Source organism: Athene noctua, chromosome 1, assembly GCF_965140245.1.
Source record: "Athene noctua chromosome 1, bAthNoc1.hap1.1, whole genome shotgun sequence".
NCBI classification, from domain to species: domain Eukaryota; kingdom Metazoa; phylum Chordata; class Aves; order Strigiformes; family Strigidae; genus Athene; species Athene noctua.
Genome location: NC_134037.1, coordinates 185,084,178 through 185,156,266, shown reverse-complemented (window position 1 = coordinate 185,156,266; position 72,089 = coordinate 185,084,178).

The window sequence follows — 72,089 nt, the reverse complement described above, 5'->3', positions numbered from 1 at the left end:
GTACTCATTAGCCTGCATAACAAATGCACATAAACATAAAATCAGGCAAGGATTTTGAGTTGATCACTGGTTTCATGGTTGATACTAAAATGCTCACGTGACTTCAGACTAAAATAAGAATATCTTCAGAGATTACCTTTCTGTTAAAGTTTTGCCTATGTAGAAAAGAGATTGTTTTTCAGGGCTCGGGGGCTGAGGCTCCTGTCACCTAATTTTAGATGTCTATATTTAACTTATTCTTGTAGATTTTATATATAATCAATGAGGAAAAATAGTCATTTTAGGAGCACTACTCATTTCTAGGTAGGACCTTGTAGAGACACACTACATATTGCTACAAAGGATGGAGTCACAAATTTGTTTATAATGAATCTCTTACAGTCTTCTCTTTCCTGAATTCTATGAAGCGAAAGTCTTTTGTAGTACAACATCATTAAAAGATTATAGTTTAAATGAGTGTTAAAGTAAAATTAAAAAATGCTTTCAGTCCTATCATAATCTGTAGTATTTCCCCAGAGATATTTCTGATAATGTTGCTGATGTGTACAGAATATTTAAATGCAAAGTACACACTAATCTTTTGCAAGAAGTGCTACACACACTAAGATAAAAAAACCCCAAACCTCTGAAAAAAATCCACCTGGATTAAAGATGAATGCTCTTTTTTTTCCAATAAAATATAAGTCATTACAAAAGCAGAGTTTTATATCATGCTTGCAGCTAGTTTAAAGGATTGTGTACGTTTTTTAACACTTTCATGTAAGCAACTTAAATTCTTGCTCTTAGTGAATTGTATTAGTGTTGTGGAGATATATCAGGACTTTCATAATAGAAGAAAAGATATGTGAACATTATTTTGGGGATATTTACATATGTAAGTGCATCCACACCTATCAAATACCAAAGCTCTTTGAACAAATCATCAACAGGTTATGACAGCCTCAGATGCCTCAAAGATACACATCACGGAAAAGGTCTCTGGAAGAGGAAAGTGAGACCTTACTGGTGCCACCTCTGGAGGGGAGTGTCTAATGTGACACCTGAGGGAGGGGTTGGGAATACCTTGATCGACACTTGAAACATACAAAACACCAGACAATCCAGATGAGAGGTACAAACCCACATGACATCTGACTTCTTTAATTCTGATGAGGTTTATAAAGGCCAGGCACTTACAGCAAGGAGGTAATAAAAGAAGGACCAAATTCTTGACCTGTTTAATAGTAAATAAGAACTGAACTGCTGTGTCAGCTCTGTGCCTGAGTGCTGAAATACATGTTTGACCTCTGTAAGATGAGGAAGATGAGGAGTTCACAGTTGTGAGGTACATCACCAGCATTTCTTTAGTACCAGTGATAAATTACCTGTCTTTATTCTGTCTCATTTGCAACCAAAATGGGAATATAACATGACTGATCCCCTATTTGTGCTGCTTATGCACCCCTTTTCCATCAAAACTGTAGAATTATAGAATCACATAATGGTTTGGATTGGAAGGGAGCTTAAAAATCATCTAGTTCCAACCCCCCTGCCATGGGCAGGGACACCTTCCACCAGACCAGGTTGCTCAAAGCCCCGTCCAACCTGGCCTGGAACACTGCCAGGGAGGGGGCAGCCACAATTTCTTTGGGCAACCTGTGCCAGTGTCTCACCAACCTCACAGTAAAGAGTTTCTTCCTTATATCTAATCTGAATCTACCCTCTTTCAGTTTTAAGCCATTCCCCCTCATCCTATCACTACACTCCCTGATAAAGATCCCCGGCCCATCTTTCTTGCAGGCCCCCTTTAAGTACTGGAAGGCCGCTATAAGGTCTTCTCAGAGCCTTCTCTTCTCCAGGCTGAACAACCCCAACTCTCTAAGCCGGTACTCATAGGGGAGGTTCTCCAGCCCCCTGATCACCTTCCTGGACCTCCTCTGGACCTGCTCAAGCAGGTTCATGTCCTTGTTATGCTGGGGAACCCAGAGCTTGATGCAGTACTCCAGGTGAGGTCCCATGAGAGTGGAGTAGATGGGGAGAATCACCTCCCTCGACCTGCTGGCCACACTTCTTTTGATGCAGCCCAGGATATGGTTCTTAAAATATACTGAGTTATTCAGGATTTACTCTTTAAACTGCCTAAATTATACTTGTTCATTTTCCCTAGCCCTGGAGATCCCTAACATATTTCACTCAAAATAAGATTAGACACTTAACAGCTCATCCAAGCAATCTAACTTGTTTCACCTGAACTGCGCAAAGGAGCTTTATCAACAAAATGGTAAAAGAGTGTGTCGAACAGCTGGGAAACAGCTGGCAAGTGGTGACCGTCTCAGTGGAAACAGCTGTTTGTAGAACACACCTGTTTGCACCTCTCTTTCACTTACCCTTATATCCTAGGACAGTGGTATGGGGATGTGTACGCTGAAATGTTAGCTACCTCAGAACCAGGCAACTAGTCATCTCCTTTGGACACCTTGAGAGGTGAAAATTGATGATTACCATGATAATGGTAATAAAAGCAGATGGTGTGAATTAATTAACTAATTAAGGTGTGAATGAATAAACTAAGTGAATGTGTCTCTTTTGGGTGCCACGCACTAACCAGTCAATTTAGAGGGAAATTTTAGAATACTAAATTAGGGCAGATAAATCTTGCTTTTCAGGTATATGAGTTCTGTTATTTGTATCTGTATACGTGAACATATCCATAGATATATAATTATGGAAGATGTTTTCTCTGAAGAACTTTTACTTTCAAAAAGACCCAAAGATATCAAAAAGAAAGGCTGCATTTATATCATTTTTCAGCCAATCCATTAAGAAGGTACTGGAGTTAAAGGTAATCTCTCACTATTCTCTGACCTGGACAGACAATGGACTGATAATTTCTTGGAGTCTTTAAAATTGGAATCTTTGCTCCAGAGAGAGCCTTTAAAATGATCAGATCACATTTTCTGTTTTTTAATCTCTATATGATGCAATGACATTTTAAAGTATAAATGAAGAATTGTACAGCATGTCACTCCTATATTAATGTCTCTATTTCAAAGCCTGTACATCCATTCCCTGTGGTTGAATCATATATTGTAATTTTTATTATAAAATAACAAAATAGTTGACTGTTGTAAAAAGACTATCAATGGTTGCACAGTCACCATTGTGCCTAGTAGGGAAATAACTATAACAAAAAGAAAATTTCAAACAACAACAAAAAAATGCTAGTCAGTGAGTGACTCTGTATTAATATCTGATTTTTCAAAAATACTTGTGTAACAAGCATGTGATTTATCTCTATTTTAGAAATGAGAGTAAAATGAAAGATTCTGAGAAAATATTTTTGTAACTCTGCAACAAAAAGATTTATTAAAACTTTGGATTAAAATAAGTGTAATTTTGGGCCTGAGAAGAGAAATGATCTTCCCTTTCTATGCGACATTATGTCCAAGTCTAATGCTTAGTCGTAAAGAACATTAAAATACAATAATTCAAAGAATGGTCACAACATTATTTGAAATCAGATTAGCTTAGTTTTTCCATTCATAGAAAAGGAGGCTGAAAGGTGACATATCTGCTGGTGAAGGATTTTTCAAGCCTGATGATAAAGACATGACAAAATATAGTTGCTAGAAGTTGAAGGTACAAAAAATTAAACTCGAAATAAGGTGATGTCTCCTAGCAGCATAAGGAGTAGCAATGCAACTAAACACCAAATCGAGAGAGAAGGTGCCTTTACCATTAGGGACTTTAGAATCAGATCTGATATAATTTTAAGATAATTTATTTGAAGGTATGTTCTGTGTAGTTGTGTTTGAATGAGTATATCAAGGGCAGAAAGAGGAGGGAAGAAAGGGACAGTTGTTGGAATAGTCCTTTTGTTTTTAAAATGTGAGCTTTATTCCCTACCTTCATGGGGTATTAATGAAGACCTGGGCACCTGTACAGCACCCAACATGACAAATAGCACTTCGCTTAAAGTTAGCAATTACAATTAAACATAATTTTCTAAAGGTTAACAATGATCCCTTTCTCCATCTTTAGATGCAGAGAAGCCTATATAAATCTGTTGAAAAGTCGTTTTTTCTTCCCTCCAGAGAATGAAATATTAGCTATTGTCAAAGATTATACAATTAACAGCATAGCCCCATGCGCTGACATTATTACAGAGAATTCTAATTGTCAGATGATTGACTAGTGTTAAATGTTTACTGATCACCTGACTTAGGGTTGTGAAAGCTAAGAAATTTTTTTATCAGCTTTCTTTGTGTCATAGATCTTGGCAAGGTTGTCTGGGTACACTTCACCTGTACCTTACATGTCCGTTGCCTGCCTCTTAATACTTACGGCAAATAGTCATCTCGTGTGTCACTGATGTGAAGCTGAGTCCATCGAATAATCAAATGTCGTTGTGAACTCGCTTGGACATAATATGTTTTTTTTGGATGAAATTGAATGATTTATGGTGTTCAGTAGGTCTGGCTACAATAATTCTTAAACTACAGGCAGGTTGAAAACAAGGCATAAGAAAGTATACAGTAACAACTGGCTACCCCCAAATAGTTGTTCAAGAATTTTCAAAAATTTTAAAATTCCAAACCTTCTCTTGTCATGATTAAGTAATGTTTCACCTACTGTATCTTGTTATTTCAGTATTAGGTTTTTGCAGAGCTGCTGGGAAAGAGTGATGGTAATGTTTCTGCCACGCCTCTTTTGAAAGAATGTGTTTCTGGGAAGAAATGAATTTATAAGGGAAAAAAGATCTTATAGGCATTCTATTTTAAAATTGCCAGCATTAGAGGTGTTTTGCCTCTGAATATCTGGGAACTATGAGAGAGGCAATACAGGACTAGATGGTTCATTAGTTGGATCTGGGAAGGCAATATGTGCAGTCCTCTACCACATAGAAAGATTTAACATCATGCCTTGTTTCTCTAAAGAAAGTGATAGTAACTCAAACTCTTCAGCTGTGATTTCTGAAGTGGTTAATCTTTTCCCTCATGAGATTTGACAAGAAATTAATGGACTGACTGAATGGATACTTATAGATCTGTAGCATTTATCATTCCTTTTCCTCAGTGTGTTTTTTTCTTCTCTTAAAAGGCTCTGTCTGTGTTGACGCCCTGCCTGACACAGGGGGATAGTCCGGTCTATTTCCAGACAGGTGTCAGATCATATGATGAAAGATGTTGGAAAGGACAGTGAAGGCCTGTATGAAGGAGGCAAGCCACCCTCTTGAAAATTTATATTTCTCCTTTCCTAGTACCAGAGATCAGTATTAGAGGGAGGAAGGGAGCTGCGCATTGTCAGTACAATCTGCTGTATACGATTACATGCAAGGGAAAAAAGATCTCTGGAGATGAGGAAAACAGCATCAGTTCCTCTAGCAAACCCAGTATCTGAGTTTATTATTGAAAACATTCCTTCTGCACTCACTGAGGTTAAGATTTCACCATAACACTCAAGGCCATGCTGGCTGACCTGGTGCTGTTCTAGGAAGTATTATATTCTTATTGCATTTCTCTCCTGAGACGGGTAATAAGTTCACATCCTGAAGGAGCACCTAAACCTTTGTGCTTCTAACCTTTTGACAGAGCTACCTATGGCATGGGTGAGAATGTGAGGGGTTTAGTCTAATGAAGCACCCTCTGCAGGCTCCCAGCTCCATGTCATCTGTTTAATCCATCGCAGTGAAACAAATGCATTAGCCATCTAGCACAAGACAGCCTCTGCAAGGCTGGAATAACAGGAGACTTAATCACACCATGACTGTTCCTGTGTGGCCTCAGATGGCTACTTAAGCACAAAGGAGGAGGTTTCTGTGCATTTTAGAGAAATGAATGCTGCAGCACTTTTAAATTTATATGCTAGGTGACCTCTCAGATCAATATATTTATGTATAAATGAGACAGGGTTTACCAATGAACTAGTCCCTCTTGCCTGTTAAATCTATATGAATGTCAATTACAAAATATGTTGGCCATAACATACAAACACATATGCGTAAGCAGAAAAAAAAAAAAAAAAAAAAGAGGTGGAAAGGGTGATTTTTTTTCCACCCCTTTTGTGTGAGGCATATAGCAGAACCTTGTGTCTGGTGAAAACAGTGCATTGAAAGTGCTATTAAAAGGTTACAGTTTAACCATTTGTTTGAATGCCAGACCACTGAGAAGTGGAATAGATTTCCACACTCACTGATGAAGAAACATGAAGAAATATGACTTCAGTAATTGGCCCATTTTTTAACACAGAAGCCTCCTTCGGTATAGAGAGTAGTTAATAATAAATTATTGCTTAGTGCAGCTGAATTTTAACAAAGATTTGGCAACATAACAGGGAATTTATTTATGTATGTATTTATTTCATTGCTACTTACATGAAGAGGTATTCATTAATCTTAAGCACACTGAAGTCAAAATAAGTTATGCCATTATTTTAAAGGTCTGAAGTTTCATTGTGTGTTATTAATTAGCAATGTGTTTTACTAACAGTACTTTAATATTATTAGCTAGCAGTAAGTACTGTAGCCTCTAGAAAAAAAATGTATTTGCCAACTTTGATTTGGCTAGTAACTTTCAGTTAACTACATGATACCTCCAATCTTTGTTATTGATTATCCATGAACATTCATATGAACATATTTTTTTCATTCAACTGTAAATGAAAACTGTAAAAGTCACACTAAAGTTCATTTTAGCAATATATCTCATATGTTCTCATGTTATCTATGATACATATTACTGTTACAGCTCCCACTGAGATGAATTTGTCCTTAACTAGAATTACATTGGCTTACTCTGCTAGCTCTGGAAGTCCCCAGATTAAGGCCAAAGGACGATCAGAGTGATGTCTTCTTACATGCAAACCTCATACCTACAAATGAAGCAACCAAAAAGAGTAACAGCTCTGTGTGTATGTGACAGACTTCACCTATGATTTGTCTCTAGTTTGCTCTATGCCTTTGTTTCCCCCTCCTTTTGAATACAGATAAATGATACTGCAATTTCTTTGGGGGAAAAATAAATAAATAAATAAATAAATTGTTTCTGATTATTTCCCAGGCATGTGGCCTATAGCCATGTTTAATAATATACAAAGCTTAACATTTAATGTTTTCATTGTTCCATGTTCATTTCAGAACCAATTCTGTGTGTTCTAAAAAGTAATAGTGTCACCACTAATTCATCTCAGAATAGCTCTGGCTGCCAGTGCTTGAATAGGCTCAAATTTTTTGAGCATAGATGGATTTCAATCTATCCCATATTGAAAATTGAGAATTAATAGCAGGCTTCCGCTCAAAAATTGTATCTTCACAGGGACAGAATATAGATAAGTATCAATGTCTTTCATGCAGACTGACATTATTTCTTTATCATCCTAATTGAACATTGCAAAGTAAATGAAACAAGACAAACACGGTCATTTTAATTTAACCTAAAGCTTGTCATAAGAAGACAGTAAGTCTTCTGATGTAGTCATATCCAATTAATTGAACTGTGTATAGGCAAGAAAGGGTCAGTCATAAAAATTAGGTAAGTGATGTGAGTTATGTTCTCATAATAAGAGGTCAGAAGGCAACATTTACTTTGTCCTGGTAATTGATTGTCACTACTCTCCCCCACTTCCTGAATAACTTGGAAATACCTTGTAATGAGAATCTTACTAGATCTTAGCACTCAAGGACAGAAAGAGCATTCTGGAAGAGATATTACATTGTATGATCCAAAAGATTTCTCATACCAGAAATCAGAAAGACAATCTACTGGGGAAAAAAACCTGAACAACCAAATGCCAAAAGAAACAATTCAGTACAGTTGTTTAAAGACATCACCAGTACATAGAGATAAACACATATATATGTAAACATGCACATTATAAACAGTGAAACCACTTAAACTGTCAAGTTAAATGAGAAAAATGAGAGTTAATTGGATGCTTTTCAAGACTTCAGAGCTTCCACCACTGGATTTATGAACCTCATGCTGGGAAAGGAGCAAACAAAGAAACACCAAGTAGTTCTCAACCGTTTAAATAGGAGCTGGTGTGAAAGTTCATTGCACAGAATTATACATTTCACCCATCTTTTTCTGCTTTTATGCCCTTGTTTCCTTACCTTCCTTATGAAGTGGAGCTGTGACCCATGTGTGGAAGAGCTCTATTCTGCACTGCCAAGAACAGTGGAGCCTTGGTCCATAACTGCTCCTGTAGTAGAAATAATAGATCTTGATAATGGCCCTTGGCTATCTACACTGCAGACCAACTGATTTATACCTGCTGCATTTATGCTTTGTCTGTGAGCAGTGCCTGAGTTAAAAGGGATGAGGTGCAGGGCTTGGAGACAGTAAGGATGGATTCCTTCTCACTACAGTAAGAAGGTCCTAATGGCTCTGACTGGCTTCACCAGGGACCTCCCCCACTCCCTTGCCTATGGCCCAGGAGCCCTGTTTCAGCTCAGGCTTGGCCCCCATTCCCCGTCTGGGCTGTGCTGCTGCTACCTCCAGACTGATGTCTGCCTTCTGCTGCCTCTGACTTGTTGGATGGACTTCTTGGATGGACGTTGGATCTGATCTGACACTCTGTCAGAAGGTCACTGGACTGCTGGCACAACGTGTTGCTGTCATCAGCCCCACCCTGCTTGCTGTGTTCAGGTGCCACAGGGCTGAAACTGTCTTGGTGAGCGCTCTGCGCTGCTGCTAGTTGGGTCACTGTGGCTTCCAGCTCATCCGCCTCATGGAGCAGCCCCTCCCTGGAAGCTCTCAGGGATCCAGAGCACATGGGATATGGCTCCCCCACAGCTGACAGTGTTCTTGTTATTGACCCAGTACATCATTGTCACTGAATGTCAGCAAAAGGTCCTTTGCATGCCAGTCTACCGAATGCAGAAAAAATGGATGATAATAATAGTGGTGTAGCTGTGAAACAGTGCTTGAGTTATTTCTAGTTCAGTCATGGTAAAAGAACACAAACTAGATAGTCCCTAAAACTGTCATCTTTTTATAAAAGCAACAGAATAGATAGGAAGAGGTCTTCCCTAATTCATGTCAGATAATAGAGTTGGACCTGCTTAGACAAAAACACATGGGCCACCCAACCTCGGGGTCTAAGGTGTGACTGGTATCATTCTCTCTTACAAGAGACACCTGTCTAGAACAGGACACTAGCTGGTCTAATTGGAGCTGCCCTAATTAAAATTATCCTCTGTGACTGAAGGGGAGAGAACATCATGTCTGGAAAGATGTTCAGCATCCACAAGTTTTCTTGCCATCTAAAACTGCCTGTGACTGGATATGGGGCTTGACTTCCTCCGGGTGACTTCTGATCACTTCACTCAGTGCTGAAAATCAGCCAGTGATCATAGCCAGATGGATTCACTAACACTTCAGTAGATCATGTCTGCTTTTAAACTGAGAAAGACTAATGCTATAATGAACGAGAATAAGTCTTATCACTTCTGTAGCAACACGTGTCTTTTCCTCACCCCTTATCTTTAGACTGTAACCTCAATGAAATCTGACTCACCATATACTCACTCATGTACAAATGACTTTGAAATTCTCTGCCAATGGACTGCTGAATTAAGTCCTTGTTTCAGTTAATTAACTGAAATTAGTTAATTAACTAATTGCCTTTTACTCAATTGTATTGCCATTGGTAAGTAATTTTTTTTTTGTTATTATTTTCAGAGCAATTAGTAAAACACTTTTCCCAATCTATTCTTTAAAGAACATATGCTGTTCAGTAGCTGGCTTGGAAATAGAAATATGCCTGTTATTAATGTACGATATGTGCTACCACTACAAACTACTGGCTAATGTTAACAAATTCCTAAGTATTCATTAAAATTCATCAGAACCATGTGTCCATGGACTTAAGTGTAAACAGCATGACACCCCAACCATTTGATAAATGATCACCTAGAGAAAGACCAGAAAGACAAAGGTTTTCCTTCATTATTAAATGGCTATGGACATTCTACCTACTTCTTGATGTTTCCACAGAATATCTCTGGGACACTTCTGAATGAAAACACTACATAAGATTGAAATATAGATACTGTAGATGAAAGACCCTAAATCTACTTTTGTTCTTGGCTATAACATTAATATAAACTCTTAAAATGGTTCTATCTCAATTTCTATGCTGTTTTCCACCTTAATGTGACCTTGGCTTTCCATACAAAGATTACAAAAATATATTCAATTTCAGCTATGTATTTATTATTTCATGCATTTTTTTAAGGAGAACCTGTATAGGAACAAGATTATTGTAGATTTTATCTGTGTCTTCCTTTTGTCTCATATAAAAACGTAATTTCAAATAATATAATTTAAATGTGTTTAGAAGAAATAAATGGAAAACTACCATCCATTCTCAGTCATTTGAAACTGAATGAGGGTTTTTTTCGGCCACTAGGCATCACACACGGTATTAAGCAATATACTTTGTTCCCCAAGCCAGGAGCAAAACTTCTGAGGAGAGTATTCTCAAGAGTCTCATAGTCAAGAAAGTTGTTTCTTCATGTAGTTAGAACGAAGAGAACTTGGATATTCCCAAATAATCTGAAGATCCCATTGTCAATACTCTTAAATTTTAGTCTATGTCAAACAAAATTCCTGATTTTAACCTACTCCTAGAGGTTTTTTAATTTTGTTTGTTTCACGCAAGGCTGAAATCACATTAAAAAAACCCCATCAATCAGAGAGGGAGATGGCAAAATTCCAAACCTAAATTCTTGCTATGAGAAGAATTTGTTGTGGCCCCATTATTTAACTGTAGCTCTGATTCCTTTCCACTCTAAACTTTGAACAGCCCTCACTTAAGTATTAGTTAAAATAGATTTAGAATGCTGATTCTTTTGATCAAATGTAATTTGAAATTACTGCATTTGCTGAATAACTTTATCCCAAACTTATTCAGAAATTTTAGTCTTTCAAATCTCTACAAAATAAAATATTTTTACACTTATTTATCCCTAAAACAAAATTCTATACTTCTATGCTATATGATTATATAGTTTGTACAGTTTGTATAAATCTTTAAATCTACCAAATACTGTATGCACTGTTCTTACAAAGTACTGCACTAAATGGCTTCTAAAATTCATGTCTAGGAAAGAATTTAATATGAAAACTGTCAAAGGCAGTTACACAACTTGTATAGAAGTCAAAAGTTTTGGGATTTGTTGCAATTTTTTCTCCCCAGGGACCGAATATCAGAATCACTTGGCTTCTCTATCCAATCTGAGGTGACAACATAGTAAACTCAGTCTCACAGGCTTGTTTCCAAGATGGTGGGAATTTGATATTCCTACCATAGGTATGTAAGCCACGTTACATACCGCAGATCTCTTACCTGAGTTCCACCTGCAGAATAGTAAGGGTATCTCCTAGACCTATGACATCTGTTGGTCCTATGTGAAAGTCTGACACCGTGAAGATCTGAAATATCACTGAAAATTTATGTGCTTAGACAATTTAACTTCTCCTGGAGTGGGATGAGGGGAACGGGGCAGCCCATTGCTTTCACTGAAGTCTGGGTCAGTGTCTTGGCTAATTAAAAAGCCAATTCATTTTTTAAATAAAGTTTTTAAAAGTATTTACAATTACAGTTTTTCATGTCTTTTATTTGATTTAGTATATCATTCTATTATACATTTGTGGCACCATTTCCTAGCAGCTTCATTTGAAGCCTATGACCAGGACTAGCTCATACTCATGAGTCATACTAGTCTAAAAGAGGAGCACAGATTGTGCTGTGATGATATGGAAGTTCAAAACTATGTTCTATTGTGGATGCAGATGGTGTCTCTTTTCTTCAAACTATCTTAATGGAGTCTGCCTTCACTCATCTCCAACATGCAGTAACCTTGGATTTGTGAGAAGTGAAGGGAATTTGACAAGACTTTGTTGTTTTGTGATCTATAGCAGACTTTACTTGGTGAGTCAGAGCTATACTGTTTTCTGCAGAGCAGCCCCTGCCCCAAGCAGTAAGCCAGGCTGCTCTGAGCAACTCCACGGGTGTCTTCCAAAGGGGCAGGTAGGTCATTTCCAGTGGAACTGGCACTAGTCTCCTCTGCTACTTCTCTCCACACCTATCAAGTGTGCCATTAACTAAAGTCTTCCCTGAGGTTTGTAAATGTGTGAATGTGTTCCTTTTCTGAAGAGGAAAGTGCACCATTGGTGAGGGCTCACCATTTCTGATGACATGAGTTTGACAGAGGTCATCTGCTCCCTCCCTCCCTTTGTAGCCAAATTTTACTCAGGACTATTGCTGTTCCCTAAACTTCTGCTCAATGGGCTTCTCACCTCATTGACAAAAGGTTTAGTGGCAGGAACTGAGTTGAGGTCTTAGAGAAACAGAGATGGGAAGGTTAGGCAGACTAGCCATTGAAGTATCTTACTGCTGTAATAGATCCAGCAGTATATATTTTAGTGCCACATGCATGGCCTTTGCTGTTCTGCTGTGAAATCCACTAAATGGCTTTCTTTGATGGCACAATAGCACAGATGTGTACTGATATTTTTGAGGGAAAATGCAAACAAGCTATCAGTTTCCTATGAAAACCAGCTTTACATTCTTGTAACAAGCATGTCAGGATGTGTAAAATTTGTATAGTAGTCCTCATCTGTATAGCATTAATTAAGTATGAAAAATATGATTAGTATGCAAAATATTAAGTATGGAAACCATACTTTTATTGTGGTAGGCACCCATAAGGAGATACAAGCAAGTAATGAACTACAACAAAAACCATAAAATTAAGTATTATTAATGTGTGATTTCTAACATATGGTTAGTGAGTTATATTTCTTCTTTTTACCCCCCTGCAGTTCATTTAATATGGGGAGATAAATGGGGAGATATGTAGGTAACACCAAATCCATGGGGAGAAAAAAACAAACAACAAAACAGTAAAATAAATCACAGCATCTAAGTTCTTCAAGATTTGTGAGTCATCAAGCAACATGTATTTTCAGGGCTTGTTTTTTTACTAGCAAGAGTGATGCACATATGAAGAAGTGGTAAATTGTGTAATTAGATAAAAATATAAAATACCATCTCTTACGATCACTTTGGCACAAATCTAAGGTTCTTTTTAGTCAAGAAAAAAATATGTTCATCTCAGAATGATGGAAAAACCCCTCAGAATTTTAATAAAGTATAACTGTCAAACTGTTGCATCAACCTAAAAGACAACATTCTTTTGTCTTTGAAAAATGGTTCCTAGCCCTCTTTAAATATGTCCTGGGAAAACTATAGGTCTGATTTTTTCTTTGTCTTCTTTTCCTACTGAACAACTGACCTGCCAACCACACTGTTAAGACTTTTTGTTTATTTGATTTATCATGAAGGTTTAGCCTTAATTTCTGGAAGAAATGCATAATTAGAGGGGTAAAAAGTGAGCAAAGACGTAGCAGCTGCTTTCTGCCAAACGTTATGCAAGAGTTTTTTGAGATGTTCTTATTAGCAATGCAAGGCAGAATTTTTCTCTGTTCTTTGGAATATAAAAGTGTGAAACTTAATATCATAAGGAATTTCCTACTAATACAATACTTTCCTACAATACTGTAAATTATATCCTCTCCTCTTTCACCAGAATTAATGACATGTGATTTTTTGTGTTTATATGGATATTAGTGTGAAAATGAATTAGTAACTGCATGAATTACCATTGTTTTTAGGACATAGTTTTAGTTTAACTCACAATGGAACCTCAGTACAGAACCTGTACAGTTATAGAGCAACACTAAAAAAGTAATGTAGTCTCAGAAGTTTTCATGGAGGGGTTAGACTAGATTTACTGTAGCTGGCAGCCCAGTTTGCCACATAGTGTGCAGAATTAATTTTCTTTGTCAGCTATAAAGAATTTTGCTGATCAAGACCGTTTGTGTGGTTTATAACTAACAATTTATAACAAATGTTTCCATGTTTCAGTATATGATATGTAATAAAGACCCAAGATCACTCAACCAGCATACATAATCTTAGATCTCTTAATCCCATTACATCTTTTACTAGTGTTTCTCTTGAGCAAGAAAGATATTTTGGCACTCAAGTCTTCTGACTTTTACTTTACTGAAAATATAACAGATATCTTTCCAAACTGAAATAAGGAACAATAAGGGTTTTATACTATTGTTTAAAACCTCTCTGGGTTCATAAAATATGATGTCATAGGATTAGTGTCCCTTTAAAATCAATATTTACATTAGATTTTCCTCCTCAGTAGATAATCACACTAATCCAAAATGCTCGTAAGGCAATGCAGGAAACCCCTTCTTTATTGAGATGAGATGGGTTAGTGTGTGCCTTGCTGGAATGTTGGAAGGTCTATATCTGCAAAAATAAGTAGTTACACCTTGAACCCAAGGTAGCATCTGAGCACCTCTGGTAATTTATATTGGATGTGACCTCCTTTCTAATTTCTATATAATATACATAAAATTCTAACCTTACAGGAGATGCAACACTATGCATCATTAATCACTCTTTTTCAAATAGTCCTATTTTCCTCCAGTAGTAATAATCTTTAAACATAAAAATGGAAGCAGAACTAGCCTTATTGCTCAGCTTTCCTGCCACCAAGTATTTTTTTCTTTCCCTATGCCAGACCTCCTCATCAGGCATTACTTGGTATACTACTAAAAGAGCAGATTAATGTTCCCACTGACTCATGCAGCTTAAGGGGTTGGTTCAGGCAGCTGCAAGAACTCCTCGGGCTGAAGTCTGATTTCCTTCAGCACGTTGCAATATCAGTGGGAATTCCTGGGCTCCTCTTGACTACCTGTATCATGCTTTTGTTTACCATCCATGACCAACCACAAATGTTCATTCCACTTATGCAAGCCTCTCACCCATTTGAAAAAACACACATATTCATATCTGTCATCATTTGGCATTTTCATCTGAGGCAATGCAAGTGTTTCTCCTTATAAAGAATTTCTGGAGGGAGTCCCACAGCCCTGAAATACTCTCGCAGAGAGCACTTCATGCTCTCTTAATCTTCCTGTTAATAATTTTAATTATACTTTAGTTTCTCTCAGAATCACTGGCCTTTCCATCCTGGAGAATAATTGGTCTTGCCTGAGTGTGGGAAGGTAAGCTTGGTAGGGTTTCCCAAATTTCCCTTAACCTGTGCCTATCAGTGAGCAAGTGTCTAGAGATCATTTAAGTGTGAAGGATTGCAATGACCCTGCTTTGGATTTAGTCCTAGAACTAAAGTATATGCTATGGGAGACTAGCAGAAAACTCTCTTGTTCTGAATCTTCTAAAAAAAGATTTGAGTTTGGAATTTATTTTTTTGGTGTCATATCTATTGGAGCACTGTAGTTACCAAAAATACACAGTTTATGCTTATAGCTTATGGGTGCAGATGCCTTGTTTCAACATTAGTTTATGTTCTTGTTGCATATGTTATAACTATAAAACCATCTTTCTTATCATGTAAGTCTTTTATAGATGGCAAAAAGAGTATAAAATCCTGTGGTTTTCATCTTGCTAAGAATCCTGTTAATAAAATAGCAAATACAGAAAACTATAATAAGGAAAATATTTCTGAAAACGTATAATGCAAACAGTTTTGTGTGTCAGATTCTTGGAATAACATTTTACCTAAAAAGATATTTTTCCCACACTTGTCAGATTTCACCCCTAATGAATGTTGAGCCATAGTCAGAATGAAATGCCTATTTTTTAATAGTTAAAATAAAGCTTTATAAAATATAACAAAATTATTAAGGAAAATTTCCTTGGGATCTTAGATACAGGACAGTAGTAAGGTGTTTTTCCTTTTCAGTCTACTAATTTATCCAAGATATTCTAAGGGAAATGCTTAACATTTGTCAAATAAAGCCTGAACTTAGTTTTGATGAGGAAACTCATTGATTTCAGAAGGCAGAGAATTTCATCCCTTAGCAAGGAAAATGAATGTTCTTTCTAAGCGAAAAAGAATGGCAGCTCTGAAAGATACTGCTTACCATAATGTTGCCTTTTTATTACACTACACTGTTTAGCAAGTGTCCAAACTGGGACCCATCACTTTTAATAAGGATGCATTTGAGAAGAAGAATTAAATCTCAGACAGAAGAGGTAGGTGAACTTGTCGTAACTGTGGGTGGTGCAGTAATTAAAAGTCAGGGAAACTGCACTCTCTGACAGTTCATTAGACAAAACAGTATGTGGAAAATGTCTTGTCATGTCTAATTGCTACAGCTGCTTGGATTTCTCTGTTATACTGGGACATCAGCTATTCATAAACCAGCAGGAGGAATTAATCTGCAGAAAGATGCACTTCCTACATTACATGTGTCCTGCTATGTGATCAGTGCCTCCAGTCTTTGACTAAAAGCTTAACTGAACTAGGAGACATGGCAAATATAACAGTAGAAAATCTATATCTAGCAATGGTGTTAGATTATTGAGTTGAGCCAGCAACATTACTTAGGAGCACAATGCTGTCTGAGTGGGATTATATTGTGTTGTCTATCGAGATAATTTTTACATATACATTACTAAGCAGTTCCAGATGTGGAATCTGAGCTGGAGCTACTGGTGCTGGAGACTTCTTGTTTCATCTCACAGTATGCCGAGAAACTAGCTTCAGTATGTAGGTGAATGATCTTACAGTATAGCAACAGAAATATATCACAAATATTTTCTATACTTTCATCTATATTTTCCATTATACAGAATGTTAGAATGAAATTTATTGTTACCATAGTAAAATGAGAGGCAGAGCAGCTTTTGGGCTTAATTGTAGTTCAGGCATTTTTGGCACAGCACATTGTGCCCTAGATGAACACTTCATGAGTCATTTCAGACAGAACTGAGATTTCAACTGAAGCGACTGGATTGCCACAAGAACAACTGGAATCACAGTCTAATTCATGTCTGCAAAACTGATTTGTGCTTTCCAATAGAGGCTGCATAGTTTGATATAGCCCTGACCCTGAAAATGTCTGTGCGTGTATTAATCATTATCATCATTAGTAGGTTCATTACTTTTGATGGAACTTCACATTAATCAGGTAATTATTGAATTCTCATTGCACTAACATTCATTAGTAGTTAAGGGCTACTGGGAAATCCATACAGGATCTATCTACCTGTCTTTAGATTTCCTAATATCCTAAGCTTTTGCTTCAAGTGCTGCTTCAGTGTCCAGAAGTCTTTCCAGCTGCTGTGTGCACATACTGCCACATACCCTGAGGCATCTACTTCATCAGGCTTGAGTTTGCTTGATATAGACACTAACCATGGGAAAGTACTTTTTGTAATGGACTTCTAAACATGCTTCTGGACATTTATGGAATATGATGAAAGACTCTTACATGTTGCATTGTACTGACGGTATTTTGCAAAGCTGAAAATAATGATGACAATAAGAATAATAAATAATAATAAACCAGATCCACAGAACTTTACTAAGGCTCTGAAATTAACTCTTTTGTATAAAATTTAAATGTAGTAAGCAAGATCGTTGAGTTGATTGATGGCTACAGTGTTTGCAGGTATTTTTGCATGAGTAAAACTCATGTAAATTGTCCATCTTTTAGACTTGGAGTCAACAGAGCATTATGTAAATCAGATCTGACTGATTTGTAGGAGTTATTTGAACTCTGATGTGGTGGATTAGTTGTGTTCTGGTGCCACTCCCTGCAACTACTGCACGTGCATGAAAAGCTTGCAGTATAGATGCAAAAGTAGATGCATTAAGGAAAATAAACAGGAGATGATGTAATTTCAAGAGATTCTGTGAATGAATGGAAAAGAAGCAACTTAGATACAAAAAGTGCAGTTTTCAAAAGTATTCAGGGTTGGTGTAATACTTTATTGATTTTGATAGCAGCAATACTAAGGTGGTGCATTTGGAGACTGATTTTAAGGAGAAGAAATTAAATCTATGGCCAGTGGTGAAAAATAGACTCCACTAAAGGAATGGTTCAGGGCAGAGGCCCAAGCTTAGGTACTCTTATCTAATCTCTTGAGGATTTTTCTCTCTCCTTCGACTTTAGAAAACAAGGAGAAAAGTTTTCTGAGGATAACATTAAAAAAAAAGTTAGTGATGTCAATCACCTGAGTGCTTTTTGAAAACAATGGTTAAAAGGCTTTGTTCATCATGTATTGATCAATATTTATGTCAAAAAAGCTCCACCAACTTCATTTGAACTCTACCAACATATGACAGGAATATATCGACAAATCAAATCATAAATTAAACTTATTAAGAATTTGTAAAGTGTTATTTGTTTCTACACAAGTATAGAAAACAAGGGTGGATCGAAAGAACATTGATATATCTGACTGCTTGTTTTCTTAGCTGTGTGGTAGAGAAAAAAAAAAGTGAAATTGAACAGGTGTGAATTCTTCAATTAATTAAGAGTATGCTGATTTTAGCATTTATCTTTTGGGGCAATGAGTTTAAACGCTCTGTAAATTCTGTCTCACAGTGAAAATACTCCCATAGAGGTCATCTCTGTTTTATTAAGCCCAGCCTAGCTATGCATGATCAGTCTTGAGGCAGAAGAGAGGACTCAGGTAACTACAGCATCCCTGGTATACTATAGTGACCCACAAGCAAATCACAAATCACATTATAGATATTTTAAGAACTAATAATCTACACCTGGCACCCAGCAGTCATGATTAGAAACTTAGGATGTGGCCTATAATTTTTCACCCCCGTATTGCTTACTTGATTTTTAAGGCAGTTCTATGCCACTATTCTACCTTAATTTTGTCTCTAGTACCTTTATTTTGACTACTGCACCCTAACAAACAGAAATCCTCTATTTCTTTGGATGTCAGAGTACAGAGGGGTGCATCTTATTAATTTCAGTAATTCTTCATTCTTCAGAGTTTTAGTTTTGTCTGTATCCTATCAGCATCTAGAAGTAAAATAATATTTTTTAGGATTATTGATTCTTCATAAAAGTCAATATATTGTGTTAGTCCCTGCCACAAGGCTTAGATATAAGGTTGCAACTTGCAAATTGCAAGCATGGGTTTAAAATTCTCAACAATATGGCAATTTAAAATTTTGTTTGCTCTGAATCTTATTGCAGGCCCCCCGAGGCTATATTTACCTTCAAGGCGAGTGAAGGTTTTGAACATATCAGCAGGAGGAATTAAACAGCCCTGTACCTAAGATGCAGAAAGAGGAATTTTGAAAGGGTTTCAGGTTTAGGGTGAGACTCAGACTACTGTGTCCAACCTGTCACTCAAGTTCCCATTACAGTCCCAAGGTCAGTCACTCTGACTGGGATAATTTGGTGTACAACTGCACTTTACTTTTAACGCTGCTGGAGATGAACATCCTTATTCTTTGCAAGTTCTCCTTAAAAGTACCAGTTCTTTCAATGTACCTCTTAGTGATGAAATTTAGTGGGACTTACACTGTCATTCATTTTTTCTGTTCTTTTTTTCAGGGCTGGGAACAATGCATGATTGATGGACTGAAAGATTTAAATCCTCTTTTCATCTAAGTACCGGGCACCAGCAGTCAATGCCTACTGTAGGTTTCAAGGATACTGATACTTTCAGATTCTAAAAAAAAAAAAAAAAAAAGAAAAAATTCTAGTAGCAAAAGCAATTGCTATTACAAAATCTGTATCTTGATAAAAAGCAAAGAAATATAAGTGTTCCCAGAATCTTCAACTGGATCTGCACAAACTGATTCTAGCACCAGGTTTCAAAAACATGGGTCTGACTATAGAAGCATGACTGAAGTAGAAATATCCAGACCACAAGTGCAAACAGATGTGTACCATTTACATCAGCTGGAGCTACATTCAGCTGTAGGTGTTCTAGGTAAAATACAGTTTATAGCTGTAAAATATTCAGCTTTGCACAGACACCCTCAACTGTGACATTTAGGTACTACTGTAGTAATAAGTAAATAAGAATTATAGAATATAAAGTCGAAAAAACATATATATTATAATTTCTTAAAAACTGCCTTGTCTTCTTATGTTTTCTATATCTAAGATGAGAAAACAGATTAAATTTGGCAAAATCTGCCATGACTGCCAATTTCTTTACGAGAGAGACTAAGAATGGAATAAACCTTAAAATGCCTGGAATATTTAGCCTGGGCAGGGGGAACCAGCAAAACACTGTGTGACACAACCCTTTTCAAATCTGATCTAGTGGGTGTCCTTATGCAAGTAATAAATTAACTCATATCTGCTTAAGTGGAAAGCAACTTCTATCAGAAATGTACATTTCACATTAGGCTGTGGAGAAATTATATATTTTGTGTTAAATGTAAGTAGCAGCTAAAAACTTAAAGGAAGCAAAAGACAAAGACTCAGCAGAAATCCTGAACTACAGTTTCCTCCTTATATTTACTGAGGAGTGTGTTCTCATGTCCTTGCCTGTCAAAAAGAATGGAAAACTTTTAATTTTTTTTTTTTTTATCCTGCTCATGTATTTCTGAAATCTGTAAAATAATAACAGTCCATAAAAGTAAAACAAAACCTACTGTATCTAACTATTACTACATGAAACAAATAATATTAATGGTAGACCATTCAGAAAATAACTTATCTGTATTTTTTCTAATTGCTTGATTTAATCTTTTCTATAATATATTTTCCTCAGTGTTCACTGCAGAAGAGATATTGCATTGCACCACAGGAAACTTCTAAAATAAGCATTATTTTAAGCTTCCTTTTTCATTGGTATCGGAAAATTTCTTTAGCTGATCTTGATTTTCATCCCTCTTCTTTTTTTTTTTTTTTTTATGTTTGAGCTGTGTTTTTCTAGACGCTAGTGATTTGGGCATTTTTAGGCATGCCTATCTTAAAAATACTCAGTTTCCTTAGTGGAGCAATCAGTGACTTTTTGAGAAGAAAATAACTGGAAGAGTACCTGGAATTACAAGTCATTCATGAGAATTAAATTTTATGATGCTAGTAAATTGATAAGTCATTTTATGAACACTCCATGTGACCACTGTGACCAACATCACTTCTGTGTGGTACCTGGGAATTTAAAGAAAGCCATGTCTTGTAACAGGATTAAAAATCAAAGCAAGTACAGCTCCTATGCCAGATGGGTTGAACCAAAACTTGTCCTTCAGAGGGGCTTATGTTCAGGTATGAATGTCATTGCTTGGAGGTCTCTCTCTTCCTTTTCTGAATGTCAAGTTTGCTTAACAAAACAGATCTAAAAACAATAGGTTTGTGGGCAGTTTTTTGCCATGCCTTGCTTCACGTCTAATTTATGAAACTGATGATTCTTAGAAAGTCATGCCCAGTACAGTATGTTGACTGCTCAGATGAAGGTCCAACACATTACTGTACACATACAGATTGACTTAATATTGCACACATTATAAAATAAGCATATTCATAGGGATACATAATTAGGTTTTCTGTGCATATCTAGTGGCAATTGTTCCAGCTTTTCTACCTGATAAGCAGTCCTACCTACCACCCACCCAATAGATTCCTACCCATTGTGATAGGTTTATAGGTCTAGAAGTCTAACGGCCAAATCAGCAGGTCTCCCATCTTTTCCATTCATACTGGAAAAAAAAATGCTTATTTGTGCTTCAAGCACAAGTAAAAACAAATAAAGAATAAAATAAGCATTTATTTTGAAAATAAATGCATTAGTTTTTTGTTTGGTTTTTTTTTTTTTTTTTTTAAATATATCCTGTTTTAATATATACTTGCTTTTTGTCCTGATCAGGTGTGACAGTTCCAAAATCACTGCTTTGGTACACTGTTCCATATAATTTTCCAACCAGTCAAGTACTTAGCTTTCAAGTGGACTATATTCTGATTAGACAGGATGTCAAACACATGTCAACCCAAAATTTCAAACTGAGGAAGCAGATCAGTGTTAATGAACAGCACATCACAAACATGAAGTTACTTCAGTCCAAGACTTTTAAAAGCAGGTGCCTAAAATTTGTGTCTGAATTCCATATGCAGGTGCCTAAGTAAAGAACTACAAAGCCTAAAGTTATATTGACTGTCTAGTCTAAAAATTTTGGCCTTAAACTGTAACCGTTTCTTCATTTTTCTGTTCATGATTCATGTTCCAATCTCATCGAATGCCAGGGAGGCTTTGGATCCTACCAGTTGAAATCCATTGAAATGAAACATTTTTTGTTGGGTTTTTTTTTAATGGTTTTGCAGAACTTGCCATTCTGCTGTTGCATCCCAAGTGACATCTCATATAACGAAAATTACATACAAGTAGAGACCACTGTTAATTGAAGGAAGGATGGAGGGCAGTGGTGAAGAGTGGGGAAGAGCTACTGGACAGGGGGTAGTTACAGTGAACACTGAAAGAGTTATTTAAACAGCTCAGTACTTTCAGATTGTCTTTGCCCACTCTTCTCATTCTTGTGGGCTGTGTTGACTGACAATGTTGGGGAAAGGCAACCTCATCTTCAAGCCATTTTGTTGATGAAAAGGAGGAGAATGGAGGGAGTTGGAGATGTCATATGCACAGTTATGCAAGTGGAATTAGACTGTCTCCTGGAAGAGGCTTCTTTTCACCCTTGACTTCATGTAGAGCAGAATTAGAAGGGGAAATGGCTTAAAAAATTACCAAGCTAGAGACAGAGGTTTGCATGTTATTTGACTCTAATGAGTCAATAGAGAAAATTCAGTAAGGTCATCAGCAAGACACTGCCAAAGAAATACTTTATAAGGCCTCATACAGCTGGCAGTGGACGATTTTATGCAATTGCCCAAAGCTTTAATCAAAACTGGGACTTGTACTGAGTACACAAAAAGATAAAGAATCGCCTAAGCTGGAAAGCAAAGACAGGGTATGGAGCAGAAAAAGCATGCAAGTCATTAAACATGGTGAAAAACTGGCAGAGTTCCATTATCTGTGTTATATATAAGCATAAGCAAAACCAGCATTAAAATTTAATTGATTATAGAAAAAATAATCAAATTCATCAGCCAGCAGCAATTTCTTTGATCTATCTTTAACAAATTTTTCTTTTTCTAAAAATATTATTTTGATCTCTAATAGCAGATAGCATTTGCCTTTTAGATAAATGTCAGTATACTGTTTGTAATAATAATAATAATAATAATAATAGAACTCAAGAAATAATGGCCTGATTAATTTTATTCTTATCATTATATAGCATACTGCTTGTACTGGTCTCAGTATATAATAATAATAGTAACATAATAGCAATGTAACAATGTCCTTCAACTTAAGTAACTCCCTAGTTACTCTTTGTTATGCATGAGAAAGCAATGTCCTTGTAAGCTGTGTTGATTTGGATTTGGAAAAATGATGAGAGATACTTTTGCAGATGCCCATGTAATGCATATTATTCCTTTTCCCAAAGCATTAGAATTTATTATCTCTCAATTATCTTGTATTAGTGCCAGTAATTCTTTTGCAAATTCCTTGTCTCCTGCTGAGCATGAAGACATTATAGAATCTGTGCAGCATTATAATTCACCACATTTCTGACTGCTTTTTTCTAAACTATTCTTAAATGTAAATCAAAATGTGGAAATAAGATTTATATACAAATTATAAATTTAAATGGAATATGGTGGTTCTGGCTTTAAGCTTCCAAATAGTCCACCCAAACTTAATCAGTGTTCAGTTATTTCCTTAACTATGTCTAGTATTTAATCTCTAGATACTCTTAAAGGGTGTAATATTGTCAGGAAAATATTTTATTTTCCTTTCATAACTTGGCTGGATAATCAAATTCTTAGCCAAGAATGATACAAAGAACCTCCAACTGGTCCTGTTCAATTTGTCATTCTTTAATTTATTGCATTTTAAGAACACTGATTATCAGCCGTTTGTTTTTCATTAGCCTCCAACCTAGATGGTTCAAACACAAAAATACTGATGCAGAACAGTGACACATCTTTGCAGCAGGAGAGTGGAAAATCAAATTTCCTACCCCAGCCCAGCAGGGGTACTTCAGCAGTCAGCACTGTGTATGTTGTAATGACGTGCTTCCATAAACAACTCCAGTGTTCAGAGCTCACCCACATACTTGGCTGTTCAGCTGCCTGGTTGATTCAAGGGAAATTTTTCTTCTCTTCGCCTTTGCTCAAAATGATCAGGGTTTTCACTCATATAATGGAGCAGAGTGTAAACACGTGAGTTGTTTATCTTTCCATTGAGAATGATCTGGACCCCCTCTCCTCATTCACCTGTCATTCTGGTTATCAAAGAGGTGACACTTAAAAACAACTGTACTACATCAGACTAAAGGTCCATCTAGCTTAGTTCCTGATGATACCTGACATCAGATGCCTGAGGAAAAGTAAAAAGCTTCAACAAGTATATAGGAATACTTTCTCAGGATTTTTCAGTCTACAGCAATTTGAAAATCAGAATTTCTTTCTGAGACAGAAAGTGCATCTTTCTGTTTAACGGCCTTGTTAGAGATTTTTTTTCTGTTTTTCTTCCAATCATTTTTTGAAGTGATACAGACTTAATATGCACAACACTGTAGGGCAGGAAACTTTATGGCATAATGACATGTGTGAAAAACTACTTCAATTTATTTATTTTGGACTAGTTTGACTTAATACCCTCTCGTATGTAACCAAATGAGGAAAAAATTACTTATCCAACAAGCCCAGTTCCCTTAACCTTTCTTCACACATTATGTGCTCCAGCCCCCAGCCATGTTAGCAGATCTTTGCTGGTCCATCTCCAGTTTATCAATGTCTCTTTTGCACCAGGAGGCCCCAAACTCATCAAGTCATTCACATACAGCCCTATAACTGCTGAGTAGGGTACACTAGACACATAGGGTATAGCACAAGTGCTGAGAAGTTGTTCAAAATTCATCATTCTTCAGGAATTCACAGGTGAAGGGCAGATATGGAGGCTGCTGAGGTTATACTGCTAACAGAAAAAAGGCAAAGGACAAGCTGCTAGTCCAAAAGTCAAATGGCTTGGTTAATTTACAACCATAGTGCTGTGAAGTAGCTCACTCTGGAACAGACAGGCTTAATCCACAACATTTAGCCTCTGGCTGAGTCTATTTGGTGGCTAAATTACCATTTTGTGTGATTTTTCATTTCAGAGTGCCCCAAATCATTTCAGGATTTTACTACAGCTCTTGAGTGGTATTTTTATAACATAAAACTGGGTATATGCATGGTATTACAAATTATATTGCATAAGGGTTTAGAACTTCTCGGTTATGTGAATTAATTTACACTCTTTTTTACAGATGTGTATGAACTATTGAGATAACATGAATTAATGGATACCTTACCCCTTACTGCACATTAATGCATCAATTTTCTGTATTAAATTGCTGTTTAGGCCATATTTAAAGGATTTAAAATATGTATTGTAAATGAGTAATAATATTGTTGATAAGCATATTTAATCAAAACTATAAAAACTTGATTCAGTTTTGTTTGTTGCATTAATTGTTGATATTAATTTTTAGGTAAATTATATCTCTTATGAAGAAATGGAGACCTCACACTCTTTATTTAGGAATAATTTTAACTTACTGATTTTGGACCATGATTTTAGAAAATAAACAGATTTAATCTGATAATTTTCTTCTGATACAATTCAATCTCATCATATCAGTGTATGTAATTTTGTATAAATCATGTTTTGAAATAAATAGGAATGGACACCCATATAGTCCTACAGTTTTGTGGTTTATCAGTCCACTACTCATGTACTTTTAGACTATACTTGTTCCCCTTTTTACTTTTTGGTAGAAAATAAAATTAGGAAATGCAGGTTCAATTTACACAGTGTGAGGCAGGAATTCACCCTTGCCTTTCCTTTTTTTGGTGGGCTTTTTAGATTTTAACACATAAGCACATAATAATACTTTTCCAAAAGGAAGAAGTCTGTCTGCTGAATTTTCTTTATGCTGACCTGACTGCTGTTCCCTGACCTGAGGTTAAACTGGGACAACTTCTTGTTTGAGAGCTTCCCTTTCACACTGACAATGTGGCTTCTGTTCTATGCACCTTTTTTTTTTTTTTTTTTTTTTTGTCCAATCTGTATTCTAATTTGTAACAATTTGGGACGGAATCCACCAGGGTCAGGAGAGTCCAGGTCTGCAATAATGTAGTTACTTGGGAGAGTGGGATACTGCGAGCACCTTTGCTCTTCCCCGTGGTTTTACAGACACTATTAATCCAAATTTAGGGTCTACAGCATAGGTCTTCAAATATCTTTGATTAATTTACTTCAAAAATAGTGTAAAATAGATGCTTAAATGGTGCCTACAAATTCAAATACATTTTTTGTTTCAGCTACTTATTATTTTTAACATGTCCGTATTTTTGACAATACTTATCTGAACACTTTCCCAGGAGCTGACTATGTTCACTGTGCTGGAACAACTCCATTTCTCTAACAAACTGAAACTTCCTATTGTAAAAGCACATTAAAAAAATTACTTGTGATTTGTCTCAAAGCAATGAGATGGAACATAAAAGGAACATCTGAAACTTGACTATGTCCTGTTTGCACTTTCTCTCTGGTAAACTGCTGTCAGGAAAGCACAATACTTCGCTCTGTGAAGACCAGGAGAGAAAAGGACAAGAACAAAACTATATGGCAGATGTCAAATATCTTGCTTCATATTGTAAAGGAAGTAGCTTAGATATGATGATGATGAGGAGGAGCTAATTACTTTGAATAAGGTTAGGTATTATCTGGTGCAGAATGCCACAAAACTTCATCAACAAGTTTTTTGACATTTCCACACTTTGGTGCTCATCTGAAACAACATCTAAGTGCAACTTGTCAAGCACTGTGTCAAACACAACCAGATGATCCATATAGGCCAAATTTATCATCTTTTTCTGACACAATGTAGGAATCTTAGAATATTAGTAATTTAATATTTTGAGTATTCCACTTTTTTACTTAAAGAATCTTACTAAAAAACAAATCTTGTGATTTATTTACAATTCTGATAGCAAATTGTTATATATCCTCAGTGTTGTTCTTCTAAAATTTCTTTTAGTGCCAGTTTCAAGTTTGATCAAAAAAAGATTTGATTTCTAAAGCAAAACTGTACTTTACTCATAATACATTTCAATGCACTCCATCCCATTAAATCAGGCAGAGAAGTCTCAGTATTAGCTGATAATTAAACAGCAGTGACTTCAGAATGTAAAATTTAATGATCTGGAATCCAATGCCTGTTAAAGACTATGTGTTTTCTTTAAAAACTCTCAGGTTACAATTGCAAACACATAGATTTTCAGGAAATACCAACAGAATCAGAGATAATAATAATAGTACTCTCTGACATTTGTACTAACAAGTAAGACATTAACTGGCAGGTGTTTAAAATCTTAGATCAGGTAGTCTCTTCATAAACATGTTTACGGTCAGGGCCTGGTGATGAGTCCCAGAATTCATTAAACACTAGTGAAATTCAATTCTCCTTGGAGCAAAAGACCTTTCCTAGAGTTTAGTATTGAGATGAGCCAAAACAACATTATACTTCATATAAGGTGAAGAGTTTTTTAAGAGTACTGGCAGATTTGTAAAAAATATATATATATATATATATATATATATATATACATATATATTTATTTCAAAATTATTTATTTCTCTTAAGGAGTAACTCTAAAAAAAGTCTAGGTAAACTTTAATGTTTGATGGGAAAATAAAATACCTCCCAGAGGTTTAAAACTGTTTATTAGAATCAAATAATATGTTTTCATCTGATTTTCAGCCTCTCTCTGCTAAAAAGACACATTGTCTAGAAGTTAACTTCTATGGTGGTTAATTATATATTAAAAATGTTGTCTGGGAGCTTATATTGAGGCTAGACGTATTTGTTTGTGACCTAAATTTTTTGTGTTAGTGAATAATAACTCAGAAAATCTTGCAAGTTAAAGTTGTAAAACAAGCAAACATTTCTATATTTGCTTACTCATAGTTCACATTTCCTTTTCTTCACTTGCGAATAAGCCTCAAAATTTTGTAATGCAAAATAAAAAGAATTACTTTTACAAAGGATTTCACTTTTATATGTAATTAACTGCTTCTTTTCAGTTACTATATGTAACAAATATCAATGTCCTCCTCTACAGTAGATCCTGGATATCTATGGGTATTGTTATCATATGGATATTTTCCAGGTAATATTTTTGTCTGAGATTGATTAGACAGTTTGAGATAACAGTAGTCTAACTGTAATTTTATTTCTGCCAGTACAGATCTTTGTTATGTGTGTGTTGTGTATGTGTATGTTGAAAATTGACTATCCCTTAAAAGACACAACAGTGTTTTCACTGAGATCATTGTTAGTATTTTGCTTGTGGTCTTGCTCCACTAGTGACCCTTCAGAGCCTAATAAAGATCCAAAAGAAGAAGAGCAGAGAAGACATTCATTTTAGCTGCCCAAGTGACAGCAAGGAAACAAGAGGAAAAGACAGCCAGCCTGGGGGCACCAAGCATCCAGAACCGATCTTATTTAAGATAGCTGGGGAAAATGGGTCAATCCATCACAACAGCCCTGCAGGAGAATTTTACAGCCAGGAAGGGAAATACACCACTGAGTAAGTTTCTGAAAGTTTCAGCCAAATACTGATTTTATTGACTGTTTGCTAGGTAACAGAAGATAAATGTGTTATTCATATATCCGTTGAATAACAGTAGTTGTTAACTAGGACTGTTAAGTAACTTAGATTACTAGAATATTTTTAATAATGGTTAGAAACATATAATGGTTCTTATCCAAAGTTTATGGTGCTGATTTTTTTTCCATTGCCTGAAAGGAAGTTTCTGACTCTCCTTTTTTAGTATCAATAATGGTTTAAAACACAATTTCAAAACAGAAGTCTTTCTCTTCATCTACCTTGAATTCCCTGCTTATACATCAGGTTCTGAAGAGCCCCTTGCAGTTTGCGGTTGTCTTTTTAAACTCCATCTAAAGAAATATTTCCTATTGCCACAGCAATAGGTTGTCCTGGAAGCCAAAATGAGAGTGTCAGGCAACATGACGGGGCCTCTGGAAAGTAAAGCAGATGAAGCTTTAAAAGGAAATCACTGGTAGTGATTTGAACTGTGATTTATGCTGTGAGTAGTGCTCCCAAGGTTTGTGTACTAAATACATTCCTCATCACTCCCTATTTCCCTATTTCTTAGCTTCAGAAATAGCCTATCATAGCTTATAGAGACCTAAAAATTCAATTTGATTCCAGCACTTAATCACAAGAAGGGAAAAACACTGAAATTAGTGGAACTCCTTGGATTTTCATGTCAAAGTAAGAAAAGACAGCAGAAACTTCAGAGCAGACCTTAAGTCCCCCATGTAATTTTTGACCATGAGAAAGGATAATGGTCATCACTAGTGTCACCTAAATTCCACAACTCAGTAACATTTACAGTATAGATCAAACAAATCGTAGTCTTAGCTGATTGTTTACTTCCATTCATGTGATGAGCATTCAAGCACATATGACTGGATTATTTAACAACACAGCCTGTAATAAATCCTATCTCTGAAACAAGAGCAGAATACCGAAAAATCTAGATTGTCATGGTAATTAAACAGAGAGATGTGAGAGCTAGAATATCTTTCTTGCATAAGAGGATAAAGGCCAATGATAAAAAGAAGTACACATGGGAAAACCTTGCCATTTTTCAGACAGTTTGTATTGGAAGTTGTCAGTCACTGAAATGAATCTTGTTGACATCAGTTATAAAAATAAATAATAACCTGCAACAAAAGTCAGTGTTGGATAATTACAAATCTAAACCCGAAGAAAAAGTCACTGTTTTTTAAATTTAGACATTAAACAGCCATGCTGCTGAAAAGTGCTTTTACACTTTTATTTCACATAAGCAAAGCAGTTAGAGCTCACAGCTATTGACTAATAAAATACAGCTATTTACAAGTAAAATACACATCTGTTCTTAAACTGTCATATACATAGCATTTTGATGCCTCTTTTATACACCTTTGTTCCAGAAATCAAAAAAGTAATGTCAGGCTCACATTGACATAAAAATCACATTCCTTTAACGTGTTTAGTCACCTTCCAGAACAAACATGATGAATGTTTAAAAACATCCCTTCATTTTAAATGAAGAGGTGGATTAAGGCTAACTGGAGTCTTATCAACCAAATATTGTCTACACACAAGGGACCGAACTCTGTCTTTCTTCAACACTTTTTGCTTTACTTTACATATTCTCTAAAACTAGTCTTCCTTTCACCACATCTCAAATCCCTCTGCCATATTTTTCAGCCATTTCCAAAGACTTTAGCCCAACTATTCTGAGCCCATACTCGTAAGTTAAAGAAGGCAATATAATGAGTGGCACCGTAAAGTTTTATCAAAACCATTTGTTAAATACATATAGAATATGTACTTTCACTATAAAATTTAATTGCTGCTAATTCAAACATTTTTTATTCAGTTCCAGAAATCAAATATAATTTATTAGAAGTAATTATTATAGAATAAATAAGTCTTCCATAGATAAACAATTTAAAAATCTTAAATAATGTATTTTTTATTGTAGCTCTGTTATATTTTCAAATTAAAGGTTTTATATACTGGAAGTTGTCCTCCTGAATTCTTCATTTTGAAAATGTTCTGACAAATTTGAACACTTTTTTTTTTTTTTTTTTAAATGCAAGAGGACCTTTTCCTTCTTGTTTTTCTCCCTCGTCTTTATTTTAAATTTGATTTGAAGTGAGTACAATCAGAAATAAGCGAAAGAACATTTTCTCCTAGGAGTATCAATGAAGTGCAGGCCCAGGTCATAGCATTGTTTATGGGTTTCACAGAACTCTGCAGATGGTTTAGGCACAGATGAAATAATACATTAAGTTTTCTAATCATTTTCCAGAGTGTCAGGCTCATGCCAAGTCTCTGGGTTCATCAAATCATTCACACTCTGAAGTGTCTTGCAAAAATAACTTCTGTTGTTAATGCTCTGTACTTCAGCTACTACAGAGAAATGATTAAGCAAATATATATTGCCTGTTCAACAATGTAGCTTAATGTTCCCTGAGAAGCTGGCATTATAGAGCAACCTTAAACACAGACAGAAATATTTCAGCTCATGCTACATTTCTTCCTCACTTCAGTGCATGCACTATAACTAAGGGAAAATATTCAAGTGGAAAAGAATATAATGTTTGCTAAAAAACTAATTGCTTATTTCTTTAGAATTCAAGCTATCATCTACAAAAGTGATTCTCTGGACAGAAAGTGCCATAATTAAAAGTTCTGAAATATGCACATGATCATTGTCAGAAATAACAGGAAGAACACCTACAATTTTGAAAACTGAACAATTCTGTGAAATGTTCTTTTCTAGCCTAGGTTTCTAGGCTATGTCCTCCTGTCTCCAGAGTGCCTGTAAGAGAATTTCCAGGACTCTAGAAAATGTTTTTTAAAGGCTTTTGCTCTTCTCAGCAGCTTTTTAGGACATAGGTAAATAAATTTATAAAAAGAATGGAATAAGCTTACTCTTCTCTAGCCATCTCATCTTAGTCATCTTATGACATAACAGAAGAAAGAAGAATGTAGGAACATTAAAGTTGAATGTGATGAAAGGCTGGGCGCCTTTGAGGCTAGTCCAGAGAGCAGTTCAGTGGCCAGAAAGCTGCTTCCCTTAAAACAGTCTTGGCTGAGTAGATCTGAAGACAAGAGTTTTCTGTGTCGTTTTGTTCTCTCTACTGAATTTTGAGATTGTCTTTCAGAACACATTGTAAATCACTCGTGAGCAATCCTAAAGCCAAAACAGAATATCATGTGGGGGGAATAAAAATCAACTTTAATCATCACTCATCTAAAATGTTATCTGAATTTATATTATAAATCCTGCACAGGAACTGATCATTATTTGGACTTTTTCACAGTCTTTTACACTGAGAAACCCATAATCTAAACCAGAGAAGCTTATGGGGTTTATTTGTACCCCAGTTCACAACTTCTGGGTTTTGCATTCCTGTTCTAACCTCTAGTTTCTTAAGGAAAAAAACACTTTCAAGAGATTCCACTGGAAAATACAGAGTGGTTTTCCAGTTTATTCCCTGGTCTTTTTCTCTGTGTTTAACACATTGGTTTGCAGGTTTTAAAAGTATAGTGATACCAATGAAATGTTCACTGCTATGTCCGTAAAGACAGAGAAAAAGCTGTCTTTGCTGAACATCTTTTCTGTACCAAGCAATTTAAATATTAAAAGAAAACCCCTATGTTTTATTGCAACACAGTTTAAGTGACTAATATATACTAGAATTCCATAACAGAAAGAAACTAGAGGCCATATGTAATTAATTCAATAGAATTTTCCAAAAGCCACTTCAGTTTTCCCATTGCTAAGTGGCATTTTCACAAATTGAGTTAGACACCAGCTTGTAAAAATAATTGGCAGAAAATGGATTTAGGAAAAAGTTATGAATTAAATTGTTGATTTTAGCCTTTGAGCTCATCTATGAGTTGACAAAGATTATTTATTTTTTTTTTATAAATGGGCATAGATAAATAAGATATGAAATGATAACATGGGAGATCCTCTTACCTCTCTACAGCTGTGTTTGCTTTAAAATTAAAGTTAATGTACCTGCAAGACTCAGCATCCCTCTATTTCTCACCTTCCACCTGGTGTTAACATGAACAGATTTCATGGTCTGAATTTTATATTTTTCTGTAGAAATACAAGCACAGGGAATTAAATGAGAAAGAAAACTAGGGAGACTGCAGTAATCTTCTTTTTGCCATAGATGAGATCTGACCCTAAAGAAGAAAATGCCAAAACTGCAGCTGGTTTCAGTGGTGTCAGAATTTCAGCCTGGAAGTAGAATAATGAAAATTACAACGTCCTAAATATCTCCAGAAAATCTCCTGAACTGTCCATGTCACCTCCCCATGATTCTGAACTGACAGTTCAGCCTGAAATTGTTAATCTTTTTATTTTTAATTCTAATTTTAATTTATTTTTTAAGCAAACAAGTACATGAAGGTGGGAGATTATTATTTATTTTACAGGACAGGCTTGAGTGGCAAGTGTAGACCCGCTTCCATGTAACCTCTATGAGTTAGTGTTATATTGTTCTTAAAACATCACTAACCCATTGAGCTCTGCACAGTGTGACTTTTCTTTTTCTTGCTACTCTGTTGCCCACTCTGTACCACTGTTTACATTGACACCAGGACAAACAACTTGACTTAGTAAAGAGTTTCTCGGTAAGTCTGCTCACTCTGTAACCCATTTTCAGTTAGGAATGATGTAGGCTTGGCTATGTGTAATGCCTATATCTTACCTTGGGAAAATGACTCCTTGGGCTCGGCTTATGTCTTAGTAGACATAGTTTATGTGCTAAAACCACCACCTTAAGAGCCAGGAATTGTTCCTCTGGATGAGATTGGCAATTTCATATAGAAAAGCCAATTACTAAATTGATTAAGCAGTTTTCATTGTCGTGTCATCTTTGGAGGTGGTCCTTCCAGGTCTTGCTTCAGGTACACTGGAAAAGCAGCCAGAACTGTTACTCACCATGTGCCTTTCGGTAAATCAAGACTAAATGGCCTTGTTTGCCAGTGTTGCACTTTATTCATTAAACATAAAGCTATTGCTGTACAGGCCAGAATTACAGGTACTAGTAAATAAATTTTACATTTCAACATTTTAATTTACTTCGGCATAGTAAATAAATTTTACATTTCAGCATTTTAATTTACTTCGGCATAAGTTTTTGTTTGAATGTCTTCTTTCCCAAGGACAGCAAATTGAGATAACCTCACTCCAGAAAGAAAAAGTGAATTAGAAATAATTTAGAGAAAGTAGGACAAAGTAATAAAATGAGTACAAAACTAAAGTCTGAACCTGAAACTGTACCCAGACTTAGAGCTATGTAGGAATAGTAAAAAAATATTAAAAGGATTGAAACTCTCATTCTGTGACAGTATTTCAAACATTAATAAAATATTTGTAATGAAGAGGGGTTGGTTTGTTTCTTTGTTTTTAGGAAAGTATTTTCACTAAAAGTGGCCAGAGATCGTAGACTAATATTGAAAAGAGTGTTTTTATGCTGTACAGGAATAAAAGCAACCTTTAGAATGTTTCTCCAAAGAACTGTGGCAGAACGTCCATTCTGAAAGGCTGGGTATTTTACTTAACTTTTTTCTTCCTTGCTTAAAGTTATTTTCATCAAAACTTGTATTTTCCTGTGAAACATTTAAGATTTTATAAGGAACACATTTGACAGGCAAAAAAAGTTGAAAGAATTGTCACCAATTTTACTTTGGAGTACATCGTAACAAACTACTATGATTTGGTGTTTCAGTGAAGAAAGTATTCTAGTTCATATATTCTGAACTAACTATTTTTATTCCATCAAAACAGTATTTCCCAAAATGAAAATATTCCCATGGAAAATTTTCAAACATTTTCCTCTACAGAGTTTGAAAAATGAAAGCATAGTCAAGCATCACTTTTTTTTTTTTCCCCTATCATAGGAAAATCACATGTAGAGAATGACAAAATGAAACCAAAATAAAATATTTAACGAGATAAATATGTAATAAAAATGGTGCCACAGTAATTAAAAATGGTTATTTTCAGTATTACCTGCATGTCTTTCTTGTAAGTGATGGAATATATGTAAGGGAAACTGGCTCAGAATGGAAGAAGCCCAGACTATTGTTTAATCTGGCTGAGAACGGAAGAAGCTCAGGCTATTGTTTAATATCATCAGGGATGTTATGAAGCAGCATTCTTTCTCAGCATGAGATGTAGCCAAAAAGAGTTGTGGCCTGGATTTCCACTTAATACAGTAAAAATGTTGGAGTTTGCTGTTTTGGTCACTTGGTTAAGCTAGTAAAACTGTAACAGTGCACTAACACTGCCTTGATAATATTCCCTTAACTAAGGGACTGACAAGTTTTGGGTTTTTTTTCCATTAGTAAGAGTAACTAATTAAAAAAGAAAATTTGTGAGCTTCTACAAAGCTAGCATTTAAAATACTTTTTTTTTGTTAGTTTGTTTTATGCTTCCATTGATTTTATGCATACTATTTTCTTGTGTTCTGAGGAGTTGGAGGCCTTTTTGTTGTTTTGTTTTGTTTTGTTTTTCAATAGAGAGCTTTTGCACACCAGACTGCATTCTTTCCACCCTGCTGCAGCTTTAATTCATGTTCACTGGAAAAAAAAAAAAAAAAAAAAAAAAGAAAGAAGAAAAAAGAAAGAGAGAGTTAAAGAAATTAGGATTTTACTTCTTTGGAGAATTTAATACTTTCTCATATAATTACCTTAGTTAATAAAACATATATTTAGAAAATGAAATTCAGGGCTTAGTTTTCCTGGAAACAGTTATAAATGAACATGTTGTGCAGCAATCACACCAATTATGCAAGAGCTACAGAAACAAACATGTGAAGGAACAAGCAATAACTAATAAATGCTTAGGAAATACAAAGCTGAGGTACATCATGAATACCATTTTTCTACCTCAGGTAAAAACAAGCGTTATCTAATTTCTAATATCTTCTTTAACTCCCAAAGATGTCAACTGGATTTATGTGCTTAGACTGGACACGGCAAACAGACCACTGTTTGTGTTTTATATGCCTTTTTTTGAATACATTTCATGTGCATGTGAGTCTAAAATTCTAGAGCTTATTTATTCTTTAATGTTCTCTGTTAGCAATAGAAACATTGTTTAAAAATAAGTCTGTTGATGCTCTTATCTACATACTGATTAGGAATAGGCAAATGTTTATAGTTCCAGTTTAGTAAGTCATCTAATGGTAACATCCTACATACAGCAATTCTCATAAAATTTTGATCCTAAATGGGAAAAAATAATACACAATCGGTTTATGTTGTGGGTGATGGAAAATTTATAAATTCAACTCTACTGCTGAGACTGGCTTTGCCGTGAACTGCATGGAAAATGATCTCTTTTGGTTTTCCATTTTACTGAGAATAAACTTAAGGTCTGGAACACAAGCTTCCTGATGAACCATTTCTGAAATTCAGTAGGGATGAGGTACGAGGTTTCAGACAGCAACTATAGCTCATTTCTTTGAGTTGGTTTCCTCAACTAATGTCTAGACACATAAAAGGAGACAGCTATTGAAATGCTGAGCACTGCACTGATTAACTTTTAAATGACTTGCTGCCTAGCTTGAGATGGATAAACAGGCTGCAGTGAATGGAGAGAATAATGACCAAAACTGGAATCCATGGGAGCCAGATTGTTGAGCAGAGAGTTGTTTAAAAATACCTAGAAACAAATGGTGAGGATCAGTGACTGACTAAAGTCCCTTTCAGGGAGTGACATCAGGATCTGCAATTAAGAGTTATGCTTCAAGGATTTCAGCATCACTATGTGTAAGAAGGCAGCAGTTGCCTAATAGGGCAGGATCCTCAGAGCCTCAGAAGCTTTGTCTGAACACTTGTAGAGGAGGTGTTCTTAAAGGTCAGTTTTCTTATGTGAAGTATTAGGGTGGCTAAGGACAAGAGTACCTATGAGTGTAGGAAGGTCCTCTGACAATTACCCAGTGGCACTTGGGTATCTGCAGGTTACCCAAGTTCCTTTGTGTAGGCTCCAGACTGTGGGAAAGTTGGAAATGTCTTTCTCCAGTTTGTCATTCACACCTCCAGATTTGATCCTGAATTTAATGTTGCTGCTTCACACTTTGAGAAAATGTGCCTGTCCAGGTCTTTGCTTCATCTGATTGAAATACAGTAGACATGTGTGAGCTGTGAATTAAACACTTTAAATAGACAGCTCACATATGTCCACTGATCTGCAGAGACCTGGACACATACAAGTTATGGTATTTGATGGACTTGAGCCAAGTGAGTGTTAGTGTCTGTTTAATGATTAAGAATTTCAACTCGTGTGGAGCAAGGATTGAAAATGGACCTCATTTCTCTCAGATGAACTCATTTCTACTCCATCACTGCCACACCAAATATCTAAAACCAAACAAAAGGGGACTGAGGAGGGACTGAGAAAGTATCTAGCATATAAATGTGAGTGTATATATGTGTGTGAGTACAATCAAAGACAGGCACACATATTGCCATGAAATCTTACATACATATCTATTTGCCCATACAGGTATCTGTGCTTGTTGAACTCCTATAAACAAATATTTTCTTCCCTCTTATATTTCATGGAATTACATAGCTTTGGGGGAAGGGGAATCAATGAAAAACCAACCAAGAGATTTCTTTGTTTTTTAAATCAGCCTGGAAACTAGTCATAATGGGATTTCCAGACATGCTTTTTCTTGATCATCTACGTTTAGATGATGTATGAGATGGATACACCTACTGATCTCATTGGGACTAAAGTTTGCTTGACACAGCTTTTTAAAAAATTTCCTTTAACATTTCAAAGATAACGCCATTCTTCCTAGCCAAGAGGACAGGGACTATGTTGAAAAAGTCCAATAAAGAACTAGAGAGATTGTCCTAAATTTATTAACACAAAAACTTCGGTCTTCCATCTCAGGATAGTGAATGAGGATCTTAAAAGATTTACAGGCAAAATAATATCAGTGCTACATAATGCTTAGTTGACAAAATTATTATCTTGTCCTTGTTAAAAGAATAATTTTCACATCATCCTTGTAGCATGACAAAAATCATTAACTACATTTTACTGATTGACAATAGCTATAGCTCACATTTTCCAAAACAATCATGCATGCTTCATTTTCTGAGATAGCAGATCCTGGACTCTTTTAAAAGAGATTATTTCCCACAACTGTTAAAGTCTTGAGAAACTTCAGACTCTCCTTCTGGGTATCTAAAACTTTTTGAAAATTAAATTAATTAAAATATTTGAGAAATTGAACATGTCTTTTGGAATCATAGTTAAAGAATTAGCAGTAAAAAGATATTAGATGTCAATATAGTACAAATTTCAGGCCCAGCTGCTATAAATCGACCTTATCTTTTAGGTCTTTTGTAATGCAAAACATGTCAGAAGGAAAGAGATTAAATTATTGGAGAAAAAAAAAAATCTTAGAATTTTCTTATTTAAAAGGAGAAGAGGTGGTGACTCATCACAACATCACAAGGCTGTGTAGGCTGATGTCATAGAGCAGAGTCTGCAATGTAAAAATTGGTGTTATGGTTAGGTTGTAGAAGTGCATGTAACACATATACATTATTTTTGTCAATGAAGAGAAAAATGGTGACCACCATTGGTAAGCAAAAAAAACAGTGAAAAATAACACTCCAGATAGCTTTAGAATTCACATCCTAATTATTCTGGCATTTCCTGAAGGTTGATAACATCAAGATTTATATTTATGAGAAGACATTGTATCAAAACATGTGGAATACTTTTGCAGCAGACAAAGAAAATTACTATCTCTTGTTTATCCTGTGTCTTCGTAGCCTCCAAATTTTGAGTAATAAGAAAGTAATCATTATCATATGACTCACTGTTGAAGCCAAAACATGTACTTTCTAAATTTAGTTTGGCTGGAGGATCCAGCTGGGAGTGTTGATAGACACACAGTTCTGTTCACGCTGCTCTCATTCCTTCTCAGTGTTTTTAGTAAACTCCCTGACTACAGTACATTAGCCTTTGCACAGAAGCCCTTGTGACTTACTTGCAAGCCTCTGCTTTTTTTGGTTTTCCCTCACCATATCTCATGAATTTTTTTTTTTTTTTTTTTGTCTTTTCAACCTCACACTTGTCTCATGCTGGCAAGAATGGTGGCCATAAGAGATCCAGGGGGGGAGAATATTGAATGAGAAAAGGGAATCATAAGAAAAAAAAGGAAAGGAAAACTCCGTCATGACATTTCCATGTTTCTGCTTTCAAATGAATTAAACACAACTATGTGCATTAAAGGAAATATTAAATGTGCACTCATATATACATACGGGTTCCTGTGAAATCAGGAAACTATTTGATTGAAATTGTAGGCTATTCTTAAAGAGTAAATAATAATCTGTTAAAAAATGCCATGTGAGAGATGAGGCTTTCTTCTACTCCCAGAGTGAAAGCCATCCTGCCCAGTTGCGGAGCATTTTCTCAGTACACATCAATGTGATACTGTAAGTAAATCAATACATGATATGACTGGAAGAGCTGTATAAAGAGATGAAGGTCTCAGCTGTGCTCTCTAATTGAGAAAAGGTAAGTGTGGGTTGCAGCTGTAGCAGCAATAGGTTTCACAAATCCCTTAAGCATTTTGGTAGGGAAATAAGGGCTCTTTTATAGACAACTTGCTTCTAGTGTTGGATTTGGGTTTTTTTCCCCAGTTATTTTTCTTCCTTTTTTGTTAAAAAAAAAGCTCTGTACAGTGTCTCAGGAGCACCCCATGAAGAGACAGCTGCTGTCATTGTTACGATTACTTTTTGTTGTTGTCATTGTTGTTGTTCTTCAGTTGGTTCTTATTAAACAAAACTGACAGCTTGATTTCACTTGTCTTTTCAATTAAAATCTTGTCCATGTATCCCACAGGAGATATAATTTAATGAATCTGAAGATTTGGAATTCCCCTGTCTTCACTGTCATGAGTATTTCATGTCTAATTTGTAGAAGTAGGCTGTAAAGAAAAGAGAATAAACAAAGACAGTGGCATAAGAATTCAGAGACTTATCTGATTAATTTTCACTCTGAGGAAGACTGTGGCCATGGATACCTGCTCTCAGTATGGAACAGACAATCACATTACTGAAAAGAAGCAAAAGGGACATACCACATTCTTATGAGAATCAATCACAACATTTTTACTGATCTGAGTTGGAGCATGATCTTCCTTTGTTAGCCAAGGGTATTATTTGGGATACAGTCATAAACTGAAGTAAGAGACACTCAGACAGGGTAGAAAAACAAACTATTTCCTCATGAGGACAGTGAGGCGATGGAGCAGGTTATCTTGAGAGTCTGCCCCATCTCTGTCCCTGGAGGGTTTCAAGCCCTGACCTGTGCAAGCCCTGAGCAGCCTGGTCTGACCCCCAGAGCTGGCTTTACTTTGGGCAGGGGCTCAGACTAGAGACCTTCTGAGATCCCTTCACAGCTTGAATGGTTCTATGATAGTATTTCTCAATAGAAATATCACTAGATTTTTTTCAGCAGGCATCGTTAGTAATGAGTTTACAGATGTTCATAAGGACACGGGAATCATCTCACTAGAACAGTTTCTCATCATGAATTAGAAATCTTGGTCTTTCTTCCCTTTCACCGTTTTCAATAATTAACAATTATATTGGTTCCATTATCTTGGAATCTAATGGATTTTGTTATAAATAATGATAGTCTGTCATAGATCTTTAGACTGATAGTTGGGCAGGGTCCATGATGGAAGGCATTCTAGATGCTCTATTTCTGGGAAAATTTGGCAGTCAACAGAAATTGCATGAAACAGAAATTGTCAAAACTGAGAATGATACTGAAATTACCTAGATCAATTTGATAAGATAGTCAGTCTTAAAACAGATTTTGAGATATAGGTACAATGTAGTTGAGGGAAAAATTATTGTAATAAAGTATTAAAAAAGTTTTACCAGCTAATATTAATTTATCATTTATACTACAAACACCCACAAGCAACAATTTGTCCCTCCATACCTACTTACCTGTTCACAAACTTATTGTTTTATTTGCTTTTACTGTATCTAGGATGAAACATGCATTATACACTGGGGATTGGTTTCACAGACCAGCCACACTCCTTGCCAGTGATACTAACTGCTAACAGTCTGTAATAGGGTCTACATGTCAACAGTTCTTCATTCCCTTTTAGGAATTACTAGGTTTACTTTCTGTTGTGGGTCTCCCATCTACCACCTGTTGAAGGAGACCTTCACCTTCCATCTGTAGCAGCCACTGCAATCTTATCCGTGCTCCTTAGGCACAAAGTTTTGCTGTTGCTTGTAAAATGCCTTAGAACATCATCATTCTGGCTGAACCTTTCACCGACAGTTCCACATTACATTGTTTAGTTCTTACTTAAAACTTTTTACCATGGCCTATGCACCATGGTATTGGCTTCCATTTATCATTAGGAGCATTGTTTTTCCTGAGCACTGGGGTAGAGAATAAAATAATTTACATATTCATCTTATGTTTCACTGCCTTGGGATGTCTATATGGTGGTATCAGGCAGGGAGGACATTAAGGGCAGAAAAAGAGGAAAGTCCAATTTACAATTGTATTGTTCAGAAAATCAGTATTTTGAGACACATTTTATTCAAAAAATTTCTAGATCAATGAGAAGGCCTGTGATCAGACGTGGGTTCAGCTCATGACAGAAATTACATACGAGCTTTGTTTCGAGAGATCATTCAGTGACTGATGCAGTGCAAAAGCCAGAAGTAATAAATTTGTGGGTTTATAGCACACAAGTTAGAACCAGACAACACATTCCAGATCTGCATCTTCTAGCCAATTTCATTAGTCAGCTACTCTTGGCTTTTGCTTTGGTCTCAGTTAGAGGCAGGCAGATATCTCACATCTCCTGATAAACCATAACTCATTAAAATCCTTTTTATCCTTAATATAGGCTCTGCTTTGGTGGTGTTTGGTTTCGGTTTGTTTGTGGGGAGGATTATTTTTTTTCCTTGAGGTTAACAAAGTGGCACACAAAAATTCAGCAGCTTTCATCCTGTGGAGAACAGCATGAATATCCCCTATCTGTCCTTGTCATACCAATCTAGTACACCTTGTGCTCCAACATTTTTTGGCAGTCAGTTTCTTTAATAAGCATGATCTGTATAAATTTATGTGTGACTCTTGTCATTGACGAACTGGTCATAATTTTTCTCACTAGTGGGATCAAGCTCTGTGTGTCAAATCTGTTCCATCATTTGGCTCCAAAGAAAACTCAGCTATTGTGTCGTTAGTAGCATGGGAAAACAAACAAACAAACAAGTCGAAACAATAACAATGTTAACTCGCCTAAACAATAGAAATAGTTCTGTGAAAATCCGGAAAAGTACAAACAGGCCTTGAGTCAATATGGCCACTGGGTGTCATTGTTTACTCCACCATGTAACATTAGTCTCTGGAAACATGACATGTAGCTGGATGTAGGCAAGTAAATCTATTTGATCATTGCCTGAAATTGGTGATGTATTCATTAATTATCTACGGAGAAAGACTTTTTTTGCTTTATAAAGAATAATTATGGATATATTCAAATGTCTTTTATCTTACTTTGTCTTGTCTAATGTTTCTCAGACTTTGGAAGTTTGTTTTTGTACATATGTCCACTATTTATTTTTATAAAAAAACAGCAATCAGGGATTTTTTATAAATACATTTAAGTTATTGTTCAAAAGAATGACACTAGATCAATGATGATGCAATTTATAGTTCACAGATCAGACACACTAATATGCTGCTGATGCAAACTTTCGTTCTCCTCATGGCATTTACACTTCATTTGGATAAGCTGACTAACAAAGCTATTACACTATATTACATGTTATTTTGAAACAAGGTGAGTTGTTATTGAATAGTCTGGATATATTTCAAGGTCAGCACAATGAAGTGAATTGTGTTTATTTTCCAATCAACCAATCATGAATAAAATACAACATGGTTAGGCTTTCAATTAGTAGTTTCTTTATGTAATGTCAAACATGATTCTACTAAGTTTATGATGAACTAGAATTCCTGGGAAACATCATGTCAATTAAATCAACCCCTTTACACTGTTCAACAGCTTTAATAACATGTTGTTAGGTAGACCAGCTTGGAAATGCAAAGGATAATTCAGTCTCAGGAGCCATTAAGTTTCTGCTCAGGCAGCCAACCTGAGTGCTAATAGTTTAGCAGATCAAGTGTGAGTAAATTGGAGTACCTAGATTCTTCTGCCTGCTGCATGACATATTTGCAGTATGAATTGTGTACTGTTTTGCATTACTCAACAGTTGCCAACATTGTTTCATGACATCTGAAATGCACCTCATGGTTGCACAAATAAATTTCAGCACTTCAGGTCTTCTGCTCACTGAAAGTGGCAACTGTTGATTTCTGAATGGCTGTGAGAATACTTCATAGTATATGTTGTTGTCAAAAATAAATATTCTCACAAAACAAGGGAAAGCCAAAGGCATGAAATAGTTATGGGTAGAGAGAGCAAAGGAAAAATTGAAAACAGAGAGAAAAGTATAAATTAAATAGAATGGGTAATGAGAATATTGCTCCTATCTTTACTTGTTAAAATTATCAGTGCCAAAGTATTTTCTCATAATAAATAAATGCCATTCCCTCACTATACCTAAAGAAAATGGATCTGATAGACTGAGATGTCTTAAAATATGAAGAAAGAACGAAGAACATCCCTCTTTTCCTGACTGTCAGTTTCATGCCCCGTGTCCAAGACTGTGTTGTCTCTGAAGGCCAAAGGCAAATTGACTCCAATGATGCAAACACTGTGACAGCCTCTGTAGCTAGAGAGAGATATGAATGAAAGTAAGATAACATGAATGGAAAGATCAAGCCAGGGAGAAACACAAACCAAGAAGTCCAGCCTAAGGTATTAATTTAGCGAAGATTTTGTGTCTGAGACAATTTTTTTGTCTACTCATTTTCCCATGAAAGTATAGGTCAATCTATATACACAGAAAAACACGTTTTTAATCCATTTTGAATTGCTTCTTTTTCAGAGGTTTCCTTTGATTTGAAGACACTCCCATCATAAGAGAGTTCTATTTTTTGCCCTTCACATTTCAAGTGAGAGAGGTATTTTTAACTGATCATATGGTTTATCTTTAATTTCCTTTTTATTTTTAAAATTTATTTATATGTCTAATTAAATATGAAGGTTTTGAAGAGATATGGATATATTATTTCAGTTCTTTTAAAGATAAACTACATTGAAATATTTATGGTTTCCCTCACTTTAATTGGTTCTTGATCTGTTCTTGAATCTTTGACCATACCTCTGGAGGCAGTCCTTTTCAATGAAGGAAGCTTCTTCAAGTTAGGAATATTTAGTGTGGAACATTTAGCGTTACTATCATTATATTGCCCTGAGGCATTAGGAGCCCTTTCTTGTTTCTCTGAATCTGTTTTTCTGACAGTTTTATACTCTTGGGAATACACCTAGGAATAAAGCACGTGGTAAAAACAAATTATATTTTAAGTAAAGAATAAAGGTTTCAACTCCTTCACTGTACTGAATCAGTCTCCAGTTCAGAACTGGGAGGACTGAAGAATAGTTGTGACATCACATACTTTCTGTAAATCTTAGAACAAGGTTCTAAATATTTCTGAGAAAAGCTTAAAAAAGCAGCTCTCAGCTCCATGTGGATCTTCTTTCTGCTGCACAGAAGATGGTTCAGAGACACTCTTAGCTCTCCCCTCCCTACCTTCTGTAGCACCAGACTAATTATGGATGACTCTGTCATTTACTCTTAAAGAACTACTAACAAGAAGACAGCAAATTGCTGTCAAGAGAAGAGCAGTCTGATACAAGTTTAAGATGGTGAATGAACATTTACTTTGTATGTACTTTGTATATGTATGTTGGTGAGCCAGTCTGGAATTCGACAGAGTGTTCTCAGGTTCAATAGAAGTATGAAATGAGCAGCTATGTGGAAATCAGTACTGTGAATTCTCTCATCTGAAAGGTGACTTGATTAATTGTGGGTTTTTTAAATGAAGACATTTGGAAAGTCAAAGCCAGACATTCACAAGCATATATATATATCAGAAAAATAAAAGAAAAATCAAACAGCTGTTGCTAGAGTAATACTGAAGACTAGCTTTATGGAATAAGAACAAATAATGGTCACTATTTTCCAGATCATATTAGCATAAAATAAAAATATGATTTAGTACAAATATTGTACTCTTTAGTAAAAAAAAATATCTCAGAGATAAGCACAATATTTGATCTGTCTTCATCAACTAGACATGTTCAGTCATCTCTGAATTATTGTTTTATCAAATGAAAAGTCAGCAAGTGCTTTCAACAGCATCTGACCTGGAAACACTAGGTTGACGGTGCTGCACCTGAGCTTCCCAATATTTGTTTAGTGTCAGTATGGACTAAGGATCCATACAAACATCTTTGTCAAATCCCCAGTGGAATTTTCATTTTACTCACAGACATTAAAACAACTGATGGTGAGCAAATTACAAGTGCCATTAGTGTTCTGTGTCATCTATGCACTACCTAACAAATAAATGTACAATATACATTTGAACAAACAAAAGCTTTTGTAGAGTGTTGCACCATTTCATCTTCATACTCTGCTGCTGCATCTTGAGCATGGCACACACAAATAGTTAAATGCTGTTTTCTTTAATTTTTCACTCATCAGTTCATTTAAAAGTACAGAGAAGACTTGTGGTCTGGCAGCTCTGCAAATGAGCAATAGATTTTTTACCATACCAGCTCAAAGTGTTTGCCATGGATAATGATTGAAATACCAGGCTCTTGTAAAGTCATGGTTCTTTAGACATGCACCCTTTTAAAATTGAGCTTCAGCTCAAAGTATCTGAGAGTATGTGAGTATCTGAGCATGTATGCACTTCTTAATGAAAAGGTAATTTCAAAAGTCCGGCTAACTATTCTTTTGGTTCATATATGTGTATGTATAAGGCTGTATACACATGCATACAGGCATAGATGCATTTTTTTTTTTCCATTAGAGTATTTTATGAGTTTTATTATCTCACCAAAATGATGTTAGCTTGTATTTTCTTCACAAACGTGTAAAATTAAATCCCTCAAAAGAATACGGACAATTTTCTCTTTCCTTTTCTCCCTCCTTCCCTCTCTTCCTCACTTGTAATTCACTTCTTTTTTTATGCTGTCTCTGCACTATTATCTTCAGTGGTAGCAAGTTTAGGTATTATACATTTGCTAACATGGTAAGCCATGATTTCTAAACTAGTATAGGTGTTGTAGCCATAACTCTTCTTTCCCTGCAAAAGGGCAGCTCTCAGAAACCCCAAGTAAAATTGATTAAATCCTGTCTTACCCTTTAACACAGAAATCCAGGACTTTAAAGAATAAGGATTTTGGGCAAGGTCATACTAGTCTACTTCTTTGCCTTTCTATCCTGCAACAAGTTGAGGTTGGAATAATTGCATTACAGCTTACTTCATAGAGTGCAAAAGGCATGCAAGGGATACCAGAACTGAGGAAATATAAGAATAACTTACAATGAAAATTTTTGGTGAGGAAAGTTGGTTGCACCACTTATATAAAAGTAATCCAGAGAAATCTGACAGCTGTAAATTATTCTCCCAGTCTATGTTTTGTGAATATTTTGGATATTTGAGCTCCTTTAATGTCAAACAGATACTCTCAAGCAATGAGCAAACATAGGATCTGACAGACCTTCAAAGAAATAATCAGTAGGCTATGAAATTAATTTCCCATTAAAAAAATAAAGTGAAAATATCACAAAGTTACAGACTGGTGGTCTAACTTGTCTGTAAACCCTTAAGCTTAATGGAAATGGTAGGTTTTAACTTGGAGAAAAATTTGCACTGATGACCAAAACCCTTGCATAAGCTTCTCTAAAAACCCAACATATTTAGGTTTTATGCACTTATCTGAGGTCATTAAATGTTTATATCATGGATTTCCTGATTATATGTCGATTTCAAGTTCCATAATGTTCTTATAAAATAAATCAGTAAAAGCCAGCATTTATCTTTTGCATCATCTGCTCAAAACAGATGCAAATGAAAAGCAAATTCTATTAGACTACCTTAACTGCTTTTTAAACAATAAAAGTTCTTAGAGGTAGAAAACAGCACAGGCATTTGGTGTGCATTAAAGGGTAACTAGATTGCAACATGCTGCTTGATCCCCATATAGAGTACAATGGTAACCTATGCCCTTAACTGTATTCTATTTTACCTATGAATGTGTTGTATGATTGTCTGTATAGTAACAAAGAGTGTAATGCTGCTTCAATTGAAGCCTTCAAATGCAGAGCTTTATTTGATGGAATAGCAGTTGAAGATTATAAATGATAAAAGGATGATCATTCATATCAAGCTTTTATGTTGCCAAAGCACATCAATTTATTCTATATTTTTATTTGTATAGGACCTATAGTAGAATAAAATATTAAGCTAAAATTTTTTAAAAAATATTGTCCTGTTTCATGTGACAGGAATAATAGTGCATCATTTGTTAGCAAGCATTTGACTCACTGGATAGCTAAATTTTAAAAAGGTCTATATAATTTTATGACTATAAATAATATTTGCAATAACAGAAGCTATGAGAATCTAGTCTCATGCTTTGTTATACATGATGGTCCCTTCCTGGGGTCAGGGAAAAAATCTTTCCCTATGCAAAGTAATATACTTGCATTATCTTGTCTAAAAGCTTGTCTTTTATATCACAGGAAGCATTTACATCTTTCTAAAACAGTAAGTGTGAGGCATTGCCATCAGTGAGTCATGACTCAGACATGATGTTATGAGATAGACTGGACACAATGAAACAGTGAATTGCATATTATATTTTTTAATTTCTTTTGGTCTGCTTTAATTTAAAATTATTTTACAGCTTTTCAGATATGCTCATTTTTCTCCTTAGCTATAGAATATTGCTTTTCCACTCTTCTAACATCACTCCCACTGCCCACTTTAAGTCCTTGGGTAGATGGGAGTGAAAGGAGTCTATCAGTGGCAGGATAAAGGGATGGTAGATGGTGGCAAGAAAAAGGGCCTTCCTGCCTTTGGCATATGACTCATGTTCTCATGGAGATCTATTCAGTGACAAGTGACATGAGACAAAAAATGAAAATGAGTCCTTTCAGTACCCTAACATTTCACATGTCAGAACTTGGAGAAAGTGTGGAAGTAGAAACCTGAAGCAGAGTTATGCAGCTCAACTCTGAATCTTGACACCCCTCAACTCTAAATCTTGGCACCCTTGCTTGTCTCAGTGTCAGAAAATGACACCTGTATTAGAATATGGTACATTGTTTAAAAGCAATTCTACTGTCAGAGAGGCCTTTTATTTTAAAACTGTCTTTTTTAAGCATTCCATGAAGAACACCTTTTTTTATTGAGCCCTGAGCTGTAATAACCTCATATACAGTTTGGCCTAGATACAGTCACTATAAGAAATCATTCAATAAAAAAGGCTAAAATTAATTTATCTCAAATTAAATATGTGAACAAAACTATTACTGTTAACGGATTTTTGATATTGTGTCAATGCCCTATTATTTTTTGAATCCTGAACTGTTTCTGCTCAAAAGAAAAACAGTTAGTTATGCAGAGTTGCAGCATCCTTTTGGGTGTGATTTTTAGGTGTCCTTAGTGTATGCCACAGTCCTGAAAATCCAGGGCAGTTAGTAGCTGCTCCTGGGAAACACTGCTTATACCTCTTCTATCTTCTTACTAGGAAAAGCAGTGACAGTCAGGTTCTCCCAAGCATTGTCTCAGGCCTCAGTGCAGACAAATTCAGAGTTGCAAGTGTTAGCAAGCTTTGAGTTAGGTTTTCTCCTGTGTTGCTTGTATGTATGCTAAAGAGAAATTATTTTCACAGATGTCATAGAATAGAGACTGTGGTGTCTGTCTGCCCATGAAGAGAGATTCAGAAAAAATCTGTCCCGTTGATGAAAGGAACTTGGACAACAGACCCTCTGTATCCCACCTTTACACCTAGGACTTGGGAGGGAAAGAGCCAGTCATCTAACCATCATCATTAAGAAATATTTCTTATCATCTAGAGTCTCTGAGACACTGCCAAGGAGTTGATAGGCAGGTCACGAAGAGAAGAGTTGACCTATGAATTTCTGAAGTAGCAGAGAAGACCAGGAGACATAGCTAGATCTCACCAAATAGCTCTTTCTGTCTGTGTTAAATCAACTGACTCTGAACCACAAATTAAGATACCTATTTATTTCATTTGTAGTGTGTCACTGTCATTTGCAGCATGTCTAAATAGAACTTAAGCTGTCTGAGACATATACTTTAGCATACAGATGTTTTCAGGAAGCTTCAGCCCAGTAATCATGTTTTAGGACTTTATGTCACAGGAGGCAGTTTGCCTCACTTAAGGCAATCATCCAGACAGTTTAAAAGAAGGCATTCCTTCTCATATTTTCCTTGTTGCCAGGATAATAGGCAAAAAAGAGACTGCTCTCCTTGTTTCATGTCAATCTTTGTCTGTGCCTTCATCTTTTCATAGATGAAAAATAGATGTAAATCAAAGCAACTCCTACTGTGTTCTAACAGTGTCAAGGCCACTGTAAACTGAGCAGCAGTATGCAACAGAATTAGTGGAGTAAAATAAGAGTTTTAAATAATTTTATGAAGTATTAATTGAACTTATGTGTACTTTTCACACCAAATGTAGTGTGATTGCTTGCTGCTATTAATATATTAAAAAAAAATGTGCCAGTCATTTACAGTTGTAAAAATATTCTGTCTATTATTACTGTTTAATTCTGAAAGGAAACTTGGTGAACCAAGATGGTGCATTAAAACAGAGGGAAGGAGAAACAGCAGCAAGCCCAGCGCTGAACTGGAACCATCTATTCTTATGTATGTCTTCAATACCACTGATTCCTACAGCACTCACTTCATGCTCTTGTATTTTGAATGTGTAGCTGCTTATCTTCCAACTTATCTTTAGTTTAGAAGGTCCTTTAGAGAAGCACTTTAGAAAATTGTAAAATTGCATACTTTTCTTCTCTCTGTTTTCTCCAATGCCAAGGATGAAAGCAGTGTTCTTCCTAAGGTCAGTTGAAGACAGTCATATTTATTTCAGTTCCAGACTTAACAGCTGACAAACAGATATATTAGTAAATCTAAATAATAAGTTCTTTACACAGAGTAAACTCTAAGACCATATCTTATATACTTAACTGTAAAACAATTCCTGGGATACCAGAGAGAATGTGGATATGAATAAAGGATAATTAAATAGAATAAATATCAGAATTGTTTCCAAAGAATTAAGAAATTACTGTTACAGAGGACATTAGGTTTTATTTATGTAAAGTTAAGCATATATATTTGCATATAAATACAATTAATTATTGTTATATATGTATGTGATATGCTATGCATATACATAGAACATACAGTATTTTTATTCTGCCTTGTCTATAAGAAGTTATACATGCACCTTTTTCATATCTAAGTGACAATTATTCTATACCTCTGAAACAGGTAGATTTCTATGTAATATTAGATTCCATTAGGTTATTACTTTTCTGTTTTCCTCTTCCTCCCTCCAGGTATCTAGATAGAATAGCTTCCATATTTATTTGAATTCAGATATAGCAATTTATCTTGCTTCCACAAAAAATTAGGAACTAAGTTTTCAGATACTTAAATGTCAAAATTAGATTCATAGTTAAATAACTTAGATGGTGGAGGTGAAAGTATTCTTTATGAGGACAGCCTGAGAGATTTGGGGTTGTTCAGCCTGGAGAAGAGACGGCAATGGGGAAACCTTACAGCAGCCTTCCAGTACTTAAAGGGGGCCTGCAGGAGAGATGGGGAGGGACTCTTTGTCAGGCAGTGTGGTGATGGGATGAGGGGGAATGGCTTAAAATTGAAAGAGCGTAGATTTAGATTAGATATAAGGAAGAAACTCTTTACTGTGAGGGTGGTGAGACACTCGAACGGGTTGCCCAGAGAGGTTGTGGCTGCCCCCTCCCTGACAGTGTTCAAGGCCAGGTCGGACAGGGCTTTGAGATGGATAGGTAAGAAAAGGAGGAAGAAAATCTATTTCCTTGATGAAGTAGCTCACACTTCAGCACTTTAATCCACCCGACATATGCTTCAACACTGCACTTGAGCTGCCCACCACATTTTTTAAAAATGTACCTAAGTTACGGGTGGCAACATTTAGCAGGGTGTTTGAACAGGCTGTCCAGGGAGGCTGTGGACTCTCCATTCATGGAGATATTAAAAACCTGACAGAATACAGCGCTGAAGCTGGACCTGCTTTGAGCAGACTTGTCCCGCATGACATGCAGAGATGCCTTCCAGCCTCAGGTATTCTGTGATTCTGTGATTCTGTGATTTATTAGTCGTGCCAGAGCTTACAAGAGGTAGCAATCTTATACAATTTTACAAAGTTTATTTCCTGATGAATTAAGAAGTTTTTTCCTTCTGAATTCATGCCCTGACACCCAGTTTGAATAAGTGGAAATAAAGCTGAAGACCGCAACCAGAAATCATTGTTGAAACAATGGCCATGCCTGAAGGGTGTAGCTATGTGCTATCCTTTTCCTCAGATGTAAGGACTTTGAAAACAAAAAACAACCAACCAACTAATCAAAAAAATTTACATCCTGGAAAATGTGATTACCTAGAAATAGGTACCAAAACATTGCCAACCAATAAAAGGATAGTTTTTTCTACAAATATTTTCTTTCTGGTAAAACACAGAAGTGAGACTAAACTTCTCAAGATGGACATTGAGGCACTGAAAAGAATCCACTGGAGGCTTATCATGATGTTGAGGAGCATGGGAGACACAAGCTAATAGTAGTCTTTCAGGAAGCTGAACTTGTTTAGACTTGATAAAATGTAGAGGATGTGTATACTTGAGGTGGAGTGAGGTTATGAATACAATAAAGACATTTCATTTATGGTAAACTGTAAAAGGAAGTGTAATGGCCACATATGTTGCTCAGAAAGTTCAGGTTAGGAAAAAAGATTTTTCACTAGGAGAGTAGTGAAACACCAGATCAGTTTTCCTAGAGCAGATGAGGACTCTCGATATTGGGGATTTTCAAGGCTCAGCTTGACATACCAGGGGATGTCTTGATCCAGTGTTTGTGATAACCCTACACTTGTTCAGACATAGTTTTATATGTGTAAACGGTCTGCATAATTGTAAAGTCCATTGAATCAAAAGCATAGATTGTGAGAAAAAAAACATATGCAATCATATGTTTCAGTACTTAGTCATTGTTAAAAGTATACGATAGCATACTGATTCATATCACTATTAAAAAGCTGCAGTCAGTAAGAGATCATGCTATAAAGCAATCTCATAATCAAAATGCCAACAGATAATTGAGAAGGTTCTGATATCTCGTATAGAAACAATACATAGAGAGTCTATAATTAAGAAATATTTCATATTTTAATGCATGGGTTATATATAGAACTAGACTGCTGATATTTACATGTTCCTAATACAGGGTTTTACTTTTAGGTTTGGTTTTTGTTATTCGGAAGTGGTATAAGTAGAAACTATCCCTTGTAATTGAAATACACTAAATTATGAAAAAGTGTCATAGAAAGAAAATACTACTTCCAAATTGTCATCAGAGTGATTAAGTGTTTTAGGATTACCAGAATAAGTTAAAAATAATTTTAATTTTTTTCTGCAACATCACCTGTAATGTATTTGATAATTTATCTAGCATAGGAAAAGAAATAGGTATCAATATTTTCCTAAAGTCAAAAGTAGCTGCACTAGTTTATTTAATTTGATCTATCACACTTCTGCTGTTACAAGCAGTCTCATAGTGCAAACATAGTATGATACTTAAGCGGTATAGATGTATAAAAACAAAGAGCATAATTTTTGGAAAATCTCTCAATCATTTCTCATTCAGCCAGTCAGACTGATTCCATATTGATTATTGGACTACTGGAAGTGGGATCTTCTATTTAGAAAGTGCTTTGGCAGAGATTCAATCTCAAAGGAAGTATCACTCTTTGTATAATAAACCTGTAGAACTTGCTAAAGTCGGAGATTATCTCTAGTGGTTAAAGCTTTGTATCCTTCACATCATTCCTTGAATGCACTAACGAATTTGTTGGCATTTCCATTTGATCGTATCCTTTAGTTTATTAACAAGGAATCAAACTGATGAGTGAAATCCTCAGTGCACTGAAAGGCAATTGCAAAGCTCTCATGCAGTTCAATGGTGACCAAGGTTTCACCCAGTTTCAAGAGCAGCATTTAACCCTCTCTGATTGCCTAGAAATCCTTATTAACGATACCTTGTCCGCTTATTTGGAATTAGTGTAGTTCTTGCTGCTCCTTCAACTTGTGTTGAAGTGTTGTACTTCCTGGGAGAGGTCCTTTGAACTACTTTTCAAGACTGAAAAATTTGCCCAGATGGTATCTTAAGAGCAGAGGAAATCGCTTTGTAATTATACTTCTCTGAAAATAGAATTCTGGCAGGATTCTTGCTCATCCACCCACTTCTGATAGCAGTCTGGAGGGTAGCTTTTTTAGGTGGTATTTATCTTCACACTTTGATTGTTTCCTTCTTATGCTCTTTGAGGTTTCATCAGAGTTTCATTTTATTCTGTGATTATCAATTTCTTCATCTGGAGGATGTCTTCTTCTCAGTGAATCAGACATCGCCTGGTAGATGCCAAGGAAAGCGAATAAAATCCTAGCTGGTATATTACCCAATGTGCTGTTGCTCTTTCCTAAGGACTAAAACGATACAGGAGTTCCATGATCACATCTTACATGAGGAAGCACAAAACCAGGGAATGTAAAAGCCTATCAAATGATATCTACAACAAAGCAGACTTACAAATTTAACTGTTCCCCTATCTTTTTGTACTGAAAGCCTGAGGTAATTTCTGACTTTTGAAGTGTAGATGTACATTCTGCTCTACTTCTTTTCTGTGATACAGCTACACAGATCTGCATTCTCTAATTTGTGCAGGAAACTGGAATCATAAGCTCTTTTTGACCACAAGTGCAAATGTTTAACATTTAAAGCTGGGTGGTAAATCATTCAGAGCTGTAGTGCACATAGAGTTTTTTATTAGTAATTTTCTTTACTTCTCAGCACATTTTTTAAATGGAAAAAACAATTTTTTTTAAGGTCAGAGACTAGATCCTTTAATATTAGTATGTTCCTAAGGGCTTTTGTATGTTTCATGAAATAGATTTTCCTTATGAGATCTTGCAGGACGTGTTAAGAAATGTAAGATAGATGTTCCTTAGCCTAGAAAATAAAATAAATCATTTTGAGGCAGTTTAAAAGATTATTCTTCTGTAGTTAAAAGAAAGGACACATAAAGGATAAATGAAACTGAGCAAATCAGTCAATTTTTGCAAACATTTGAAAGTTTTCATATCATTGTCAAAAGGTCATTATTTTAAACAGACAACCTCCATTAATTATGAGATTCTGTGTGACTGTAATTAATATATCAAACTGAGAATAAAGTATACAGACCTGGTTTTTTGGTTGGTTGGCTGGTTTTTATTGTCTATGTATAATTTTCCTGAAATTTCAGGACATTTAGTACATTCACAAATATTTTGGGTTTGTTTTTTTAATTTTTTAAAAATCGGTTTAGTACACATGCAATTTTATTAAATAAGTAAATCCAGTTGATATCTCAAAGAATAACAGTATTCAGGGAACAGAAACGAATCATCTGTGTAATTTTGCCCTATAAGAGTAAAGATTATGGGGAAATGAACATAAATGGACATTTTTCATCAACTTTAAAATATTTCTCTTAGTATTGTCAGGCTAAAAGTGTATAAACCTTGGAGAAACCATGGCATTTTTTAGGAATTTATTCATTTTTACTTACTAAAAAATTCAAGCACAAAAAGGCAATATGACAAGAAATAGATTTTCTTGACCATTGAAAATGAAAAATTGCAGTTCTTGAGAGCTGTGAGGAAACAAGGTTAGAAGACTCCAACTAATATTTCCAGAAAGAACAAAAAGTTGTACTGGGAAAAGAAAGCAAATGCAACTATCTTTTAAATTTAGGTTTTAAAATAATTTTATTTATTGATTCAGATATTCAGTGGTGTTTGAATGTTATATTTTTCATCTACTTTTAAGAGTCTGTGCAGGTACCAAAGAGGTATTTCTGGTATGCACAGCAATTTAAGAAGTGATTCACAAAATCTAATTTTAAGCACCTGATTTGCATTCCTAAATTGAGAGTCAGTCTTCTTCGTCCTCCTTGTTCAATGAAGGAAGGAAATCCCTCTTGAAGGCAATTCAGAACTGCTACACTGAAAGAATCTCCATCTCTATACTGAAAGCATCCCAAAAGTATCTCAGTTTAGGGCACTGTGTGAAGCATATAAAGTTTATCCACTTTAAATTGACACCTGCATTTTCAAGTACTTATTTTATATCTGTATGTTAGTGTTTTGTGCCAGTAAGAGTTCACAGGTGTATCTCACCATTGTGTCAGCATATCTTGTAGTTTATTTGTATAAACTAGGCCATAAAAACATGACACATTTAAATATATCCAGATTGGAAAATGTGACTGGTAATGTATGTTAGTTGTCTCTCCACATGTTTATATGTATCTGAAGCCAATAATGAAAGGCCTTGCAGCTGTTATCAATGATTGACTTTCCATTTTTCACATCATATTCCACCAAAAAAAATATACATCACATTGAGAATTCATATTGCATATTGTTTTGTTGTCATATATACTCATTCTATAGTCTTCAACAAAATTTGAACGTGGATTAACCTTGAAGTTTAAAAGCTAATTAGAACAGTACTGTAAGTAAGAACATACAAACACAGCAAAGCAAGCCAGCAGGATTGATTCATATATGCTTGGAACACCTAAAGTCTAACTAACCAACCAGAATGAAAACTTTGTATTTCCCGAAGTATTTTAGTTTTAATCAGTTATCTTAAGCAGTTTTTGGGGATCAGGTGTTTTTTGACATGAAGTACAAAAAAATATTTTAACCCCATTAGCATAGCAGAATTATATACTAAATTTTTCAGATTATTCTTTTGAAGCATCCAAGTAAAATAAAATACTGGGTAATTTTAGCTGGACAGGTGAACTTCCTTTCTTGCACTTTAATGGACAGAAAGCCATCAAAAGTATTGTTATATAGAGAATAAGCCTAAATATTTCCAATTCATCTTTCCCTTTGTATCTATCTCTTTCTTTCACCTTCATTTCCATCTTTTCCTCCTCATGGATTTTCTATAGTAACAGGAAGCTATTCCAGTAATTCTCCTTAAAGTCGCTTTCAAAGTCTCTTCAGGTAAGATTCATCTGAAGTATAGAAGTTCATTTCTGAGTTACTGATCTAGAGTGGTTTTAGATTCAAAGCAAATATAATCACTTCTAGGACAAAATCATAGTATGCAAGTCTAAAACAAGTTGCATAGACTGGGTCCTAGAAGTGCTTGTTTCCCAGTATTCACTCTAAAGTCAACCATCTTTCAGACAAATTATCTTAGTTTTCCAACATCAAGAGGAAGGAAATATTTCAACAAACTTTAAGTAGCTTTATTGTGCATATATCTGTGTAAGCTGTTCAACCTAGATTTCATTTGTAATTAATAAAGAATTAGACACTTTGGGGGTGAAATTCTGAATGCGGTGTCTACATGATGATTCTGTGTGTTCCATCAGGTAGGTAAGATGCCTTTCCTGATTTCTTCTCCCCCAGTACAAGAAACTGATATTTGATTGAGCTGGAACCTGCTGCTAATACACTCCTGGTAGTGATGTTCCACACAAAACCTTTGCAAAACTTGTTCTCTAAATGAAGCACATATTATCTGATTCCTTCTCTCTGCATAGTATCTGAAAAATGATTGCAGGCAGTTTAGCTTTTCTGAGAGGCTCTTCCAGTAACCAGTTTCAATCTCCAGTGTTCAATTAAAATTCAATGCAGGACGTGGAGCTGTACATTGTAGCAGACAACTCATACCAAGATGAAGCTCATTAAAAAAGATGCATGAGAAGTCACACAACTGCTTGGTGAAATGGACAAAGTAACTGGTGACATTTAGGATAATTCTGAAATAGAAGCTTTGGACAGGGTTGTAGCAGAAGATTAATGAACCATGAGCCTTAAGCACTGAGTATTTATTTCTTGTCCTTATAACACTTAAGTCAAAATAGACCAGTGGCTTACAGTCAGAAAATAGAGTAATGACTTTCCTCTTTGAGACAAAAAAGCTTGTTTACTACATCTGTGAGAGAGGGTTCAGCTTTACTGCTGTTGGCAAAACTGAAGATACTGAGGGATAGAATGAAAGAAAAGGCTGCATATATGGTATGACTGCTGTTATATAACATATAACCAAAGTGGAAAAACTTTGGTTTATAACAAAAGCACAGACTAATCAAACAATGACATAGTTAATATCAAGGTAAGCATGAATTGGTCAATATTGGAAGGAAAAAGTATTTTTTATTTGATATTTGTAGACAACTATTTCTCCTTTATATGACAGTATTCCTCCAATGGCTGAATGGGATTAATGCATATATACATTATTTTTACTAGATAAGTAGTACCACATACAGTAATTCCTCATAAAGTGTGTGTGCTATATGCAACATATTTGAGTATAGAATATTGACCTCTTATGTCCCAAATAATTTTTGAAAAATTATCCCGAATAAAGGCTGGAAAGACAAATTCCTACTTCCATTCAGCTCTGATAAATTATAGAACAGCACTGTTGAAGTGCTCTGTGAAAAATTGAAATCAGTCATTAAGGTAAAATGAAGAGCTTGGTGTGCTCTACTGGATCGGAAATTATCATTCTTTCCAAAAGAAAGATATTATACCTATCCACATTACTTGAGAACATTAGGTTTATCTGGAACTTTGATGTGGTAACATGAGGTTTTCTTCTCAGTTGAGCAGGTGAATTGACAAGAACTTCTGCAAATCTCAGAACTGCTCTGCTGCTGTACTTGTGAATGTTTCAGAGAACCAGTAAGAAAACAAGCTGACAGTTCAGTCTCAGAATGATGCAAAAACTTAGTATAAAAAAAAAAAAAAACACAAAAAACCCCCCAAAAAACACAACAACAACAAAAACCCCAAACAAACAAACAAACAAAAACCCTGGATACAAACTCACAACAAAACCTCTAAGATCTTTACATATTTAGCACTGTTTTCCTCTTTAGAAATAATGAGAGAAATTCGGCATGATTTTGTCCTTTATGGAATGGTTTTTTAAGATGAAGTTTGAATCCTTGTTATACACTCATGAGGATGGAATCAGGACAGAATCTGAATTCTTTGATTTTTTCCCCCATATTGACTTGTGGCAAAATAGTTTCATTCAGGTTAAAACAAAGGACAACATAAAAGCTATCCATCACACAGGAAGACATCTGTTGCTACTGACTGCATAAGGTAATGAGAAAGAAAAGTTCAGAGCTTTGTGGAGGTCAATAAATGACTGAATATCCTTTACTTCTATGTTCTCTACACAATAATTTCACTTACAAAAGTGAAACAACCAAAAACCGCAGCAGTTAACATGTCAAGTCACTTGGCATAACATCTGACAGAACACTTCAAGATTATTTGTGTGTGTGTGTGTGTGTGTGTGTAGCTTGAATTACATTATCAGTGTTTTGAAAAAATTACACCGCCACATAAAAAATAGCATGTGCATGGTATGTTACACAATATATACATGAAAATTTTACTAGTCGTTGTGAAGGCATGTATTGCAATAAAACATCCTTGATGTCCTTTATTATGTTTATGTTTCATAATTAACATGTATATAATAAATATACATGAAGATGCTATGTATCATGCTACTTTAAAGGACTTTAATAATGGCCTAGGTCTGTGGCAAGTCCACACCTGTCCCTAGTTCATCTTAAAAACAAAAAATTAAAAAAGGAGGATTAAAAACATCATAAAACATAACATAGAGCAAATTAGCAAAAATAAAAATAAAATATATGGAATTTGATCTTCACACTTCTGAAAATACAGTGTAGAATAGATGTTCATAAGAGAAGCCTTAGGAAGAAACATGACAAGTTTACCTTTGCCATGAGATGAGTGTCTGATATGCGAAGATATTACAGCTGGATTACAGCTGGTTTATGAGCTTTGCACAAGTCCTAGAGATGGACACTGGGACAAGTCAGCCAGTACCTCTTGTGGGACGAGACACAAGATAGGCACAACCCAACGAGGAGCCCACCAGAAGGGTGCAGAGCTTGAGTATCGAGCAAACAGGACTCCTAGTTAATCCCTTTTTGTTCAGGCAGCGCCAAGATTGGTACTTTGAGGTGGCAAGTTGGGCTTTTCAATGGAGGACACACAAACTCACTCGGCTACAACAGCAGCCTGATGGGACTCCCAACACAACAGTCCATTTCTGCAAGGGCCACTTTGAGGAATGGCTGGTCAAAAACATCATCAGGACAGTTCAAGGTTCTTTGGAAAAGGAAACAATGTGTTTATGCAGCACATTTTTCCAGTTCCTTTTCCTCAGGAAGCCTGACTCTGCCAGCACTGGTACCAGACCAAAGCTGGAGGAACAACCTTCAAGCTTCCAGTTTAACACCTCATCTGCCGCAGCAAGAGTGGGGCAGCCCAGAATGAACCAGGCTCTGCTCCAATGCTACTCGCCAGGCAGAACAGTTGAATTTTGATCTGTAGATGTCATTACAGATTTATGCCAAAAAATAAAAGGCATTTTTAGGATATTTAGGATTATCAAAAAGATTTCCCAATAATTTAAATATATTATTTTATATTGGAGAAGTTATCCCTTAAACTGAGTTTCTCAAAGACCTGTGATTGATAAGAAGGTGCAAATTAGTCAGACAGTAGAATTTCCATGATGTTTGGTATTTTAATCCTCAGATTTTTTTTTATTTCATAGAAGTTAAGATCATTTTCCCAACTTGTGTAATGTCATGATCTCTGACAGTACACTAGAACTGAGGCTTTTACGTACCTCATAGTGTAATTCAAGGTCAGAGATATACTCTCCCTGCACTTCATTGCCTAGACCATTTATGTTGTCATAGAGATAACAGAAAGTAAACAGATATGACAAGAAAGAGAAAGGAAAAATACCTTAGACATAACAGTAAGAGAAAAGAATAGACTCTAGTAAAATTAGTATCAAAAATCTACCATCTTTATTACCATCAGGAAATCTTAAAAAATTAGATATAGTCCCAGATTCTAAATGAATGCAATTTGTCATAGATGCATCAAACCTTCTGGCGCTTAGGAAAATATGTTTTAAGATGTTGACTATTATCTATATTTTTTGCACATTAGTGATCTAAAATTCACAAAGTACCCCATGTTGAGAAGAAACGAACCCAGTTTACATTATTAACACATGCTTTCAGGAATTCTGAAGACTAGCCAAAGGATGTTTTTCTGTAGCTTCCATCTAAATTGAATCTGTTGCTTAATTAATTTTTATCTTTGATTATTTCAGGACCTAGTTCAGATAAGAATTTGATCATGGTATTTTTGTCTAGAAAACCTATTTATAGACAGTTGAAGGTTTGTTGTTTTTGTTTTTTTTTTTTTTTTTGTCAATAACAATGCATTACATTTGTCAATGATATTAAAAATTAAAAAAAAATGCCTGAGGAAGATATAAACCTAGTCACCTAATGTTAGAATTTCGTTGTTGTAGTATTTATGTAGGTTATTCCTCAGTTGCACTTTTTCTGTAAGCATCTAACATGTACTATGCATCATAAGACAACCCTTCTGAAAAGTTGTTAAATGGTGTAAAAACACATTTAAAAACTTCTCTCTCCTCCTTTCCATTACTAAGTCAATAATAAAAACAATTTATTTTATTTTCTTACGTTTTATGTGAACAGAAATGTCACTACCCTGGGCTTCAAGAGAGCAGACTTTGACTTGACTTCTTCAGGGATCTGCTTAGCAGAGTACTGTGGGATAAAGCCCTGGCAGGAAGAGGAGCCTAAGAAACCTGGTTAATATTCAATAATCACCTCCTCCAAGCTCAGGAGCAACGCATCTCATAAAAGATGAAGTCGGGTAAAAACTCCAGGAGGCCTTCATGAATGAACAAGGAGTTCCTGGACAAGCTCAAATGCAAAAAGAAAGCCTACAGAGGGTGGTAGCAAGGACAGATAGTCTGGGAGGAATACAGAGAAACTGTCCTGCAGCCAGTGATCATGTTAGGAAGGCCAAAGCCCTGACAGAATTGAATCTAGCCAGGGATGTCAAGGGCAACACGAAAAGATTCTACAGGTACATCAGTGATAAAAGGAAGACTAGAGAAAATGTGGGCCCTCTCCAGAAGGACACAGGAAACCTGGATACCCAGGATATGGAGAAAACTGAGGTACTCAATGACTTTTTTGCCTCAGCCTTCACTGACAAGTGTTCCAGCCTCACCACCCAAGTCACAGAAGGCAAAGGCACGGACTGGGAGAATGAAGAACTGCCCACTGTAGGAGAAGATCAGGTTGAGATCATCTAAGGAACCCAAAGGTGCACAAATCAATGGGGTCTGATGAGACACATCCACCAGTTCTGAAGGAACTAGTGAATGAATCGGCTAAGACACTATCCTTCATGTTTGAGAAGTTGTGGCTGTCCAGTGAAGGTCCTACTGACTGGAAAAGGGGAAACATAACCCTCATTTTTAAAGAGGGAATAAAAGAATACCCGGGGAACAACAGGCCAGTCAGTCTCACCTCTGCACCTCAAAAATCATGGAGCATATCCCCCTGGAAACTATGCAAGGGTACATGGAAAATAAGGAGGTGATTGGTGACAGACAACATGGCTTCACTAAGGGCAAATCATGCCTGACAAATCTGATGGCCTTCTATGATGGGGTTACAGCACTGGTGGATATGGGAGGTCAACAGATATCATCTATCTGGACTTGTGCAAAGCATTCGACACTCTCCCACACAACATCTTTGTTTCTAAATTGCATTTGACAGATGGATCACTCAGTGGATAAAGAACTGGTTGCAGTCAGCAGCTTGATGTCCAAGTGGAGAGCAGTGATGAGTGGCGTTGCTCAGGGGTCAGTACTGAGACCAGCGCTGTTTAACATCTTTGTTGGTGACATGGTCAGTGGGACTGAGTGCACCCTCAGCAAGTTTGCTGATGACACCAGCTGTGCGGTGTGGTTGACACACTGGAGGGAAGGGATGCCATCCAGAGGGACCTGAACAGGCTTGATAGGTGGCTCCGTGTGAACCTTATGAAGTTCAGCAAGGCCAAGTGTTGAGGCAACCCCTTGCACAAATACAGTCTGGGAGATGAGTGAATTGAGAGCAGCCCTGCTGAGAGGGACTTGGGTGTATTATTAGATGGGAAAACTGAGTAGGAGTCAGAAATGTACACTCGCAGCCCAGAAAGCCAACAGTATCCTAAGAGAAATGTGACTAGCAGGTGGAGGGAGGTGATTCTCCTCCTCTATTCCACTCTCATGAGACCTCACCTGGAGTGTTGTGTTCAGGTCTGGGGCCTCCAACATAAGAAGGACATAGACCTGCTTGAGTTGCAGAGGAATACCACAAACATGAACAGGAGGTATCACACCTCTATTATGAGGACAGGCTGAAAGAGTTGGTTCTGTTCAGCCTGGAGAAAAGAAGGCTCCAAGAAGAACTTATAGCAGCTTCTAGTATTTAACAGGGACCTACAGGAAAGATGGGGAGGGACTTTCACAGGGGATGTAGGGATAGGACGAGGGATAATAGGTTTAAGCTGAAAGAGGGTAGACTTAAATTAGTTATTAGGAATAAATTCTTTACTGTGGGGGTACTGAGACACTGGAACAGGTTGCCCAGAGAATTTGTGAATGACTGCTTCCTGGAAGTGCTCAAGGCCAGGTTGGCTGTGTGCCTGAGCAACCTGGTCTAGTGGAAGGTGTTCCTGCCCATGGCAGTGGGGTTAGGACTAGATGATCTTTAAGGTCCCTTCTTTGAGAGACTGAAATGTCAAATGACTGTCTCAAAGCCTGCTTGTGTCTGTGCAAACCTCAAGGACCATCTGTGGCCTTTGTGATTATTCTAAGGAATGCCACCCAAGGAAGCAGGAGTGTATCAAAGGATGCACCACTCACTCCCTTGAAGTTGCGTTGTCAGACTCCTTAGATAAGCCTCAAAGGGGGAGACATGGACTTAGAGAAACCAAATGTTTATCACTGCTCAATTGTGTAGCCATTTGAGGCCCTATGGTGTACGCCAGACACCACACATGCTTTGCTAATGAACTGATAAGAGGTGAGCATTTCTGCCCCAGACTTGTTGCCTTTTTAAGTTAAGAAGCTATTAGAATATGGCTTTGGAGTGAACGAAGAAGAGTGATAGAAAGAAAAACGGGAGGAATGTGTTGAGAAACCACAGTAATCTCTGCCTGACATGATGTATCATTGCATATTTAAGAGATTCAACCAGCACAAAACCTACAGAACCCAACGCAGCAACGAAATACTTCCTCTGAAATACAGCACCTTGGACAGTACTGCCCCATTATGGTCCCATGGTTTTATCAGAAATGATTGGCTAGTTAACACAAGTAGCTAACGACATTTCAGAAAAGTAGACAATTTCCTGGATTTAGGAAATGTGAAAGTTACGGTTTACTGAAACTTCATAGAAAACCTTTACATTTTCCCCTTCCTATATCTATCCAAGATACGAATTCAAGGTGGATTTGTTGTTCTGCTGTTCTGGACTTGAAATGAAGTAATATAGTGGAAAATTCCTTTCAAAATCAGAAACGTTAAGTTCTCATGAACGCTCTCCAAATGTAGAAACCAACATCTCATTGCCTAATATTGCTTAAAATTTTTAACTCAGTTATGACAGATCCATAACTATCTTTGAAGTTTCTTTAACTCTGCTGCATTTCAAAGGAAGACTTTCAAAATCATTCCTTCTTGGATTAATTACTCTCTCATTGAAACCATTATTAAATTTTCCATTACATAAATAGAAGGGAAACTAGGCTGATATTAATGAACATTTGATAATAATATTTCAGTGTTGATTGACTTTCAGTTTGTACGGATTTAACTGCCAGGGGAGAGAGAGGCACTGTATTTATCTTTGATCACTTCTAGAAAAAAAAAAATATCAAAGAATGTTTTGTGTTAAGAGGATATAGTCAACACTCTTTGAAATCAGTGCGGATTTTAACTGAATAAAGACTCAGAGTCTCGAGCTGAAAGCAGATGGAGCAGCAATTTAAGGTTTAGGATTTAAAAACAGAGAGGAAAAATATGAGAGATTTCCAACTTCTATTTAACCCTTCATTTTATATTATACTCTCCACATTTTCACCAGTACTCCAGGTGCCACTATTGTAATGAAACAATACCTTACAATCTATTTTTATCTTCTTTTTTTTTTTTTTTTTTTTCCTATCTGGTATACTCTGGGACATGTTCTAAAGGGCACATTTGTTCATTCTTTAATGAAGCCCATGGAATTCTATGTATCAAAAAACTAAGTAGAAAGATATTAAAGATTCTGGAACTATAAGAGACCTCTTAAGTTCCTGGTCTAATTACTTTTGTTTTGCAGACCCTCACATTGTCCAATACTTGCAATGACTAGGTAAGAGTTATATTTATTCCATCTGAAAAATTATTTATAACTTCCTTGAGCTAGGAAGCTTATTCAAATGTCCAGCTTTCATTTATTCATATGCATATTAATAGGTTTTATGTACTAACTTTTGTTCCAACATTCCCTATATTTAAGTTGATTTGTTTTGTTTTCTTTTCCTTCTCTGATCCTTCTTCTAGTAAGAAGTTCTAAATATTACTCATATCCCTCTTGAGTTTTGTTTTTGTAAGCTGAAGAAACAAGATGCTTTTAATTCCCTGTTCTAAACTAGAGTTTTTATCCCCTTTATCATCCAAGTAATACTTCCTTTTATTTTCTCATGCTGCATCTATTAATTTCTTAAATGTTTGAATTATATGTGGGTTATTTCTGATATCTTGTCAGTAGCATGTATGTTTCCCTTTTAAAACAGGAGGCATCTTCTCTGTCACCTCTTCAGAATTACATTTTTCAGACTTGTATTACTGTGGGAATACATTGTCCCCTTGTGATCGCCTACTACAACTACTTTTTTCAGTCAAGTGCTCCACACAAGAAACAAAATTCTATGCATGATTTCTCATTATGTATTACTGATTTGCAACTTGAGTTGCTGTTACCAAAAACCATTATTATACACCCATTTGGGGGTAGGGTCTTTTGTTCATTTTTTTTGTTTGTTTGGCTGGTTGGTTGGTTTTTTAGAATTGTTACATGTAAAGTGCTGCTCAGAAGCTTCCAAGAAATGGTATTACCAGTCCAGTGATCCTGTATTAATTTATACATCTAAGTAAATGTAATGAATGTGAGCTCCTTACATATGTAAATAGATGCAGTTCTTTATGGAATCAGTCTGTGTGTCTGGCAGTACATAAGCTTTTCAGTGCCAATCTTAATCATTCACTGAAATGTATATATTTGTAATAATTTGCTATAACGTTGATTTGGGGATTTGCTCAGGATTTTCCATATTTTATTTTCAGTCATGCAATTTATTTCTTGAATTTGTGTAGTGGGAGACAGAATTTTTAGGGTAATAACCCATAAGGGTACAAATCTGTCTGACTATGAAGAAATTAACATTCTGAACAGAATTTTGGTTTAACTTTATCCATTAATTTCTGAATTTCTTGTAAATATACTCCAAGGACTTTGTCATTTTAGCATTCTTACCTAACAGTTAATATTGCACAGTGAATGTGTTTCAGAACATATTTTTTCTCTTTTCAGTAGCTTTTTAGTCTCTGTTCCAGCTTTGCCATCATTTCTGATATATTCTTTTCTGTCGCCCACTTTTCTGTCACCTACACAGTGAGGCATAATAAACCTAAATTCTTAGCACTTTCTAGGGTGAATATTATTCTCAGGATATTGTTATACATATTCTTTATAGCTGGGGGCCTTCATTCCAATTCTCACTACACTCAAGAGATCTCACTTGGATCTAATTTTGACTTAGGTTGGGAATATTTTCAGCCCAGCCCAATGCGTATGTTTGTAATGAAGGCACATGCTGTGCTGGGTGAGAAATGACATAATACAAACAAATCTGTTGTCTTCAAAATAGCTGTAGTATCTACAAATCAACCTCAAAGTTACTATGTCTTAGATTTTCTTGCTGTTCCTTTTAAGGGAGTTTTATTTTCTGAAACTTAGTGAGTATAATAAATACTTCCAGAAAATATTTCAACAAATTATTTTCATTACAAAAGTTTGAAAGACAAGTAAGTAAATATAGTGAATAGCAATAATAATGCAAAAAATATTATGCCCTCTGGTAGCCAAAATATTGATTTCTAATCCTCTCTTGCATTGAATGAACATTACTTTGCCCTATATGAATATGAAAATAGTGTAAATCCAATATGAAGTATATAAATATGTAAGGAATGAAAAATATACCCCCATTCTCTTGTATATATTGTTGTACTTAGAATTATCACTGGATAATTCAGGCTGGGAGGGACCCCAGGAGGTCTCTAGTCCAGACCTCTGCCCAAATCAGAGACAGCTTGGTCTAATTGGGGCTTGAAACACAGGAAAGACAGAGGTGACACAGTCTCTCAGAGCAACCTGCTCTATTGCCTCACTGTCCTTATGGGGTAACAGTTTCTCCTTATACTCAGCCTGAATCTCTACTGCACTCATTGTCTCTCACCCTTTTGTCCTGCACCACTGTGACAAGACCACCTCCATCTCCTTCATGACCTCTTGTAGGTGCTAGGAGCCTGGTGTGATAAAGCCATCCCTTCTCCAGCCTAACCGAGACCAGCTCTGCCAGTTCCTCCCCATGGATAAAGTGCTCCAGCCCTCACCATCTTGGGGACCCTCCATTGAGCTCCCCACCATTTGCCCATGCCTTTGCTGTGCCAGGAACCAAAACAGTCTCAAAATATGATCTGACAAATACTACATGGAGGGTTGACAATCTTGTCTTTCAATCTATGGAACATACCCCTGTTCATATAGCCCAGGAGCTGTTTACCGCGTTTGCTGTTAGGGCACACCATGGGTTCACATTTTGCTTACTGCCCATCACCACTCCAGGACCTTTCCCACAGAGCTGCTCCACAACATCTTGCTCTTCAGTTAGTGTCATTGCAGGGGGTCTTCTTTGCCTACAGGGACCCATCAGGGACTCATTTGTACTTGTGGAATTTCATGAGAACCTGTTTGCCCATTTTTCCAGCCTCTCCAGAGTAGCAGATATGTTTTCCAGTGTACCAGCTGGTCACCCCAACTTGGAGTAATTTGAAAATATGACATAAGTGTACTTTTTCCCTTCTTTCAGGTCATCAATAAAGATATTAAAAGAACAGGTCCCATGCAGACTTATAAAGTATCAGCTTGTCACAGACTTCCATGTGGACTACTGTCAGGACACCACAGGGGCTGGTGGCATCATGGAGACCAGAGGCTGGAAGCAGCAGAACCTCCTCAAGGTGACTAGCAAGTCAGGGCTTCACCAGACAGAGCTCATCCTACCACCCCAGACAGGGAGAAAGGCAGGCTAGGGGCAGCCTCAGTCCAGGGCATCAGGCACTTTAATAGGGATGGAGATAGGCTGAGACCATACTGGGATGTAAGACCATGGGTGTGAATTCAGAATCAGGTCTGGTGAGGGCAACCAAGATCAGGCACAGCCGTGTGTGAGCTATCCCACCATGTCTCTGTAATCCCAATTAGTTCATATCACTGTAACTGTATGCAGACTTGGGTAGATGATTGTGTAGTGGCTGTTGTGCAGAAAGGTTTTGCTTTCTAGGACCATGGGACCCTGTCACGTCCCGCTCAGACGAGGGGGACAAGTGACTCAGATTCGCAAATCCCCAATTGGAGCGGACAACAAGTCTCCAAGTCCAAGCATTTATTAACGACCCACAATGTACTAAATGAACACACGGTTATGATTGCTTTGAGTACAAGTGTAGTGAAGACAGGGTGGAGGGTCTTTGCATTAGAATCAGGGGAAAGGCCAACAGGGCAGATGTTGCAGTAGGAGTCTACTATAGGCCACCCAACCAGGACAGAGAGATGGGTGAAATATTCTATAGGAATTAAGGAGAAATCTCACTATCGCTTGCCCTTGTTCTTGTGGGAGACTTTAACTTCCCAGACATCCGCTGGAAATACAACACAGCAGAGTGGGACCAGTCCAGGAGAGTCCTGGAATGCGTGGGAGATAACTTCTTGACACAGCTGGTGAGAGAACCAAACAGAGAAGGTTCGCTGCTGGATCTCCTCTTTGTGAACCGAGAAGGACTGGTGGATGATGTGGCAGTTGAAGGATGACTAGAGCACAGTGATCACAAAATAATAGTGTTCTCTATTCTTAGAGAGGCCAGGAGAGGGCTAAGCAGAACTGACATTCTGGACTTTCAAGGGGCTGACTTTGTCTTGTTTAGGCACCTACTTGAAAGGATCCCTTGGGAGACAATCCTGAAGGGTATAGGGGTCCAGGAAGGCTGGGCACTCTTTAAGAAGGAAGTGTTAATGGCTCAGGAGCAGGCAGTCCTCAGGTGCTGTAAGAGAAACCGGTGACAGAGAAGACCACCCTGGCTGAACAGGGAGTTTGGCTGCAACCCAGGGAGAAAAGGAGGGTTTACAGCCTTTGGAAGAAGGGGCTAGCCACTCACAGTGATTACAAAGATTCTGTGAGGATGTGCAGGGTGGAAATCAGGAGGGCTAAAGCCCAGCTGGAAATTAATCTGGCTTCAGCAATCAAGGACAACAAGAAATGTTTCTATGTCAGTAGCAAAAGACCTGGAAGAGTCTCCATCCCCTGCTAGACACAGGAAGAAACATGGTAATAAGTGATGAGGGGAAAGCTGAGGTCCTTAATGCCTTCTTTGCCTCAGTCTTTAATAACAAGACTAGTTGTGCTGAGGGAATCCAGCCTCCTCAGCCAGAAGACAGAGACTGGGAGAACGACCCCCCCACAATCCAGGAGGAGACAGTCAGTGACCTGCTGCATCACACAGACACACACAAGTCTGTGGGACCGGATGTGATACACCTGAGGGTGCTGAAGGAGCTGGCTGGGGTGCTTGCCAGGCTGCTTTCCATCATTTACCAGCAGTCCTGGCTGACCGGGGAGGTCCCGACAGTTTGGAAACTGGCCAGTGTGACACCCATATATAAGAAGGGTCAGAAGGATGATCCGGGAAATTACAGGCCTGTCAGCTTGACATTGGTGCCCGGGAAGTTGATGGAGCAGCTCATCCTGAGTGCCATCATACAACACATGTGGGACAACCAGATGCTCGGGTCCAGTCAGCATGGGCTTATGAAAGGCAGGTCCTGCCTGACAAACCTGATCTCCTTCTACAACAGGGCGACCTGCTCATTGGATGAGGGAAAGGCTGTGGATGGTGTTTACCTTGACTTTAGCAAGGCCTTTGATACCATTTCCCACAGCATTCTGCTGGCAAAACTGGCTGCTCGTGGCTTGGATGGGCACACGCTTCACTGGGTAAAAAACTGTCTGGATGTCCTGGCCCAAAGAGTTGTGGTGAACGGAGTTAAATCCATTTGGTGGCCGGTCACAAGTGGTGTCCCCCAGGGCTCAGTTTTGGGGCCACTCCTGTTTAACAACTTTCTTGATGATCTAGACGAGGGGATCGAGGGCACCCTCAGTGAATTTGCAGATGACACCCAGTTGGGTGGGAGTGTTGATGTGCTCGAGGGTAGGGAGGCTCTGCAGAGAGACCTGGACAGGCTGGAGCCATGGGCTGAGCCCAACTGGAGGAGTTTCAATAAGGGCAAATGCCAGGGGCTGCCCTTGGGCCACAACAACCCCCAGCAGCGCTACAGGCTTGGGCAGGAGTGGCTGGAGAGCTGCCAGTCAGAGAGGGACCTGGGGGTGTTGATTGACAGCTGGCTGAACAGGAGCCAGCAGTGTGCCCAGTTGGCCAAGAAGGCCAATGGCATCCTGGCTTGTGTCAGCAATAGCGTGGCCAGCAGGGACAGGGAAGGGATCTGACCCCTGTACTCGGCACTGGTGAGGCCGCACCTCGATTCCTGTGTTCAGTTTTGGGCCCCTCACTACAAAAAGGACATTGAATGACTCAAGCATGTACAGAGAAGGGCAACGAAGCTGGTGCAGGCTCTGGAGCACAGGTGGTACGAGGAGCGGCTGAGGGAACTGGGGGTGTTTAGTCTGGAGAAGAGGAGGCTGAGGGGAGACCTCATCGCCCTCTACAGCTACCTGAAAGGAAGCTGCAGAGAGCTGGGGATGAGCCTCTTTAACCAAGTAATAAGCGACAGGACAAGAGGTAATGGCCTCAAGTTGCTCCAGGGAAGGTTTAGACTAGATATTGGGAAGTATTTCTTTCCAGAACGGGTTGTTAGGCCTTGGAATGGGCTGCGCAGGGAGGTGGTGGAGTCCCCATCCCTGGAGGTGTTTAAGAGTCAGGTTGACATAGCGCTGAGGGATATGGTGTAGTTGGGAACTGTCAGTGTTAGGTTAATGGTTGGACTGGATGGTCTTCCAGGTCCTTTCCAAACTAGATGATTTTGTGATTCCAGGAGATTATATAAACCGGCCTGGGTGTTCATCTGCTGTCCACACCGTGCACATTTGAGACATTTTTAATCTTGTATCTTCATTGATGACAGTGTCTGCAACAAGCAGTCAGAGCAGTACAAAAGACCATCTTTCTTCATTCCACTGTGTTACTTCACTCAAACAAGAACATAATGGTACCTCTGGGTGGACCACACAGTTTATGTATTCTCTACAGCATCCAATGTTTAGCTCCCACAACAGGGCAGCAAGCACAAGAACTATAGGTATATCTAAGATGGTTGGGAGCCTGAGCCTATCTAACCTCTCGTCTCCCTGTATAATCCTGGTAAAGACATTTGGAATATAAGGAAATACTTTTTAACAGTATTGGCAAAATCACACATCCAAGAAAAACGAAACCTGAAATTGTCATAAATTCAATCTGTCCTTTTCTAAAGTTTGCTTAACAAATACTCTTAATTTCCTTCAGGATTATATTAGTCCAGAAATAGCTGTAAAGGTAGAAAATCAATCTACTTAAAGTTGAAAGTCTGTCTGAGATGTTGCTATTAGTGCACAGTCACTGGCATACAAGAGTTTCTTTGCACAAGGTTTGGCAATGCTAGAGGTTGTGTGCAACATGGAAAGATTAAGACATTCCTGTACAGAACAAGTCCAAAGTTTAACCCCGTGAGTTGAGTTGCTTAATACTGATGCTAGCACCACTAGTACTGCCAGAACTACTGTCTTGGATGTCTCCTTGTTTGATTCCTGTTCAAAACAGGGAATGACAGAGTTGAAATTCTTTTGAGTCTATCACAGATATTCATCTGTAGAAGGCAAATGTAGAATTCTTCCCATGAGGCTATCAAGTCCCTATCATTTTGAAAGCTTAATTGTATCGCTTAAGTCTGGGTGGCTCTCTCAATACTTCTTTTGGACTTGGTGAACAGTGTAAACCTTGGTATGACTAAACTCATTGTTATGATTTGTGAAGTCTATTTCTGTGATATATATCACCAGCAGACAAGGAGATTCTCAGAGAAGATTTTAATTACCACAGGAAACCAATTGCCATTCAGCCATTTACTACTGTAGACTATCATAAGGACTTGAATATTTATTACAGATTTTAAATTTGTTTAGATTTGTGAAATGATCTTTGTGCCCCAAATAAATAAATAAATAGAATAGAATAGGTAGTGTAATCTTTCACCTGGAGGATTGCAACTCATTTTGCAATATTTATAAACTATATTATCTGCACACTTTGTCTTATCATCTTCTGTGCTTGCTGTCTTTTGTCAACCTCACATATTGCTCTACAGCTTTACTGAGGCAGCAACAGGCTCTGTGAGTTGAACAGTCTAATACACCACCAACAGCTGTTTTGACATTGACTAGATGTTGAAAGTGATGGGCCCAACTCTTTCTTATGCTTACCTCCTCTTTAAGCAATACATCAACTGAATTTAATACTAGTTAAATAAAAAAGTACTATTAAAAATAACCACAGTACTCAAACCATTTCCTTTTTGGCATCCGTGATCAGAATTATTTATTACAAGTTTGAGCAGTACCCACTAAACCATTTAATCACAATATTTTTGGCACCTATGACAGAAGTAGTCAGGCGTTAAATGTGAAGCTCTCTTACTGCAGTGCCTAGAGGTAACTAATCAATGTGGCAAAGATCTTTTGGATGCAGGAGATGTATATCTCACCTTCCAGTGATTAGTTTGCCAAAGCCACAAGATCTATGAATATACTTATTTAATCTGTCAAAAGGATATAGTACAGAATGAAAAGTCATCATCAAACCTGATGTAGCCGAAAATTTCTAACTATCGATTAGATTCAAACATTAATTTTAATCTGAACATGTACTTTAGTGCATCAA